This window comes from Bos indicus, chromosome 3, assembly GCF_029378745.1.
Source record: "Bos indicus isolate NIAB-ARS_2022 breed Sahiwal x Tharparkar chromosome 3, NIAB-ARS_B.indTharparkar_mat_pri_1.0, whole genome shotgun sequence".
Lineage (NCBI taxonomy): Eukaryota > Metazoa > Chordata > Mammalia > Artiodactyla > Bovidae > Bos > Bos indicus.
Window position 1 is genome coordinate 16,968,301 of NC_091762.1, and position 68,631 is coordinate 17,036,931.

Below are 68,631 nucleotides of genomic sequence, written 5' to 3' on the forward strand. Positions count from 1 at the left end.
CAAGGAAGTCCCTGTATCACTTTTTGAGATTCCACGTATTAAGTGATATCATATGATATTTGTTTTTGTCTGACTTACTTCGCTCAGTTTAATAATCTCTGGTCCGTCTGTATTGCTGTATACTCTGCCATTTTTCATTAAGAGTGCCCCAGAGTCATGTTTAAGAATGAAGTTAGATTATGCCACTCTATTACTTAAAATCCTTCCCCGGTGTCCTATTAGAATAAAATCCGTAACTCCTTACACTGGCCTACAAGGCTCTGTATGACTTGACCCCCTTCTGACTTCTGCAGCTCTAGCTTGTGCTATTCTCTGCCTCGCCATCCATGCCCCATCCACACCAGTCTTCATGTGCTTCTTTCACACCCCAAATTCCCTCCCATCTCTGGGTCAATGCCTGGAATGCTCATCTTCCACTCCCTTTGGGAGAACTCCTCATCCCGCAGGAGGCCCTTCCTGACCACCCTGCCCAGGTGATGATTCTCCCTCATTGCACGCATTGGTTTTCATGCATGGCTCTTACTATAACTTGTAATTTACGATTACTTGCTGTCATCCTCACTTGATTACATGCCCCACCAGTGTAAGGAATGTGTCTGTTTTTTTTTTCACCAAGGTATCCCCAGGGCCTGCTGCAATGTTACTACCTAATTAACATTTGTTGAGTGTATGAATGAGGAATGAAATGGAGAGCTGTACCCTTGAGAACCACACTGAGGAGTTTATTTATTTATTAAAAAAAGTTTTTATTTTATATTGGAGTATAGCAAATTCACAATGTTTTGAGAGTTTTAGGTGCATAGCAAAGCAATTCAGCCGCACATATACTTGTATCCACTCTCCCCCAAACTCCCCTCCTATTGAGGCTGCCACATAACATTGAACAGATTTTCCTATGCTACACAGTGGGTCTTTGTTGATTATCCATTTTCAATACAGCAGTGTGTACATGTAGGTCCCAAACTCCCTAACTCTCCCTTCCCCCATCCTTCTTCCCTGTTAACCATAGGATTGTTCTCGAAGTCTGTGAATCTGCTTCTGTTTTGTAAATGAGTTCATTTATATAATTTCTTTTCAGATTCTTCATACACACTGAAGAGTTTAAATGATGTGATGGTCAGTGAAGAGATCCAGAAGTTTCTTGAGTAAGTGAGGGATAGAATGGATAGCTATGATCAGAATGAATGAAGGGAGGGGCTGCGGTCCAGGAAGAGACTCGTCAGGAGGTTGCTCTCCCAGGGCAGCTGGGGTGAGGCTGTAGCTACAGGCACAGAGAGGAAGAGGTGGCCAGGTGAGGTTCCCAGGAAAACCCAGAAACACTTGGTCTGTGCTCAGTGAGGACCTGGGTGGGCGAGGCTGCCTGGCTGGGTCTGGGGTTTCTACAGAAGAAGGCAGGGTGATGCCCATTAGATGACCAGGGGAGCAGTGAGAGCCTGAGACTCTCAGGGGAGGGTGGGGCGGCCTGAATGCAGATTCACACTCTTTCAAGTTGGTAAAGAATCTGCCTGCAATGCAGGAGAACCGGGTTTGATTCCTGGGTTGGGAAGATCCCCTGGAGTAGGAAATGGCAACCCACTCCAGTATTCTTGCCTGGAGAATCCCATTCACGGAGGAGCCTGGCGGGCTACAGTCCACGGGGGTCACAAGAGTCGGACACGACTGAGCGACTAAACCACCACCAAAGTGAAAGGATAATGATGCTGTGAGAAAGAGGGGGAGAAAGAAAGGAGATGGAGGGAAGCAAGCAAGGGAGAAAAGGGTTGAACACTAATGTCAGCCACCAGCAGAGACAGGGAGAAGAGCAACCAGGGAAGTGGCTAGAGAAGAAACTTCGGGTGAAGGAGAGGCAGGGAGTGGGGGTGATTGAGGAGTGGTGCTTGGCAGCCAGGCCAACCTGCCTTTCAGTCCTGGCTCTATGCTTAATCCCCTGAGCTTCTGTTTCCTGATCTATTAATCACAGACATTCCCCACATTACAGGGTGGTTGGGAGGATTAAATTAGATAATGTAGGTATAGTGCTTGGAACAATGTTTACACAGAGTAAACACTCAGTACCTGTGAGTTTCTCCCCTCCTGCTTGACTGCTGCCCTCTTTCTGGTTTAGAAGCAGATGTTTATCAAGCCAGAAGCTGGGCAGGTTTAAAAAGTCTTTATTACTTAACTCAAGGATGAGCTTGTTCCGAGAGACTAATTCTTGTGAATTCTTATGACTGTGTGATGAACGCAGACATTCCAGAAACCAGCTCCATTTCTTACGAGAAGGAAAATTTCTGTGAGAATCCAAATAAAGACCAGAGGTTGGCTGCTGAATAAACAGCCAGGAGAACTAGAGGTGGATGATCTTAACATCCTGAGTAACCTGGGATGATGATGTGTGTGTCTCCCCTCATGTAGGGAATCAATTTCCTTATCCATGACATGGGGTTCGGGGAGGCATTGAGCCAGATCAGCCTCGGTTGTCACCAAACTGCTAAATGTGAAACTGGTCCTAGATATTTTACCAATTATTTGGACAAAATATGTTCATTTCCAAGCTAGGAGAACAAATGAAGGAAACGAGCAGACTTTCCTCAATTTTAAGATTTTCTTTATTATTTTTATATTCAGTTCAGTTCAGTTCACTCGCTCAGTTGTATCCAACTCTTTGCAACCCCATGAATTGCAGCACGCCAGGCCTCCCTGTCTATCACCAACTCCCTGAGTTCACCCAAACTCACATCCATCGAGTCGGTGATGCCATCCAGCCATCTCATCCTGTCGTCCCCTTCTCCTCCTGCCCCCAATCCCTCCCAGCATCAGGGTCTTTTCCAATGAGTCAACTCTTCGCATGAGGTGGCCAAAGTACTGGAGTTTCAGCTTTTAGCATCAGTCCTTCCAATGAACACCCAGGACTGATCTCCTTTAGAATGGACTGATTGGATCTCCTTGCAGTCCAAGGGACTCTCAAGAGTCTTCTCCAACACCATAGTTCAAAAGCATCAATTCTTCGCCGCTCAGTTTTCTTCACAGTTCAACTCTCACATCCATACATGACCACTGGAAAAACCATAGCCTTGACTAGACAGACCTTTGTTGACAAAGTAATGTCTCTGCTTTTGAATATGCTATCTAGGTTGGTCATAACTTTCCTTCCAAGGAGTAAGTGTCTTTTAATTTCATGGCTGCAATCACCATCTGCAGTGATTCTGGAGCCCAAAAAAATCAAGTCTGACAGTTTCCACTGTTTCCCCATCTATTTCCCATGAAGTGATGGGACCAGATGCCATGATCTTAGTTTTATATTAAAAAGTGTTAATACCTGATACTGTTCGTGCATGCTCAGTCATGTCTGACTCTTCCCGCCAGGCTCCTCTGTCCATGGGGATTCTCCAGGCAAGGATACTGGAGTGGGTTGCCATTTCCTTCTGCAGGGGGTCTTTCTGACCCAGGGATCAAACCTGCATCTTCTGTGTCTCTGGCATTGACAGGCGGGTTCTTTACCATTGAGCCACCTGGGAAATCCCTGAGATTAGCAGAAGACAAGATAAGGGCTCAAAAAAAATGTATAAATGTTGACAGGGAAACGAGAAGTAGACTCTGGTCCTTGAGTTTCAGTGGATGTGTGGGGCCTGATCCTGGTTTCATGTTGCTGACGTGCCAGACAACCCCATCTGGGCAACGACATTACGTCTAACTGTATATCCTGGTTTCCGCTTTTACTGTTGTATCTAGTAACATTCACTGAGTGCTCGCTGGGACTCTACATGTGTTATCTCATTTGATCTCTCTGGTAGATGATAGTGTCCTCATGTTACAGGAGTGATAGGAACCTCCTGATTCCCAGCGGGGGTTAAGTCATGTTTGTAAGGTCACGGGTGAGTGTAGTGACTGCAGTAACTTGCTTCCTCCACTTGGAAAGAGATCCTTGATGGTAGGCTGGGAACCTTACCCACGCTGGCCGTTTATAATACCCTGCGTCCCTGGAAACAGGGATTGGTCAACAGCTGAGTACGTGAACCCGGTGGGGCCAATAAAGGCTCTTCCTGGGCTATGTGAACCCTGGGTTTACAAAGCTGGAACAGTCTGTGGCTACATTCCTTGATATATAGAGAGACCTTGTTACAGTAAGAGTGAAGCCAACGTGCAGAGAGACAGTGATGAGAGAAAAATGGACAAATAGATGGATGGTCTTAAGTTCTGGGTCCCGGGGCTGTGGTTCATTGACCTGTAAATTATCACAGTGACCTTACCAGTTATGTAACATAGTATATCCCCTTTTTTCTTCAGCGAGCTTGCCTTGAACTGCCATCTCTTATGGCTGAAAGATCTTGATCAATGAAGCTAGAATACAGTGGAGTTAAGATTCAATCTCAAACTCCAACGTCTTAACTTCTTTGCTACAACCATTTCCTAGTATTATACGTTGATCTCTTAGAACATCTCTCTTTAAACCACTTCCTCATGAGCAATATCCTATGGTTTTAAAAATCACTACTCACCTTCCTGAGTTACCTTTCTTTTTCTGAAACTGCTTTTAGCTCCTTTCTGAGATTTCAGAAGTTCCTAGATTTATCAGAACACAGCAGAATGCATCTCTCAAGCTGAGTGTTTCTGGGAAGAATGTTAATCACTCCCCTTTGTGTTGATTCCGGTTGGCACCAGTTTCACCAGTGATATTTTCCATCTGTGGCCCCATCTTCTAGCAAATGGCAGAACCCCACTTCAGACCTAGGTCTGTCTGACACCCAGGCCTGAGTGCTTGCCAGCAGGACAGCCAGAATCTAGGCCCCTGAGTCAGGCATCGGACCTTAGCAACTTACAGGCCCCTGTACTCTGACCTTGTAAGGAGCTGCGGGCCAGAGAGGCAAGTCCAGCAGTGCGGGGGAATGGCCCGGAAGGCGCCCGTGCCCCTGGGAGCCCTCTCTCATGAGGACACAGGGTGAGGGCGGCTGGAGGTGGGTGGGTGCAAAGAGTGGTTTGTTCCTGGCCAGACCCCTGAGGAATGACCCTGGTTAAAAGGTGTATATGCAGTAGAAGGGCCAAGATGGAGGAGACCTAAGTACTGGGGTTTCTGAGGGTACTAGTTGTTCACAGCCCGCTCCTTTTTGAGTTTGGAGAAAATGGACCAGAGAATATAATTTAGAACTGGAGCCCAAAGCCCTGTAAGTTCCCCCTGCTGCTTCTTGAGTTGACCTTCCCCATCTCATCACAGAGGGCAGCTGCCCTCCTGCCCCTGCCCCTGGGGGTAGTGTGGTCACCAGGGAGGTGAGGACAGGATAGGGCTGGCTGGTGGAGAAAGAGAGCAGCAGGCTAGGAGCGTGGCCTCTTCTAGCAGAGCTGGGAGGCGTGGACTGGCCCCTCCCTCTGAAGAGCCCTTCTGAGGAGTAGGCTGTTAAGTTGCCCCCTCCCCCAAACTGGCGTTGGTAAGAAGGCGGCTTCTGGTGACACTGGAGACAGCTGGATTTGTAGGATGGTAGAAAGTCAGCTTTTATTTGTTTATTTGCCTGCGCCTTGCAGCTTATAGTATCTTAGTTCCCTGACCAGGGATCAAACCCAAAGCCCCTGGCAGCAAGAGTGCTGAGTCCTAAACAGTGGACCACCAGGGAATTCCTGCAAGTCAGCTTTGAGAAGGTTCAGGGATGGGGGTAGAGGATTTAGAGTCTCGGAAATGTGGGGTCAAAGGGAGGAGAAAGGGTGGTGGCCACGAGGGACTGTGCTTGTGCCTCTTTCTGGCCATTCACGGGACACTTGCTCCGTGTCAAACACCGGGGATCCTAGGAGATGATCATACTCAGCATCCAGGTCCCAGCAGCCTGATCTAGTTGGGGAAGACACATAAATAAATGGCCACGACTACACATAAAATGTGCTGTTACAGGGCGATTGGCAAAGGGCTGCAGAAATACGTAGGAGGGACACCTAACTTAAGCCAACACCCTGCTCTGTGTGTGTGCACGTGAGCACACATGTACACTCACGTGTTCTAGTATGTGAGGGGGCTGGGGAGTAGATCCAGGGATGCTGCACAGAGGAGTTGATCTTTGAGCTAAATTTAAAGGGTGAGTAGGAAGAACTATACAAAAAAGATCTTCATGACCCAGATAACCATGATGGTGTGATCACTCACCCACAGCCAGACATCCTGGAGTGTGAAGTCAAGTGGGCCTTAGGAAGCATCACTACAAACAAAGCTAGTGGAGGTGATGGAATTCCAGTTGGGCTATTTCAAATCCTAAAAGATGATGCTGTGAAAATGCTGCACACAATATGCCAGCAAATTTGGAAAACTCAGCAGTGGCCACAGGACTGGAAAAGGTTTTCATTCCAGTCCCAAAGAAAGGCAATGCCAAAGAATGTTCAAGCTATTGCACAATTGCACTCATCTCACATGCTAGCAAATTAACGCTCAAAATTCTCCAGCCAGGGTTCAACAGTACATGAACTGTGAACTTGCAGATGTTCAAGCTGGATTTATAAAAGGCAGAGGAACCAGAGATCAAATTGCCAACATCTGTTGCGAAAGAGAGTTGCAGAAAAACACCTACTTCTGCTTTATTGACTATGCCAAAGCCTTTGACTGGCTGGATCACAACAAACTGGGAAATTGTTCAAGAAACAGGAATACCAGATCACCTTACCTGCCTCCTGAGAAATCTGTATGCAGGTCAAGAAGCAGCAGTTAGAACTGGATATGAAACAACAGACTGGTTTCAAATCTGGAAAGGAGTATGTCAAGGCTATATATTGTCACCCTGTTTATTTAATTTATATGCAGAATACATCATGCGAAATGGTGGGCTGGAAGAAGCACAAGCTGGAGTCAAGATGGCCAGGAGAAATATCAATAATCTCAGATATGCAGATGACACCACCCTTATGCAGAAAGCGAAGAAGATCTAAAGAGCCTCTTGAAAAAAGTGAAAGAGGAGAGTGAAAAAGTTGGCTTAAAACTCAACATTCATATAACTAGGATCATGACATCTGGTCCCATCACTTCATGGCAAATAGATGGTGAAACAGTGGAAACAGTGGCTGACTGTATTTTTTTGGACTCCAAAATCACTGCAGATGGTGACTGTAGCCATGAAATTAAAAGACACTTATTCCTTGGAAGGAAAGCTATGACCAACCTAGACAGCATATTAAAAAGCAGAGATATTACTTTGCCAGCATAAGTCTATCTAGTTAAAACCATGGTTTTTCCAGTGGTCATGTATGGATGTGAGAGTTGGACTATAAAGAAAGCTGAGCGCTGAAGAATTGATGCTTCTGAACTGTGGTGTTGGAGAAGACTCTTGAGAGTCCACTGGATTGCAAGGAGATCCAACCAGTCAATCCTAAAGGAGATCAGTCCTGAATATTCATTGGAAGGACTGATGCTGAAGTGAAACTCCAATACTTTGGCCACCTGATGTGAAGAACTGACTTCGAAAAGACCCTGATACTGGGTAAGATTGAAGGCAGGAGAAGGGGATGACAGAGGATGAGATGGTTGGATGGCATCACCGACTCGATGGATATGAGTTTGAGGAAGCTCTGGGAGTTGGTGATGGACAGGGAAGCCTGGTGTGCTGCAGTCCATGGGGTCGCAAAGAGTGGGACACGACTGAGCGACTGAACTGAACTGAGGAGGAAATTCCCTGGTGGTCCAGTGTTTAAGATTCTGAGCTTCCAATTCAGGGGCACTTGTTTGATCCCTGGTCAGGGAACTAAAGTTCCACATACTTAACAGTGTGGCTAAAAAAAAATAAAGGATGAGTAGGAGATTGACAACAAAGGTCCCTATAGTCAAAGCTATGGTTTTCCAGTAGTCATGTATGGATGTGAGAATCGGACCAAAAAGAAGGCTGATTGCCGAAGAATCGATGCTTTAGAGCTGTGGTCCTGGAGAAGATTCTTGAGAGTCCCTTGGCCTGCAAGGAGGTCAAACCAGTCAATCCTAAAGGAAATCAGTCCTGAATATTCATTAGAAGGACTGATGCTGAAGCTGAAGTTCCAATACTTTGGCCACCTGATGCGAAGAGCCGACTCATTGGAAAAGACCTTGATGCTGGGAAAGATTGCGGGCAAGAGGAGAAGGGGGTGACAGAGGATGAGATGGTTGGATGGCATCATTGACCCGATGGACATGAGTTTGAGCAAACTCTGGGAGACAGTGAAGGACAGGGAAGCCTGGCGTGCTGCAGTCCATGGGGTCTCAAAGAGTCTGACGTGACTGAGCGACTGAACAGCAACAACAGGAGATTGACAGGGGCACAAAGCAAGAAGAGGCTTCTTCCTGAGAGAATGAACAGCTTGGGCAAGGGCTCAGAGGCATGGAAGGGCATGGCACGTGCCTCAGCACAGCTGGGTACCTAGGAAGGTGCGCCACGCTGGGTAGCCTTCTCCTAAGGTTAAGGGAGATCCCTCAGTGTTTTTACATACGGAGTGACATGGTCAGATCTGAATTTTAGGAAGATCACCCTGGTGGCAGAACTGAGAATGGGTCAGAGTGGGGGACATGGTTCGAGGTGGGGGAAAAATCCGGATGTGCTTACAATAGCCTAGGAGCAAGGTGATACAGTGGGATCTCAGGCAGTGTAGACAAAACTGAGCAGTTATTTAGAAGGTCAGGTCGCCTGACCTGGGTAACTGGAGGGCAGTAAGGGCAGGATAGGAAGACAGCCAAGTTTTTGATTTGGGTCACTGTGTGAATAGAGGTATTATTTGTTGCAACAATAAGAGTCAAGGGAAGTTTTTTTTTTTTTAAGCTTATTTTAGATTCAAGCCAGAGTGCATTTGGAGGGAAAGGAAGAGGGGTCATTGAAGATGTCAGACCAGAGCAGGCGAAAGATGGGCTCCTGGGTACTGGGTGAGGTCCAGAAATAAGACTCAAAGGTTGGGTATAATGTGAGGGGATGGCTGGTTGGTCTGTGTAGGAATCAGAAGGTTAGGATTCTAGAGGAGTCTTTTTTTTTTTTTTTTGATGTGGACCATTTGAAAAAAAAAAAGTCTATACAGAATTTGTTACAAAAATGCTTTGGTTTCGTGTTTTGGCATTTTGGCCACAAAGCATATAGAATCTTAGCTTCCTGACCAGGGATTGAACCCACATCCCCGACATTGAAAGGTGAGGTCTTAACCAATGGACCATGAGGGAAGTCCCTAGGGGATTCTTGATGACTGGCTCTTCTAGGGAGAAGGCGATGGCACCCCACTCCAACACTCTTGCCTGGAAAATCCCATGGACGGAGGAGCCTGGTAGGCTGCAGTCCATGGGGTTGCTAAGAGTCAGACGCGACTGAGTGACTTCACTTTCACTTTTCACTTTCACGTGTTGGAGAAGGAAATGGCAACCCACTCCAGTGTTCTTGCCTGGAGAATCCCAGGGATGGGGGAGCCTAGTGGGCTGCCGTCTATGGGGTCGCACTGAGTCGGACACGACTGAAGTGACTTAGCAGCAGCAGCAGCAGGGAGGTTTACCATTGTGACCACCTGTGTTTAAGCCATGCCTCATTAATTGTGTGAACTTGGGAAAACTTCTCTGAGCCTCAATTTTCTCCTCTGCAAAGTGGTGGTAAGACTGTACCAACTTTCTGGGATTTTTGTGTAAATTAAATGGGGTGATATATGGACATCACTCAGCACACAGGAGGTGGCTCATAATGTCAGTCTGGACTCCTCCAGCAAAGGATATGACAAATCCATTACACATGGAAGATCCAGAATGACCCAAACCCAGTGTGATAATGCAGATTCTCTCATGCCGAATAGGCTATCAGGGGATGCGCTGTGCTGGGCTCAGTCTACTCAGTTGTGTCTGACTCTTTGTGACCTCATGGACTGTAGCCCGCCAGGCTCCTCTGTCCATGGGGTTTCCCAGGCAATAATACTGGAGTGGGTTGCCATTTTCTCAGGGATGGAACCCTTGTCCCCTGCGTCTCCTGCCTTGGCAGATGGATTCTTTACCACCGAGCCACCGGGGAAGACCCATCAGGCGATAGCTAGATAAATTATTTCGTGCAGTTTGTTGAGAGAAAATATCTCAAAGCAGATTTGGGGAGGGCAGAGGAATAATAAAAAGGATCCTTGTGGTGAAAAATTTTGACTTCAGAGGTTGGTGCAACTTCCTCAAGTCTCATGCTTAAGTCAGAGGAAAGCAAGGGCCCTAGGGCCCCAGCAGCGAGACCATTTCTCTTTCCCTGGAACTGCCCCAGGGATGGTGGGGAGGTTGACAGAGCTTGACAGTGTTCAGCCCCTCCTTTTTGCCACCTAGTTCCTTCCTGCCTCCTCCCCACGGCTTTTAAACTGTTTCCAGGCATCCAACTTCCATTTCAGAAGTCCACCTGGGTGTCTCAGCAGGAACTGTCCTGGAAACACTTCATACGTCATGCAGGTGTGAGAGGTGTGGGCGTGGGAAGGTTTGCTGGAGATGAATCAGCATTGTCTTCTCCTGCCTGAGTCAAGAGCCGGGCTGGGCAGGGGCTGGCCGACCCAGACAGGAGGGAGGGAAAGAATAGGGAGACCAGCCTGCAATGTCACATCTCAACCACCAGGGGGCATGAACAAGACGGGGAAAACCCAGGAGTTGCTGATGGGAAACCTTTGGCACCTGGAACCACGCCTAGCGGAAAGAGGACACCCCGCTTCCCAAGCTGGGCATGGGCACAGTCACTGCCAGGATGTGTCCACTGCCTGCCTACGTCCTGGCTTCTCTGCCTTCATGAAGAAGTGGAGAGCATAGAATGGAATTGGACTTTGAGGGGTCAGCCTATCCAACCTTCCTGTTCTGCAAGGGGGAAGGAATTACTCTAGATTACACAGCAAGTTAGTGGCAAATTACTGTGATTTTCATCAATTTCAGGAATATGGCTCCTTGATGGGCCCAGCCATGGTCTCAGTTTCGGGACAGGTGTCCAGATGCTGCCCCTAGCGTCAGAGGCGCTCTCTCTTATCGCTCTGGTCTTCCCTTTTCCCTCACACTTTCCGTGACTCTGTTTTTCTTTGACTTTTTCTCCCAGTTTCTGTCTGACTGCCTCTTCCTCTCTTCCTCTGTCTGCCTCCTGTCTCCATCCCTGCCCTCTGGGGACTTTGCTGTGCTCCTTCCCTCAATGGGTCCCCAGAGCAAGATATTTCCTGCCGTCACTCCTCAGGGACTCATAGCTCTCTGAAGCTCTGTTTTCCAAGCCAGTGTCTCAGTTCCACTCCTGGGAGCAGGCAGAGAAGTTATGATTTGGTAGCATCATCAGTGATGTGATTTCGGGAGGTGGGAAGGCCCCCTGATACTGTCCCCAGCACTCCACCACCTACGGTGCCAACCGTAAACTCGGGATGGCACCTGGTGTGGGCAAGACCCGTTGCTCATGCGGTCCCTGCCCGGTGAGCTCACCATGTGGGAGTGAGGGCGAGAGAAGACAGGCACACGAGTGATTCAATCGAGATTAGAATGCTCTGAGTACCAAAGGAGCGCTTGCCGTGGGACAGAGCAGGTGGAGATAGACCCTGGTTAGCCCTGGGGCAGCTCCGTGAGGTGGGGGCACTGAACTGGGCTTTGAAGGATATGTGGGACTTCGGGAGGCAGGGATGTGGTGAGTGGGCACATTCTGAGCAGAAGGATGGGCATAGGCAGTCCTGGCCACTCCAGGTGCTCAGGCACAGTGAGCAGGCAGTTAGGAGACGTGCAGGAGAGGTTGGATATGCAGGTAGGGGCCAGAGCCCGAGCACCTCACTTCCAGCAAGGGCCATGGGGACGCCACTGCAGTTTCTGAGCAGAAGTGCCATCTGCCGAAGTCCTCAGTTAAGATGGAAGAAGTGCTGTACAAAGCAATGCATTGCACCCCACTGATCCTTACCCTCGGGGAGAACAATTTTTATTCCAAGCTCGACCTGAAATAGGTTTTGACAGGGAAGAGCAGTAGCACAAGGGGGCCAAGTGCCTTGAGGAGGAAGGACACTGGGTGGCTTTGCAGAGGTGTAGGAGAGGGCACCGGGGCCCCTGAGGCCTGATTTCATCTATGCTGCTCAGGCCGCTCCTGAGTCCCATTGTGAGTGACCGCCGGGGAAACAGCAGCCTGGCTCAATGTCTGATCCTCTGTGGATCCTCAGTCTGAGTTCTCTGTGGTGTCATGACCCCAAACTCCCCAGAGTGGGCCTGATGAGGGGGTCTCTGTTCCAGTGCCCTGTCTGCCGGAGCTGGGTTGGGGTTTCTGCCTGCTGCCCCGTGACTCTGGCTGCCCTAGCCCTGGGGGAGGAGGGCGGTGCTGCTGAGTCACTGCCTGGGCCTCTGGGCCTGGAACCGCGGGTGAGTCACCTAGGACTAGGGGCTCCGGAGGAGGGGAAAGAAGCTGGTGGACATCTGGAGGGGGGAGGGGAGCTGGCACACAGGAAGGGCGGTGCCCGGGCTGGACTGAGGCAGTAGGCCAGGGGGGCCTGGGAAGAGGCCGCGTGAAGTCTGCTCTTCTCTGAAAGGCCCTCCCCTGGGCTGGGTCCTAACAGGCCTCAGTGTTTGCCTTTCTCTGGGCGAGTGGGTGAGAGAGGCCGAGGCTGTGACCTCATCCCCAGCCTGGCCTCCTGGCTTGGGAAGCTGTGCGGGCCTCCTCCTCACCTGCCCACCTCCCAAGCTGGAGGAGACTCGCATTTTCTCCTCCCTTCAACCCTCCTGGGCCTTCCTTACACACACAGACTGCTGCTCACCCCAGCTGACTATAGCAGAGCCATCTCCACCTCTCGCTGCCTCCCTGTCTCCTGCCAGACCCCTTCCTACCCGAAGGGGGCCTTTCCAGGTCTTTTAAAGCACACCCTCTTGCCTCAGTAAGTCACTGACAGTTATTCTGGGGCCGGCTATTAAAAGCCACTTTGTTTCCCTGCAGTCACCCCTGCCCTCTTCTTCCTGATAGCCCCCAGCTGCCTCCTGGTTCCCAGGCCCGTGAAGTCCCAGCACGCACCTGCAGCTTCAGGCACGCCAGTGAACTGTGACTCGCAGGCATTTGTCATGAGAACAAGACTGGGCCTGAATCTCCAGGCCCCCATGAACAGGGGCTGCCTCCCCTTGCCCAGGGCCCAGAATACCTTTTCCCCGTGACACCTCCTGCTCCCGCTGTGGCCAGGGCGGGGCCGGGGGAGGGGCTGCCCTTGGCTGCCCAGGAGCCGGTATTGTCGGGAAGGGAGGGACTGGGAGGGGGTGTGTGGGGGTGGCAGGAGGCCAGCCTTTGGTGGGATCAGGTTAGGGCAGGTTTGGTTTCCTTAAAATGCAAAGTTAGGGGCCAGTGGGGCTAGCATATAAATCCCAGCTCTGGGCACCTGGACCTTTGCTTTCCTTCCTGAGTCTCTCTCTGCCCTCTGGTCTGGTGAGTACCTCTGTCCTGGGCAGGGCTGGGTGGACAAGACCCCCATGGGTCTCTGCCTTTGTCCCTTTGGCTTTTTTTTTAATGGGTTTTTATTGGAGCAGAGCTGATTTACACTGTGGTGTTAGCTTCTGCCGGATGTCCCCTTATGTTGGTCTTTGTCTCCTGGTTCCCTTGGTGGAAGGCCCGGGGTCTTTGTGGGTCTCTGCATTTGGGGGGACCTCCTGTGAAGTGTCAGATAGAGGCTTTTTCCTAGTTCCTCTGTGAGGTTTAGGGGTTGCTCTTGGGGTCTGTCTTGCATCTCTCAGTCTGAGTGTTGCTGCTTCTTTGGGGTTTGGGTCCAGGCATATGAAGTGTGTGTGGTAGTGGGAGGTTTGGGGGGGTGCTTTAAGGAGAATCCTGGTTTGGTTTGTTTGTTTTTGAAAAGTCCTGGATTCCAGCAGGACTAAGAGCCAAGGATCTCAAGCGAGTGGGCCTGACCGGGCCCCTGCCCTGAGCAGCGGCACGGCTCTGCCACTTCCTGTCTTCTCCCACCTCCTGAAGGCAAGGCTGGCAGGATGGGCCCAGGGTGCTTCTTGCCCCTGGCGCCTGCTCCTCTGGCCTCACCCTGGGACCTGCCTAATCCTCCCGGGGTGGTGTGACCACTCTGAGAGGCAGGGCCTTGGAAAGAATGACCTCCAAATTCTGTCCTTGGTCTCAGATTCTGTCCTGATCCTGGGGTACTGGGCTTTTAATTTCTTGAATTCCAGTCCCAGCAGAATCCTTGCTGTTAGGGAGAGTGTTCAGTTGCCAGCACCCCTGCTCCGGTGCCTCCAGCGTGAGGGGAGACACATTCCCTACCGGGTGAGAGCCCTGGTCTGACAGAGGATACAGCTTACCCAAGGGAGCTTCCAGTTAGATGGGAGAACGACGCCCTCTGGCTGAGGGGGGAGGTCACTCCTCAGGGAACCTCGTACCCCTGGGCTGTAGCCAAGGCCGCTGCCAGAGCCCAGTGAGCCCCACTAACTAGCCCATGGAGATGCCTGTCTCCGCAGCCCTGGCACAGAGCCCACTGGCCTATGATAGAAGCTGACAGAAAGGATCCCCAGTGGGACTCCGGCCACCCTGCCTTTTTTTTTTCCCCCATAGATGCTCTGGGGGAGCATGGTGGGAGGAGACATGAGGCCCTTCCAAATACAGGGGAAGGTCTATCCCCTGCCTCACCCACCTAGTGTGAGGTGGAGGTATGGCTTCTGGCCAGGGAGCCACAGGCTGAGGCGGAGACGCAGCCCCGCCTGCCCATTCTAAGAGGGACTTGGAGAGGCAGCTTGGGGCACAAGGGCCGCAGACGATCCTGCAGGCTGGGCTGAGGCATCTCCCTCCCTTGCCACCCCTGTAGCCTCAGATCCAAGATGTCCAGTCCCCTGGAGCAGGCGCTGGCTGTGATGGTCGCCACCTTCCACAAGTACTCCGGCCAAGAGGGCGACAAGTTCAAGCTGAGTAAGGGGGAGATGAAGGAACTTCTGCACAAGGAGCTGCCCAGCTTTGTGGGGGTGAGTGGGGCTCACCGGGGATGAGAGGGTCCTGGTGTGTGGTGTGGGGGCACGGGATGAATGTCTTCTCCCTCGCTGGCTGGGGGTGGGCGGGCCTGGGGATGCAGACACCAGAGTGGGGTCAAGCCCTTTATGACCTCATCAGAGTGAGAGGGAAGCCTTTGTGTGCGCGAGTGGGTGCTCTACTGCCGGCCCCTCCCTGCAGCTTTCCGGAGAACGAATGTGCTGTCTGAGCCCAGAGAGGGGACGTGACTCGCTCAGGATCACACAGCTCTCATTTGTGATCTTCTCTCTCCCTCCCTCCATCCTCTCTCTCTTTTGGTTTTCATATTTACTTGCCAAACTAAGAAGGTGTCTAGGGAAAGAAAAGCTCAGCTAAGACACACCCTGAGATGTTTAGGAGAGAAATGCCATCAGTTCTCAATTGGCCCCTTACCCTCCCTTTAATCAGCTCCTCCCTCGTGTGTGCTCACGCACTCAGTTGGTCAGTCATTTCCAGCTCTTCGCAACCGCGTGGACTATAGTCTACCAGGCTCCTCTGCCCATGGAACTGTCCAGGCCAGGATACTGGAGTGGGTTGCCATTTCCTAATCCAGGGCATCTTCCTGACCCAGGGATCACACCTGAGTCTTTCATGTCTCCTGCACTGGCACATGGATTGTTTACCACAAGTGCCACCTGAGAAGTGCACCACTCCCCCTTCGCCCCACCAAAAAAATATTTATTTATTTGGCTGCACTGGAGTGAGGACAGAGGGAGGTATGTGGGCAGGAAGCTCCGGCTCTCCACCTCCTTCCACAGGCCAGTGGGCTCGATGCCAGGGCTGCGGAGATGACCAACTCCCGGGGCTGGTTAGTGGGGCTCACTGGGCTCTGGCAGAGGCCTTGGGTACAGTCCAGGGGTACAAGGTCCTTGAGAGTGCATGGGAGGGAGTCTTAATTGTGGCATGTGGGATCTAGTTTCCGGACCAGGGATCAAATCCAGGGCCCCTGCACTGGGAGTGTGGAGTCTTAACTATTGGACCAAATCCCAGTGGAGTCTTAGCTGCTGGAACAAATCCCAAAGTGACTTTGAACATACGAGGCATGTCCTTTTTTCTTAAAAAAATATTTTTGATCATACTTTTCTAATTTGGTTTCATTTTATCTGGGATGGGAAAGAGTCTGCCTTTGTGGAATTCATTTTTCTGGTGATGAGGCGTGGTGGTGGCTTCAGAAAGCTTGAGTTTCCTCATCAGCGGGATGTGGGTAATGCCCATCTCCCTGGGTCCTTGTGGGGAGCAGAGCTGACCCTCTGAAGGGAGGGTCTGGGATCCCCCAGCAGGGAGAGCTGGAGGCTCTGGCTCATGCACTCCCCTGTGTCCCCACTCACAGGGCACCCTAGTGCTCCCAGGACCTCCCTGCTCCCCATCACTCAAGGTGCTCCCTGCTCACCGCTTACCTGCTGCCCAGGGAGGAGGGGAAAGCTGGGTTCTGCCCCAAGAGCTGATGGCCTGACTGTCTCTTGCTTTCAGGAGAAGGTGGATGAGGAGGGCCTGAAGAAGCTGATGGGTGATCTGGATGAGAACAGTGACCAGCAGGTGGACTTCCAGGAGTACGCCGTCTTCCTGGCCCTCATCACGATCATGTGCAATGATTTCTTCCAGGGCTCCCCAGCACGGTCCTGATGCAGAGCTTGTGGCTCCCTGCTATGGGTCTCTTCGGCCCAGGAGGACTCTCTATCTTTTTTAGTTTTACTCAATAAACTTTTTTTGCTGGTTGACAGTATTTTCATTGCTCAGTGTTGCCCTGTCATCTGGCTGGCCCATTTGCTGTGCTGAAAGTGAAAGACCCAAAGCTGCTTTTTGCTGTGAGCTGTCTTTGTCCCTTTCAGTGCAAGATGATACAATTCCTTTAAAAATGTTGTGGGCTTCCTGTCTATCAACTTCCAAATTCAGTTAGACAAAAGCCACATTTATAAATCTCTTTGAGACTGGCCCTTTCCACCTTAGAGTCAAGGTGCTGGGAGAAAATGTCCTTATGATTCTTAAAGACCCTCTTGTCTGAAAGGCTCAAGAAGACACACTGTTAAAATTATTAGAAGACATAATATGTATGTGAAATCTGAGACTTGCCCTTAAATCTTTTTGAAGTCCACATGAAATTTCTCCTCTTTGACTTTATCTTACCCTGAGGCCCTTTTCCTTGGCAGGGCCAAGGATTTGATCTTGGCCCCAAGGCCATTTATTGAGAGCCATTTGTTGTCTGGGGAGACTGTCTGGGGCTCCCCTGGTGGCTCAGACAGTAAAGAATCTGCCTGTAGTGTGGGAGACCCAGGTTCAATCCCTGGGTCAGGAAGATCCCTGGAAGAAAAGAATGGACACCCACTGCAGTATTCTTGCCTGAAGAATCCTACGGACAGGGGAGCCTGGTGGGCTATATAGTCCATGCGGTCGCAAAGAGTCAGACACAACAGAGCAACTAACATGACCTTGTACTACGGCTGTCCTGGGCGCTCTATATTTTCTCTAAATTCTACTCGAATTGAAGAGCTCCTTTTTTTTGGCTGAACCATGAAGCATGCAGGATCTTAGTTCCTCCACTAGGGATCCAACCCATGCCCCCTGCAGTGGAAGCGAGGAGTGAAAAAGAGTTTTAATGAAAAGGAAAGGGGGGATGGATAATAGACAAGTAATAGACAATATTTTTGTGAATTACTTTCTTACTTTTCTCACTTCCCTGGCAAGCTTTGCTGCTTGGGAACTGCTTACAGAGTAGCTCAGACAAAAGCTCCCCCAAAATAAGGAGTGAGACACCCTGATTGTTCTTACTGTTCCGCTTTAACTGTTGCTGGGCAAGGTTGGGCAGGCTGAGCAATGAAAAGAGAGGAGCCTATTTCCTAATATAATACCCTGTAGGGAGAGGAACCAGTGAATACAGGTCAGGGATGTATGATAATGGTAATTAACATTTCCACAGCAGTTCCCAAAGCTGCTTTCAGGAACACTTTCTTCAGCCCCATGGTAACCCCCCAGAGAACTATCATTAGGCCCCTTTTACAGATAAGGAAATCAAAAGGAGGAATCGTCTGCCATTCAAGGCACTCTCATTTTGGCCAGGCTCTCTGATAGGCCTGTTCGAGCAACATCCCACTGACTCTTCACAGCAGTTGTGTGAGGGCTGTATCACTTCTAACACCGGTTGTAAAGTCAGGACAGGTTGTCTCTGGCTGCTGGCCGGGCCTCGGAGCTCAGTGTTCTCTGCGGGGACATGGAGTCGGGTGCCCACCTGCTGCTTCAGGTTCCCCCTCCCTGAGTCCACCCCCACGGTGAACAGCCTGCAGCTCTGTCCCTCCACATTTCACAGAGGAGGACATAGGGGCTGGGAGAGGTGGCCCAGTGGTACAGGATCTGCCTGCAGTTCAGGAGACATGGGTTTGATCCCTGTGTCAGGAAGATTCCCGGGAGTAGGGAATGGCTACCCACTCCAGTATTCTTGCCTGGGAAATCTCATGGACAGAGGTGCTACAGTCCTTGGGATTGCAAAAGAATCTGGCATGACTTAGTGACTGAACAGCAGCAACAGAAGTTATACAGGGAGCGGTACTGGAATTTGTCCCAAGTCTGCGAGAAAGGGGCTCCTGCTTAAGGGACATGCAGGTGACAGCCTGGGCCTTCCTCTCCTTCCCCTTGGGCTTTGTGTGAGATGAAGGGGACCTAGCTGGGCAGAGTCCAGATGCCCTTGGTTTCTTGATCCTGAAGACATGGGGAAGTGGGTCCACTTCTTGGTGATCGCATGGCCATAGTGTGACTGCTTGCAGTGGATCCTGGCTTCTGCTGGCACTCTGTCCCAGATTCTGGGGCTGTTTGGGCTGGTGGAGACTGGCCACGGTTGGCTGCTTCTGGAACTGTTCCCCGACTGGCTAGGCACCTAATGGGACAAATTTCTTTCTGTGTATTTGACAAACTAACAAACACATGAGTTTCCTAGCTGGTCTCAGTAATCTTCCCTCATCCCACCACTCCCTGCAAATCTCTGTGCCAAGGCGGAGAGCAGGAGGGTCTGGAAAACGGTGCTTGCTGCTCAGGGGCCTGCTGGCCAGATTCTCTCTCATTTTCTCCTGGAATTAGGGCAGGGAGCAGAACCTCAGGGAAATATATCTCCCCTTCCATTGTGTCCCATTGCGACTCTGCTCTTTGCTCTTCAAGGTCTGTCCTGCAAGAAAAGAGGGACAGAAGGCAAAGGTGGATTCTGAGACAGTTCAGTTCAGTTCAGTCGCTTAGTTGTGTCTGACTCTTTGCGACCCCATGGACTGCAGTGCTCCAGGCTTCCCTGTCTGTCCATCACCAGTTCCCAGAGCTTGCTCAGACTCATGTCCATCGAGTCAGTGATGCCAACCAACCATCTCATCTTCTGTTGTCCCCTTCTCCTGCCTTCAATAGGAGCGACCCAAATGAGGATCCCCATGCTCCCACCTTTAGGTCATTTGAACTCCTCACCAACTCAGGGCTCCCATCCAGGAAATGGGCAGAGTCAGGCATTGACTAGGCACTCAAAAGAGGTAGTAGGTCTAAGCTCTACAGGTTCTCTTTGATCCCAGTTCAGATTCTCTCCCCACCCCCATTCCCTAATTCTGTAGCAAAGGCCTCCCTGGCTCCAGCCTTGGTAAATCAAATACCCCTTCCCACACTCTCTCCACACTGGGCTCAGATGATGAGAGAGAGGAGATGAGTCAGTTTGAGGAGGTTCACTGACCCCCACAGGGCTATGAGAATGGGGGGTGGGGTCACCCTGTCCCTTGGGCCCAGGTCCTTGTGGCACAAGCACAGGAATGTTGGGACGCTCCAGGACATTTCATCTTATTTCTCCCTGAGATGCAGAACCGGACACGGACCTTCCAGGGGCCAGGGGGTTTCCCAGAGGCCTTTGTAAGGTGAGGGTGGTGATAGTGGGGGCCGAGGCGAGGAGGGAGGGGAGACAGAGAGGAGGGACAGTCCTGCCAGGTCAGAGAGCATCTGCTTCTCTTCCTGCTGCCCCCACTGAGTGGGGGATTTTGCGTGGGGTTGCTGTGTTAGACGCGGGGCCCTCAGCTCTCACACGCTCCACAGGACCGTCAAATGATATGAAGAACTTTCACACTGAAGTCTCAGGGCAGGAATCTTCAGATCAAAAAGAAAAAAATCAAGACCCAAACAAGGTAAAGGACCTCAAGGTGGAGAGAGGAGGGTGGCGGAGCTCAGAGTGAGGGCTCAGTGAAGAGGGCTTCTCATGACAGTCCTCCAGCCCCAAAGCACCTCCTCCCAGACCTCCCAGTCCACCCACCCTCCCTGCCGGGCTCCAGCCCCGGTGGATCCAGGGGTTTCAAAGGGGAGACGGGCTTCGGCGATCAGGAAACAACAGCTTACTTAAATGTTAATTAAAGATACAAAGAGTGGTTAAATAAGGATAGCTCAGTGAGGAAATTCAGTGGAGAAAAGAGGCTGAATAATTCAGCCAGAAGGTGAGAGAAAGAACGACAGGAGGAGACCAAGCTTCGGTGAACAAGACCCGCACTTTATTTTCCAAAGTAGTTTTTATACCTTAAGTTATGCACAGAGGATAATGGGGGAAGGGGTAGAGTCATGCAGTAAGCCAGGCTTTCTTCCTGCAAACTTATCATATGCAAAAGTTTAGGTGATTTGCATCATCTTCTGGCCCGGAGGCCTGTTAACATTTTAAGAAACTTATTTTTCTCTAAAGGTGATTATTCTAAAGTCAGGCACCACCCTCCAAAAGCATTAGATAAAGTTGCATTCCTATAGGGCAAAGGTGTGATGGGCTATAACAAGAAAAAGAATTAACTCAAGGGTCCAAGATTACAAACATTAAAGCTACTACTTACACCAATTATATTAATCAATACACTGCCAGGGACACAGCAGGTAAGGGATATGGAGACTTAGCAGCAAACATTGGCCCAACAAGTGAAAAACCCTTCACCAATACAATTTCTAATCAATCTTTTAACTACTCAAAGGAATCTGTGTTTAGACAGTTTAGAACATCTCATGCCTCTCACAGTTGGGAGGCTCTGAACAATCACATGTGGCCGGAAAAACCTATTCAGGCAGGCTAGAGGAATTCCAAAGGAGTTTGTAGGTTGAAACACTATCACACCCAGGAACTTTATTAACTGGAGCTGTAAGCTAACTCTTTTTTCAGAGAGAGGTAGTGGGGGACAGCCCCCTGTAAAGTCAGAGGTGTAGGTGAAAGCACAAAGCAGAAAGTAGGCAGACTCTGGTTTGGGGGGTAGATGCTCGAGAATTTCCAGGGGGACTCCTGAGGCTCGATCCCGCCTTTGCGTATGCCGAGCCTCCTTCCTTATGACCTTTGCCACGGGTGGAGTTCCTCACGCTGGCTCCTGGCAGTGATAGAATTCCAGTTGAGCTATTCCAGATCCTGAAAGATTATTCTGTGAAAGTGCTGCACTCAATATGCAGTATGCCGGGAGATGGCTCCCGGCACTCCCCTCAGCTGTCACCTACTAGGGTGAGCGCCTGCCTGCCTCAGTCTGGGCAAACAAAGAGGAGGAGTCCTGGGTGGTGCAGCCAGGCTGGGAAACAGGAAGGGCTGGGGGATAAGGACTCAGACGGGGAGCAGTGGCCCGGCTCTTCCTTGACCACTCACATAGAGTACCCCAGGCCCACCACTGTAGCCCTGCTTTCCTGCTCTCCCTTGCATTTATGTTACCCATCTCTCATACGTATGTTTGTTACCGTTTGTTGCCTGCGTTAGAGGGTCCTTTCCACAGAACTTGGATTTTGTCTGTTTTGTTTATGGCTGTACCTCCAATGCCTAGGAGAGGTGCTTCTAAATATTCACATGAGGACTTCTTGGTGGTGCAGTGGCTAGGAATCCATCTGCCAATGCAGGGGACACAGGTTTGATCCTTGGACTGGGAAGATTCCACATGCTATGGAGCAACCAAGCCCTCGTGTGCCTAGAGCCCGTTCTTTTTCTGCAACAAGAAAAGCCACGGCAATGAGAAGCCTTTACACTGCAGTGAAGAGCAGCCCTCGGTCCTCACAACTAGAGAAAGCCCATTGTGCAGCAACGAAGACCCAGCGCAGCCAAAAATAAGTATACTTTAAAAAAATAAAATGAATACTGACATGAGTCATGAACGGCTCTAACCCCGTCACTAATTAGCTGTGTGACTTGGGCAAGTTACCTGCCTCTCAGCTAACATTCACATGCTCACCAGGTGCCAGCGTATTTGTCTATGAGCCGTGTACATACTAACTCATTTATGCCTCACAGCAGTCCTATGAAACGGTGACCATTATTTTCCTTGGTCATCCACAGATGACAAAAATGAGGCCCAGAGAGGTGAGGTGATCTGCTTAAGGAAGGTGGCTGCTCGTGGCATTCCTGGGGTGGCACAGGTGGGAACGAGTGCTTGACCCAGAACTGAGTTAATCGCTGGTCCACACTGGGCCCCTGCTTCTGTCCCCTACTCCCCGTAATTCCTTGCCTATAAAACAGAGGTAATCATAGCCCTCCCTTCCCGGCCCTCCCACTGCTTAGTTCCCTCATTTAAAGGGGCTGAGTCTTCAGGCAGCTGATGGCTGAAGGTTGAGCTGCAGGTGCAGGGGGACTCAAGGGAGGCCAAGGTGTCATGAACTCTCTGGCTGCCCCATAAGCATTAGGGTTTCTTCCCCATTCCACACTCTTCTGGATCTTGAGTTCTCTTTCTGAGAAATGAGGAGGGGTCTCTCGGGCCCAGGGATGAGGGGCGGGAGGAGAGAAGTGATATGAAGGGATTTCCATTTCTGGTAATATGGTGATCTGTGCCTGTTCCAGCTAAAAACAACAAAAAGTTCTGGAGAGAATAAAAACAGCTTTTCAAAGCATTAAAGAGCTCACAAGGCGGTAAGGAATGAGATCAAAATCTAAGTGAAAGCAGATTCCAGGAAGAGAGCCCGGTACCAGGCCCCTCATATCCTGAGGACATCACTAAACTGAGCCAAAGTGACCTTTGGCTTTGTTTGTGGAAAGAGGAAGGGTTCATTTGAGGCGCGGAGGCAAAGGGGACACCCCACATAATGCTGGGACCCCAAAGGGCTATACCGTTAAGCCCCAAACCAGAGGAAAGCTACCCTCACCCCAAGGGAGTGCAGGGAGCTCGGCCTTGGTGCCATGTGGAGCCAGGAGGACAGGACACAAGAGCTCTAGCTCCAGGCTGCCCTGGCGAGAGTCTGTGCTTGGTGGGGTGGGGTGAGGGGGCAACCAGGAAAACACAGCCTAGCCTTCCAGAAGGGCCCCTAGGAGCAGCATGCCTTCCTCCCGGGTCTCAAGGCATTCTGCTGATGATCCCCTAGGGAAGCAAGCAGTTTTCCGCCCAATGTGTCCAAGCAAAACCCTTAGGTGCTGTTTCAGGGGCTCCAAAGAGCTCCAGTACCGTAGTTCTTTACGTCTCAGCACAGAAAAGAATTCAGGGAGAGGCGAAGTGACATAGTGAAGAAATGATTTACTGGAATAGGATGCTTGTGAGACTTAAAAGCGGGAGGACGAGAGATGCCACACTGTGAGACCTTACTGGGCTATAGTTTTATAATCAGAGGAAAAATGGGGAGGGAGAGAAGACCTTCTTTGTCTTTCTTGAGTAGACATCAATGCTTCTATCGTTAGCTCCTCCTCCAGGTTGAGCTTGTCTCTACATAGTTAAGCTAGGTTCACAAATGATTGTTTTCTTAATGTGTACAGACAGCATATCCTAGGGATCCTCAGCTGACTGAGCTCGCTGCACAGGATGTGGGTCTCATGCTGCCACTGTTTCCTTGTTTTGGGGGGTGTCTTGTGCTTCTTTTGTGTGGTTTGTTGCTAAGGAAGCCTGCTCGGTTTCGTGGTTAAGCAAACCTGCTTTCAGGCTTCCCTGGTGACTCAGTGGTAAAAAATACACCTGCCAATGATGTGGGTTTGATCTCTGGGTCAGGAAGATCTCCTGGAGAAGGAACTGGCAACCCACTCCAGTATCCTTGCCTGGGAAATCCCATGGACAGAGGAGCCTGGCAGGGTGCAGTCCACGGGGTTGCAAAGAGTCGGACACGACTGAGTGACTAAACAGCAACAGACCTGCTTTCTTGAGTAATCATTAACATTCAGGGGTCTTCCGTATTTTTCTACTTACCATCCCCTAGTGGGATTACCGATTTAATCACCTATTTTGTCCCTTTGAAAGTGAAAATGTTAGTAGCTCAGTTGTAGCTGACTCTTTGTGAGCCCATGGACTGTAGCCCCCCAGGCTCCTCTGTCTATGGAATTCTCCAGGCCAAGAACACTGCAGTGGGTAGCCATTCCCTACTCCAGGGGATCTTCCCGACCCAGGGATTGAACCCCAGTCTCCTGCATTGCAAGTAGATTCTTTACCATCTGAGCCACCAGGGCTATGCCCCCATCACAAAGACTGTCGGTCTGGGGATCTAGCCAGGAGAGTGTCTGATGGGCTCAGTGGTCTCACCATAAATGGGGGAGCTGAACCAGAGGCTCACCAAGATCCTCTCTGGCACGGGGATTCTCTTGGGGTGAGGCAAAAATGTGTCCATCCTTCTTCTGGGATGCCTCTTCAGCATGAAGAGATGGAGGGTGGCTGTGATGAATGACCTGTCTCCTCTAACCATGCAGGAGGGAGATGGACAGGAGGCCATGGCCTGTTCCCAACGCTGGGGGAGGCCAGAGGGAAAATGAAGAGGTGGTGGTGTCTTCAGCCTTTGATGTATGCATGGCTAGGTGTGTGAGTGGCGTTTGTAGTAGGAGTTGCCAGGGAGGGAGGCAGGGGAGCCCCTGGGGGGCATCCTGAGCTTGACCTACTTGGATCGCCCCATAATTACTCCCTTCCTTCATCAGGAGGCTACAAATAGGGATGTCCTGTGTCTGGGTTCCTCCACTTGAAACGCCAACATCAGTGGTGAGTGCCAGCTGCTTGGGTCCTGCCCTGGGTTGGGTGTTGGTCAGCCCGAGTTCTGTTTCCTGGCTCAGAGTCTGAGCTTGAGGGCAGAGGGATGACCACAGCAGGAATTAATGAGGTAAAGGGAGTCTGGTGATGGACTCAGGGATTCCATGGTACAGTAAGGGGATGCTGGGGAGCTTGGGTTTAGGGGGTGTGCAGAGCTGAGGTCTGGCCGAGGGATGGGGATGATGGGCTTAAGGCATTGCTGTTGCCCACAGTTAATTCCCCCCTCACCCACTCCCTTCATTCCTCCCAGGGGGGTGAGATGGGCCAGGGAGGCGGGCAAGAGAGGATTCCCTCTAGTCTCCAGGCACCGAGCTCCTGAAAAAGCCACAGTGGTGGCGCCAGGCAGGCTGGCAGGAACCCAGAAGGGCAGTTCAGCCTCTCTGCATTTTCCTATTCTCTGCCATCATGGCCCTTTCCTCTCCTGGGAACCCGGAACTCTGCTCCAATCCTGGGCTGTCACAAAGCGTTAAACCCCAGGCAGCACTTAACCCCATTGTCTCTCCCTACTCTTGACCATCCACAGCGCCCAGCAGAGGACAAATCATTAGGGAGGGAGAGAGCCTTGGCCCAGGCTGCCACATGCTGCAGGACTCCTGTCCCCTGGGGGAACCAGGAGTGAGTCACTCAGCTCACGTGGAAACAACACGTGCCTTCCTGGCTGCCTTAGGGTTTCCCCAGGCTGGAGGCATCTCCCAGGAGGGCGGTGGGAGGGGCCAATGTAATGGGGGTGGGTGGGCAATTCTGCGGAGGGCTTCTCCTCTAACAGAACGGGGTAGCTGTCTGCAGAGCCTTCTGTCTCAAGACCCTCAGGGGTCAGGGTGATGGCTATAGTTGGGGCAGATCACAGACTGGTCCCTACCGGAGCTGGTTGTCTCCAGAGACCATCTGATTCAGGTCCCCGATTAGGTCTGTGAGGTGGGATTAACCCCATTTCACAGATAAGGCACCTGAGACCTTAAATGGCTCATCCTCGCCTGCACAGCTAGTCAGAGGCATAGTGGATTTTTGCATGCAGCTTCCCTGAGTTCAGGGCAGAAGGGATGGTGAGAGGGTGGTGGTGAGACCGTAGGGGTTCCTCTGAGACCTGACTCTCTAAGGATGCTCAGCTTTGCCAAGGACCTGAGGCCGGGAGCCCAGAGCAAGGATCTGCGTGCAGGTTCCTATGGAAGGGGCTCTGGGGTCCTGAAGGGGAGGAAGATTCTAGGCTCAGGGGGCTGTGTCTCAGAGGGTGATGCAGAGCCGGACTGAGCTATGGTTGGGTGTCAGATGAGAAAAGATGGAGACAATAAGTGGGGGTTTCCCTGGTTGCTCAGATGGTAAAGAACCCCTGCAAGGCAGGAGACCCAGTGTTTGATCCCTGGATTAGGAAGATCCTCTGGAGAAGGAAGTGGCAAACTACTCCAGTAAGAACCTGGAGAATCCCCTGGACAGAGGAGCCTGGCTGGCTACGGTTCATGGGGCCACAAAAGAGTCCAACATGACTTAGTGACGGAACTACCACCGCTGTGGGGGAGTGAGGTGACGAGTGGGCCGCTCTCCCTGAGGGGTTTGCAGTGATGTTGGGCAATTAAGGCCTCTGTCCAGAAACAGAACAAGTGGTGGTGGTGGGAGACGGTGGGGGTGGTTGGAAAATAAACGAGGAGCTGGTGTAGTCAAGGAGGGCTGCTCAGAGGAGGGGGAGCTTGTGGGGTTGGAAGTGCGTAGGGGGTTAATCCAGGTCTGGGCTCAGTCCCTGGGACACTTAGAGTGCAGCGGTTAGAGAGGGGTTGACTTGGCTTCTGCCATGAGTCCCACCTTTGTTCCATGACAGGCAATATGGCCAGTCTTCTGGAGCAGGCGTTGGCTACTCTCGTGCGCACCTTTCAGGAATATTCACAGTTCTCTGGAAACCCGCTCTGCCAGGCGAAGTTCAAGGAACTCCTGGAGAAGGAGCTGCCTACCTGGGCCCCGGTGAGCACCTGGGCTTAGCCCCCAAGGGAAGCACTGCTTGAATTCTGCGAAGAGACCCTGCTCAGAGTCTGGGGCACAAGGGGGTGGAGGTTAGACTGTGGGGAGGGGTGCTGGGAGGGAAATGGGCACAACCGGAATCTCAGTTTCTTCATCTGTAAAGTGGAAGAAAATCACCTCCCAGACTTGCAGGGCAGTTGGGAAGACTGAGGGAGAGCTCTGTGAAGAACACACGTTCCGTAAATGGGCTGAGAAAGAGGGTTTGGGAGGGGAACTGACACGGTGAATCCTCAGAACAGGGAGGCTGAGGTTGACCCCGAAGGGGCGTGGGTTGCGGATGGCGGGGAGGAGGCGTGGAGGGGAGGGATGTGTGCACCAGGCTGCTCTGCCCTCCTCAGCCTGCCTCCTCATCCCTCCCCGCCCCACCCCGCACAGACGACGCTCCGGGAGTGTGACTACAAGCAGTTCATCAGCGTCCTGGACACCAACAAGGATTGCCAGGTGGATTTTGTGGAGTACATGCGCTTGCTCGCTTGCCTCTGTATCTACTGCCATGAGTACTTCAAGGACAGTCCCCTGAAGCCCTCCTGCGCCCAGTAACGGAGCCGCTCTGGCTCTGCCCCGAGGTCATCCTGGGCCCGTCAGCTCTCCCCTTCCCAGCCCCCCGGGCCCCTCCTTCTAGACTCTCCCAGGTTTGCCCCTGGTGTGTCAACCCATGAGTCCAGGAAACACGAGGGGACCATCCCCAGAACCACAGCTAGTGATCTGAAGAGCAGCCAGCCGCTGCCTCCCCCCACCAGCCACAGGGGTGGTGGCTGTCAAGGCCCAGAAGAGCATGTCTGGGAGAGAGATTGTGGCGGCAAAGGCCTCTTTTGTTCCTAATAAAGAACTGGCATCACTTGGCTTCCTTTGGTTCTTCTGAGATGACGGCACTGGGGCATCACCCCTCCCTGGACTTTTCCACGGGAGGACAGGAGGTTGAGGGCAGTTTCAGACCCTGCGGAAATGAAATGGTCCCAATGTCCAGCAGGAAGGCATGGGGGCAACTCAGGGACAATGTCCATGGGAGGATAGTTGGGGGGGGGGGGCTCTCTGTCTGTCTGTATATGGCGGGTCTCTGAAGAAGAAGCTCCCTTGGGCTGTGAAGGAGGTGAGAGGGGGGTCAAACTCAATCCCCCAGACCCGATGTTCTGGGAGGAGGGTGGGGCCGTAGGGGAGAGGGCGAGTCTGTTCCCCGCCCTGGGCTATGAGAGCCCAGAGTGCAGCACTAATGGGATTAGGGGTTGGACTAGGGTGCTGCTCCCTGATCATCTGGGGAGGGGTGCTCTGCTGTTGAAGGGGGAAGGAGAGAGACCTTCAGGCAGACCCCTCTGCTTGAAGTCACAGCCACCTGAGGGGTTTAACCCCCGACTCCTGACCCTCCCTCAACCCCTGAGCTCATACCTTATGCTGGGAGGTTCCGCTGATCCCTGCCTCCCCTCATTTTGTGCTGCATCACCTCTAACTTTCCTCCGCTCCCTGCCCTCTTCATCCCTGACACCCATCCCAAATCTAAGCCCCCTCCCAACGCCCTCTGCCAAATATAAGCCCCCTTCCAACGCCCTCTGCCACCCGACCGCTCTTGGTCTCTTCAGTCCATCCCTGAGCCCCAAGGCATGCCTCTCCTTCCCCATTCCATCACTCCTGCCACAGTGCCTTTCTCCAAGGATGTGCCTGTGGGGGTCCCCAAGCCTCCTTTGGGTGTTAGCCTGTTCCTCCTCCCAGACCCCCAGCTCCCGTCCCGGGGCTCACTCAACATAGTAGGAAGCTCTTTGGGGAGGGGCGCAGGGCAGCATGAGCCATCCCCTGCACCGAACCTGAGGGGCCCTCCCTGTGTTCTCGGGCTGCCACATCCCAGGGCAGTTTCCCACCTGCCACCTTCCACCCCTCTATGCCGGCTGCCTGGTGGGACACGTTCTCCTTGTCCCTCATGCCCCAGGCACAGCCTGTCCCTTCCCCCAGCTCCCTAAAACTCAAGCAGAGCTGTGCACACCCACCCTCCAGGCCCCTGCCTGTGCCCCTGGGGCTCTCCCATGTTCGTCTGTGCCTGCTGGGGCAGGAAGCTGGCTTTCCAGGCTGGGCGGGTGGAGAGGGGTGGAGGGGGGCCACTGTGTTCACCACATCAGCCCACGATAGGAGGGCTGGGTCCCGTTCTCCCCCATCCCCTGCCATGGGCAGGGCCTGGCCCGGGTATAAATAGGTCAGACTGCTGGGTTCTCCCCATTCTTCCTCTCTCCCCATCATCTCTCCCCAGCACTTCCTCTCTCTTGGTGAGTTGTGGTCGCCGGGCTGGCATGCAAGGGGTGTCAGGCCGAGGCTGGGGGCAGGAGGAAGGGGGGTGGGTGGGAGCCAGAGGCGCTAAACAGGTCCAGATGTGAGATTCCGATGTGGAGGCTCTGGGGTGGGTGGTGTGTGTGTGCATTCAGGAAAGAACAACATGCGTGCAGGTGGCTGGTGGGGACTGTCTGAGGGGTTCTGTGATGCCAGGGCTTGTGTGTGGCGTTGCTGCCGTATGTGACTGGTGGGTGTGCACGTTGGCTGGTGTCTGCTGGGTGGCACACTTGGGTGTGGAAAGCACAGTGAAGGCAGAAGGCGCCTGTGGGCTCTGGCTGGTTATGTCCTAGGAGCCTCGGTCCTGCACCAGCAGCCCGGCCCAAGGGAGGGTGGCCTCCCCGTCCCTCCCCTGCATCCGTGCCTCTGCCACCTCACCCTGCCCCTCCCTATGCACTGGTTTTTTCCGCTAGGCCCCTGGGCAAGCCTCCAGCAGCCTCGCCCAGCCCAGTGCTGGGAGGGGGAAAGAATGGGCTGGGGTGGGGCTGCTGTGGGCTGAGCTCAGGAGTGGGTGAAGGGACCAAGTGAGGGTGGAGGAAGTGCTGCTGGGGAGCTGGCTGCCTGGAACCCGGAGCCCTGCAGGGGTTCGCTGCCCCAAGCATACATTTCCCTCTCCCGCTAGGAGCTGAACCCCTTTCTGGATGGGAGATGTGCTCCCTGAGGGATGGGAGTGGGGGCATTTACAAATACATAGCTGGGGGTGGGGTGGGAAAATAAGGTTGTCTCTGTGACCCTGCCCCCAGCTCCTGACTGCTGCCATGGCATACCCCCTGGAGAAGGCCCTCGATGTGATGGTGTCCACCTTCCACAAGTACTCGGGCAAGGAGGGTGACAAGTTCAAGCTCAACAAGTCTGAGCTAAAGGAGCTGCTGACCCGGGAGCTGCCCAGCTTCTTGGGGGTGAGTGATACTGCCTGGGAGGCACCCGTCCTCTGTTCAGCATTACCTACAGCTGGCATCAGCTGCTGACATGGGCAATTTCCGGGCAGAGAGCTTACCCTGGGTGCCTGTGGCCAAAGCACGGTGAGCACCCACCGCTTACTTCCTAGCACCCTCAGAAAGAGGGCAGAGTGAGCAGATAGGGTACGGTGCTCTGTACAACTTCCCTGGAGGGAAACTGATGCTCAGAGAGGCTAAGTAACTTCCCAAGGAAGTCCGTGTTTAAAGCTGAGATCATGAACTGCGATGGTCGAACTCTTGCCATCACTCCAGCAATGAACCTCTTTTTTTTTTTTTTTAAGATTCTGTGAAAGTTATATGCCTTCTTATTCTTTTTTTTTTTTCTAGTTGAAATATCGTTGATTTATAGTGTGTTCATTTCAGGTGTACAGCAAAGTGATTTAGCTATATATACACATCTATTTTTTCAGATTCTTTTCCATTATAAGTTATTACACAATATTGAATACAGTTCCCTGTGTTATACAGTAAATCCTTGTTGCTGATCTCTTTTATATACAGTAGTGTATATCTGTTAATCTCATATTCCTATTTTATCACCATCCGCTCGCCCCATAAACCATTTTTGAGTTTCTATTTGGCTTGTGGACATGAAGATATAGTTCTCTGGAGACACTCACACACCTACAGAATTCTCCTGAGCAATCCCAGTTGCCATCTATATCAACCTTTACGCTTTCATGACCATTGTATAATTGGACTCTTAAAATGACCTTGGCAGAAGAGGCTGTGGTCTCCGTTACGCAGTTGTACCCAGGTCCTCAGACGTCATCTGAGGGGTAGCTTAGCCCCTAGGGCTGGAGGTCCAAAGCCAGGCCCCACAGGGGTGCCTGTGCCTTCCTGAGCTCCCATCTGGAGCTCAAGCCTCACCCAGTCCTAGCTCTGCCCTACTCCCCCACCCCGACCTCGCTTCCGGTTTCCACCCGTAGCCTCTTCCTCCTGCAGAAAAGGACGGATGAAACTGCGTTCCAGAAACTGATGAGCAACCTGGACTGCAACAAGGACAACGAGGTGGACTTCCAGGAGTACTGCGTCTTCCTGTCCTGCATCGCCATGATGTGCAATGAGTTCTTCGAAGGTTTCCCTGATAAGCAACCCCGGAAAAAGTGAAGGCTCCTCAGGTGTGGGTGGTGGGGGGCTGCCAGCTGGGGTCTTCCCTGTTGGCGGTGGGCACATCAGCTCACCCTGGCTCCTCCAGACGTGAGCACCATACTGAACAAGTTCAATAAAGATTCTTGAAAGCTATGAGGCTGATGGTCTGAGAAACTCCGGGGGCGTGGGGGTGGGGCCTGAGGGATGCGTTGCGGGGGCAGTGGGGCGGGGGTAATGGAGGATGCTGGGAGCTGAGTTGTCATCTTGTGGAGAGTGGAGAGCAGACTAGTGAAGGTGGGAGACGGATGTTGGGGACTGTGCATGTGTGTGGCGGACAGAGGCGACTCTGGATGGGGTCAAAGGCAGGGAAAGGGACCCCAGACGCTTGGAATGTCCCAGCTGTAGGATCTTAGCCAGTGTTCTCACCCATCCCACCTCCCCAGCCTTGCCTCTGGCAGGACCTCTGACTGAGGCTGGGATGGATTCGGAGGTCACATCTGCTCCTGGCTGGGGTTTGGAATGGAGTGTGGGTGCCTTGGGGTGGTGGGGAAAGGACTGAGTCATGGGGAGGAAGTAGTGAGGCCAGAGTGGAATGGGGAGGAAGGCTCAATCCTGACACTTACAGCTCGGGTCCCGCCTGCCACCTGTTCCAGTGCCCTGGCTTCAGACCCCAGGAGAGATGAATCCTTCCTGTCCAGGGTCAGATCAGGGAGGTGACATGGAGGAAGGGCAGGTTGATGGCCACAGCATGAGAATATCATCCTTCTCTAAGCCTATCTCTCTGGAGGCCCTGGGATGAGATTTGTTACCAGTTAACAGTCATGTTCCATCAGAGGAGGACAAAGGACCTTGGAACTGAAGAGTGGACAGTAACTGTGCTGGGAGGGAGGGAGATAGTGGGAGGTGACCAGAGTTTTGGAGACAAAATTCTAGGCATGAGATTTTATAAGTGAATTGAGACTCCCCTCCTCCTTGCTGCTGCTAAGTCACTTCAGTCGTGTCCGACTCTGTGTGACCCCATAGATGGCAGCCCACCAGGCTCCCCTGTCCCTGGGATTCTCCAGGCAAGAACACTGGAGTGGGTTGCCATTTCCTTCTCCAATGTATGAAAGTGAAAAGTGAAAGTGAAGTCGCTCAGTCGTGTCCGACTCTTAGCGACCCCATGGACTGCAGCCTACCAGGCTCCTCCGTCCATGGGATTTTCCAGGCAGGAGTACTGGAGTGGGGTGCCATTGCCTTCTCCGCCCCTCCTCCCCAGCCCTCCTGAAAATATCAGGCATGATAGTGCTTCTCTTTAGGTTAAAGACCAGCGGCTCCAGCCTGCAATGGGTGGGCATTAGATTTCCAGGCCTTGCTTGGGTGGTACAGGGACCTTCAATGAAGAGATGAGTAGAAGGCAGGTCCAGAGACAGAGAAGGTCTGGTGTCCGTGACCTTTCAAGCTTTCCCCTTTTCTTCTCATCGTGTTGTTTTTCTCTCAAGTTGCAGAGGAGTGGGGTAGGTGACTCAGATGTTCCTTCAGAGTGTGACTACAGAGACTCGGATAGAATTTTGATCCAGGAAAAAGTTTGCCACTTCTTCCTTCTCCCCCTCACCCCCCTCCCCGGTCTGCCCATCTTCCATTGGAGTGCCCTCCCCTGAGTCTCCCTTCTGCATCAACTCTCTACTTTGGAAACTCCTGTTGCTTAGCGACCAGTCCCTGCTGCGTCTTTACCTTTGGCAGCTGGGGGTGGGAGTGGAATTGGGGGCAGCAGGGAGCATCTAGGCAGGCTAGGGTGAGGCGGCATCAGCCACAGGCGCTAAGCCCCTAACTCTGTTCTCTTCTCATTCTTGAACTGGTTGTTGGTGGTAGAACAATGTCCGGGCTTCCCTGGTAGCTCAGCTGATTAAAAATCTGCCTGCAATGCAGGAGACCCCGACACGGTTCCTGGGTTGGGAAGATCCCCTGGAGAAGGGATAGGTGACCCACTCCAGTATTCTTGGGCTTCTCTGGTGGCTCAGATGGTAAAGATTCCGTGTGCAATGTGGGACACCTGGTTTCAATCCCTGGTTTGGGAAGATCCCCTGGAGGAGGGCATGGCAACCCACTGCAGTATTCTTGCCTGGAGAATCTCGTGGACAGAGGAGCCTGGCGGGGCTACAGTCCATGGGGTTGCAAAGAGTCAGACACGACTGAGCAACTAATCACAGAACAATGTCTGAGTCTCTCCTGGGATATAGGCAAATCTCCTTGACCCACACCCTGGTCATTATTGCACCTTGAACCTGCTCCCCAGAGTCCACAGCCTCTACCCCATCATCCAGCCCTACCCTTCCCCGATTTCTGCCTTGGTCTCCCTGATTCTCAGTTCCCCAAGAGTCTCTGACAATTCTTTCCCATGGTGACCAGAGAGGTGTTGAAGAAATCATCATTGAAAAGTCCTTTAAAATTTTAGTCTCCATACTCGCTAATGACCTTGACCATGCCCTTGGCAGGAAATATCTTCCCCTGCTGATTTTCATCTTGAGATGCATCTGTTCTGCTCTTGGGTGGGTGGGAGGGCCGCAATACAAAGAGCAGCCTAGGGTATGGGTGGATACCCTGCATACCTCCTGATTCTTCTTTCCAGGGAGCCTGGCTGTTGTCCCATCAGATTGTGAGTTCTGGGTTTTGGTTGGAAAGACAAAGCTTCTGGGATTGAAAATGTATGTACCATGGTAAACTCCGTATGCTCCCATCCCTTCTGTTTAGAAACAAGGAAGGTGAGATTCGCAAAAGGGGGTTTCTCTGCAGCCATGTCCCAGGAGGCTCTGACCTAGGCCTCTTTGTCCCTGGCCCCTTCTTATTGGCCCTTTCTTTCCCCTGGTTTCCTGGGGACTGGAACAAGGGAATATAGGCAGACCGCAGTGGCAGGCAGCCTGTGTCTGCCCCGTGAGTTCTCTGGCTCTCTCCTTCCTTGGTGAGTCCTTCCTTCTGATCTCCCTGCTCATTTATACGGTAGGGCAAGCTGGGCGATGAGGCCAGAAGCTGACAAGCTCTGGTGACCTCCCCCAAGAAAGGCTGGGTCTGATGAGTGGGCATGTGCTCAGGGAGGAGAGGGCCAGGTATTTGGCATCATGGCTATGAGAATTTCCCGAGAAAGTGGCTCTGGAGGTGGAGGTGGGGATCAGAACCAGCCAGGAGGCTGCTGCAACTGCCGAGACCCCCGCCTTCCACTGTGGTCCTGGCTGAGTCTCCCGGTGGTGGGGAGTCTCCTGGTGGTGGGGAGTCTCCCGAGGGTTTGGGGAGGTAGGAGGCAGGAATAGCCAGGTGGGCTTCCAGCTAAGGGTAGGAGACAGCAGCTTCTTCCTCCTTTCCTGGCTCAGGACCCTACACAGATTTACCTGCAAACCCCAAGTTCCTTGGGTGTTGGCTCCTTCCTGCCTAAGGGGGAAGTGGTTTCCAAGTCTGAGTCACAGGAGCTCCAAGAGCCTCTTCCTTTGGAGGGGTGTGTGGCTGTGCTGGTGGACTGGAGGGCCCCATCAGACCCAGTTTCTGCATCCAGCCCTCACAATGACCCCGGAGAGGAGGCCCACTTCCTTCCCTGACTCATGACTGGTCTGTGTGTGCAGTTCTCTGGGCTGGAGCCTGGGGACCAGCTGGACAAGTTCTGTACCCCCTTCCCGGCTTCCTGTTGAGATCTTATCTTCCAGTTTCAGCCCCGGTTCCTCCAACCCCTGGACTCTCTCTTTGCCCTGTCCCCCACTTCTGTAATGGGACACTCCCTGATAGCGGGCGGTTCAGGCTCCTGGGCCAGGGAGGGTGACTAAGGTAAGGAGAATGACCTCTGGAAAGTGAGTGCCCAAGCTGGGTCAGGCCGGAAGAAAATCCTGACCCTTCACTGGCTCCACCATCTGCCACCAGTTCTTCTGGGAAGGTCAGCTTGCCCCTAGACCTTTTTCTCAACATCTTCTAAGCAGGAGAGTGTGCAGTCTCCTTCCAGGGCTGGTCAGGCTCTGGCTGTTCCAAGTTTGCCGTGGGTCTCACTACAGCCTATCCTGAGACATTGGGGTCCACGTGCCAGACTTTGGGCTCACCATGCGTTCCAGTCACTGGTCCTTGAAGGAGAAGCTTGGAGAGGGGCTAGTGATGGGGTCCGGCTTCCTGGGGCATGTGATCTTTCCCTCTCCCTTCAGCCTCTGGAACTGCACACTGTGATGGAGACCCCTCTGGAGAAGGCACTGACCACTATGGTCACCACTTTCCATAAATATTCTGGGAGAGAGGGCAGCAAACTGACTCTGAGCAGGAAGGAGCTGAAGGAACTGATCAAGAAGGAGCTGTGTCTTGGTGAGGTAGGTTCCAGTCCCTCCCCTGCACCCCAGAGTCCCAGTGCTCCCTGGGTAGGTGGGGGAGGGGAGGGAAAAGAAGGGGATGCCACTGTCAGGGGCTCCCCAGCACGAGGGGGGGAGGCCCCTCCAGAGGGGACACATGTCTGTCTGTAAGGTACACTAGTCTCAGCCAGGACAGGAGGGCCCAAAGTAGGGGCGGAGACCCAAGGAAGACAGTGAACATCCTGGGCGTGTACAACTCTAGACCTAGAGCCGAGGGATGAATCAGGTATCACTGGGAACAGAGAGAGCAGCATTTGCAGGGAGGACCTCAGCCCGGGTGAGGGATGCAGATAAGGAGATCAAGGAGACTTCCAGGTTGAGGCTGGGTTCCTGCAGCTGTGGAATCTGTGAGAGGAATGGGGTGGGTGGTGGGTGAGGAGATTCGGGGGTCCAGGTCAGCTATGCATAACTCACGGGCAGGGCTCCCACCTGGCCCTGCTCTGTGCATCCACCATTGCTGGGGCTTTCAGCCAATGCTGACATGGGACCCAAAAGGACCATTCTGTTAGTTTGTGAACACAGGTTGGAAGGAAGCAGAACTGATTCTTACCAGATGGAGATGGTGGGAGGGAGGCAACTGAAGAGGGAGAGGCCTGTGAGGTAGTCATCATATTATTGTTACAGTTAAAAAAAAAATTGAGGCTCAGATGCATTATATAATCTCCAGCTAGTGAGAGGTTGGAACTCAAGGCCAGCTCCATGTATCACTCTCCCTCTTTCCTTTAAAATCAGCCTGGGGCAGGGGGCTCTCCTGTGGCATCCTGAACCTTAGTGGACCTCCCTAGAGAAAAGTGGGAATGTGTCTCTGTGGACAGGGGACCAAGGCAGGTGTGGGTGTCACCGGGCCTCCCCTCTGGCCTTCCTGCCTACTTCTCTGCATCCTGGAGTTTAATGAGGGCAGAGGGAGGGGCCATGGGTCCGGCAGGGTTAATTACAGGGAGACGGAGGCCCTGGGGAGGGCCTGGCTATAACAGGAGCCCAGATTGGGGACAAGCATGGGGTCACAGAGAGGCTGTTTCCATCTCCGTACGTCCCGACGTCCTGTCTCCTGTGGCAAAGCTGGAGTGGAGGACAGCGGAGAGGAGCGGGCAGGATGTGCCTGTATTTTCTTCCTGTTCCCTCCAAGTGCCCTGTCTCCCTCCTCTTGTAGAGCTGGGCTGGGAGGGCAGGGGACCAGACAGAGAGCAGGCCTGGGTGCCATGCACTCGTGCCGTATAGCTATCCTGCAGGCTCTCCTAGCTAGGGAACACAGAGCTCTAACCACTGCTCTCGTGGAGGGATGTGTGATCTGCTTGCGTTCTGAACGATCCCCAACAGGGACAGAGTAAGACTTGGATCCTGCTCAGTGCCAGTATAGTCACCAAGCTGTTTCTATGAGGTGTTGTAGGAAGTCTAGCTGTTTCTTTGAACGGTAGAAATTGTTGAGAGGAAGAGGGGTGCCTGCAGTAACCCGAACTCGAGTCATTTATTCAGGGCACGGAGGCTCTGCTTGGTGTCAGATCCCATGCTGGCTGTGGCCTGGGGGGAGGCTCTGGGGGTTGAGATGCTCTGTGTTGCTGACTCAGCTGGGGATCAGCCTGAGGCCACCTTCCCAGGGGGCACGGCAGGGCTGGGAGAGGTGGCTGGCTGACCTGTCTCTCTATCTGGGCCCTTGAAGAAGATGAGGGAGAGCAGCATTGACGACCTGATGAAGAGCTTGGACAAGAACAGCGACCAGGAGATTGACTTCAAGGAGTACTCGGTGTTCCTGACCACGCTGTGCATGGCCTACAATGACTTCTTTCTGGAGGAGAACCAGTGACCGGGGCCTAGTCCCTGGCCCCTACAGCTCTGCTCACAAACCCTGCATGGCCCCTCGCCTTCCCCTCCCTCCCAGATAGACCCTGCTTCAGCCTTCCCCTCCAGCAGAGGAATAAAGGTTTTCCATTCCAGGTGTCCAGGGCTGGTTTGGTAGAATTCTTTTCCATCTTGGCTGGGGGTGGGGTGGGGCTAGGCAGAGCTTCTCCTTGAGTAAGTGGACAGCCTCTGGGAGTTAGGGTTCTGAGTCTTTCAGAGTGGATGTGACTAATCTTATCCAGGCATAGTCTTGCCCTCCAAAAAAAAAAAAAAAAAATGGGGAAGTAGGGCCAGGCTTTTGCTTGCCTCGAGGGAATGCTGCAAGTATGCAGAGAAAGTTGCTGGGGGAAAGTGGCTCAGGGAATGAGGACACTCACAATAAGGGTGAAATCCTTAGGTGCTGTTTCAGGAGCTCCAAAGAGCTCTGGTACCATAGCCCTTTAAGTCTCAGCACAGCAAAGAATTCAGCAAGAGGCTAAGTGGTAGATAAGAAGTGATTTACTGGAAGAGGATGACTGTGAGGCTTACAAGTGGGTGAGTGAGAGATGCCCGGCCCTAAGAACTTACTGGGTTACAATTTTACAATCAGAGGAAAGGTGGGGAGGGGGAGAAGACCTTTGTCTTTCTTGAGTAGACATCGTGCTTCCATCATTAGCTCCTCCTCTGGGTTGAGCAGGGGAGTTTCCATATCTCTACATGGTCAAGTTAGGTCTACAAATTACTGTTTTTTATGTGTACAGAGAGCATGACCTAGGGATCATTAACTTACTGAGCTCACTGGGCAGGATGTGGGGCTCAGGCCATCATTGTTTTGTTGTTTGGGGGTATGTCTTATGTTCTGATGCATGGTTTTGTTGCTAAGCAAGCCTGCTTGATTTTGTGGCTAAGCAAACCCACTTTCTTGAGTAATCATCAATTCATAGGGGTCTCTCAAACTTTTTCTACTTATAGTCCCCCAGTGGGATTAACTCTCCCACTACTTGGCCCCGTTGTTCTGTCCCTATCACTGGGGGCAGCTGGGATGTGGTCCCTGAGGGCAGTGGTGGGCAGGCCAGAACGACTTGTCCCTGGCTCACAGGAGGCTCTCCCTCCGCCCCCCGCCCCCACCCCCAACACACTAAGAAAACAGTCTGGCCTTGACCTCCATGCCAGCCCCCTTCTCCTCCATTTCCTCCTTTGCAATGAGCCCCACCCCCATCATCTCTGGGGGCCAGAGATTTCTGCTCTCCCCACTTCTCCATATCAAAATCCTTTCTTAGGAGAGGATCTGAAAAACTTTGCTGTGGAGGGTAAATAACTCATGACACATGGCTCCGCTCGCCCGGGTGTGCGTGCACTTTAAAGGGCAAGAGGTTCCGAGTGGAATTCCGGAGGGGGGTGGGGTGGGGGAAGGGAGGGGGTAGGGTGGGGGAAGGGAGGGGGTGGGGTGCGGGAAGGGAGGGGGTGGGGTGCGGGAAGGGAGGGGTTGGTGGTGGCAGGAATTTATTTTCCCTAGTGGGATGGCTGTTCCAGATGCCCTGTCAATTCTGTCCTTCATCGAGGGTTTTCCCTGCATCGCTACCCCCTTACTTCTACACAGACAGACAGACAGACAGACAGACACACAGACAGACACACACACACACACACACACACACACAGTCCCTGCCCGGTTCTCCGCCTCCTCCCCTTGCCCTGTCACATCACGACACGGGGGACAAACTGAGTTTTGGAAATTAGGAGGGAGTGCAGGTCTTCCTTAAGCCCCTCACACCCACCCCACGGAGCCCCGAAAAGCCCCCGGGGCAGGGGACGTGCAAAGCTCGGCCGGGGTGCTGCGTAAAGAGCCGGCAGGGTGGGGCGTGGGGCGGGACGTGCGCGGTGGGGGCGCCTTCGCTGACCGGCTTCCCGGCCGCGCCACTATAAGGCGGGCTGGCCGACCGCTCAGCCTTCCGCTCGGTCGCTCCCTTCTCCTTTCGCTGCAACCGGCGGTGAGTTCTCTCACCAGGGCGGCCCCGGTCCTTCTGGGGCGGCGCTCCCGGGTTGGTCCGCTCGCATTCAGAGTAGGCCGGTGGCGGGGAGAGGCAGGCCCTGTCAGGCTGGCCCCGGGCTAAGGCGTCCTATGGGGCAGCTCCCCACAGCGGGCCTGGGAGGCTGCAGGAGGGTGTGTCCCGGGCGTGGGGTGTGTCACTGGCACGGTATGTGGTCCTGTGAGGATGTGTGCGTGTGTGTGTGTGTGTGTGGGGGGGGTTGGGTGGGGGGCGGCTGGGTGTGCAGCCTCCATCCCACACTCCCAACATACTCCCCAACTTTCTTGGAACCCCTAGAGGAGAGTTCTCAACTGTGGTCCTGTTTATTCCTTAGGATCCTCGAACCACCTCTGCTCTGGTTCCCTTCTCTGCAGGGCACGCATCTCTTGGCCCTAGAGTCTGCCCTCCCCCTCCCCTTCCAGCCCCCGGCTTTCTCCTTTCTCCACCAAGGTTCACCTCACCCTAGTCAAAGGGAGTTGAAGGGGTTGCTTGACAGTGGTCTTGAAGCGTGTGGGTGAGTGAGAAGGCCTTGCTGCCCAGGCTGCTGACCTGTCCCGTTGCCTGCAGCTCTGAGCCCAGTCTTCAGCTATGGGGACCCCCCCTGGATCAGGCCATTAGCCTCCTGGTGGCCATCTGCCACAAGTACTCCGGCCGTGAGGGCGTCAAGAACACCCTGAGCAAGAAGGAACTGAAAGAGCTTGTCCAGAAGGAGCTCACCCTTGGGGAGATGAGTGAGCCTCCCAGGCCCCCTCTCCCCACCTCCCACTCTTTAGCAGCAGGACTGGGAGAGGGCGGGGTGCCAGGTGCATCTGACTCACCCCTGTCCACATTCCAGGGCCCTAGACCACATGCCTTACCATTGGTTCACACTCTGTGGGGCTGGGGCTACTCAGCCTGGAATTCCTTCCCTTTGAGTGAGGAACAGAGGAGGGGTAAAGCCAAGTGAACCCAAGGTGGAACTGGATCTTTGGTGACAAGTGAGAACAGAGACACTTGTATGAGAGAGGGCTGCCTGGGAGGGGGAAATGCAGAGAACTCAAGGTCTCATCACCATTGAGTCTGGCTTTCCCATTCTGACACATTAAAAGGTGCAGGATGCGGAAATCGCAGAGCTAATGGACGAACTGGACCAGAACAAGGACCAGGTGGTGAACTTCCAAGAATATGTCACCTTCCTGGGGGCCTTGGCTATGATCTACAATGAACTTCTCCAGGACTGAAAATAAATTGGGAGGTGGAGACGCCCTCTATTTGGTCTGTCTGTCTAATGGTGGTAATTGTACAATAAATTTATTATTATTTTTTGGTTAAATCTACCCCTGTGTCCTGGCTTCCCAGTGATTTCTGTCTCCTCCTCTGCTTGATGCTGCATCAACCATCAGAAGGTTTTCTCACAGTTACCTCTGGGAGTGACTCAGTGACTCACCAGGCCAGGAAAACTGGTGGGAAGGCTCACAAGATGGTGGATGTACCCTAACAGAGTGGCTGTGAGCTCACAAGTTGGCTTTTATGTGAATTAGAAAAGATGTCCACTCTGGGTGAAGCCATCTTAAGGAAAGGCTCAAGTGGTCCCCAGGCTTCCCAGGTGGTACTAGTGGTAAAGAACTGCCTGCCAATGCAGGAGACATGAGAGATGGGGGTTTGATCCCTGCGTCAGGAAGATCCTCTGGAGGAGGGCATGACAACCCACTCCAGTACTCTTGCCTGGAGACTCCCATGGACAGAGGAGCCTGGCGGGCTACAGTCCATGGAATTGCAAAGAGCTGAACACAACTGAAGTGACTTAGCATGCACACACACAAGTGGTCCCCAGTAGAGTGGGTTCTGGGGTGGGCTTGGAGGAAATGGTGCTTGAGTAAGGCTGTGTTGAGTCCAGAGTGGAGCAGAGATAGTCCTAGCAAGGTCCCTGATGATGAAGACTTAGTTTTGCTCTGGGTGTGGCCAGAGTGGAAGGGCCAGAAGCGCTGGGGGGCGGGGCTGGCCCACGTCTCACCACAGTGAAGTGGGGGCAGAGAAGGTGCCATGGACATGCCCAGCGCCTGGTCAGGGAGTGTTTGTCACTCTGTTGAGACCACCACAGACGGACAGGACACTGGATGCTTGAGTTCCGTTCTGCTGCCTATGCCCTGGGTGGTCGAAGTTGGGAAGCACGCTTTAGGAGTGTGTCCATGCATTCAGGGGGCAGGGTAATTTGTACTAGGGGTGGTGGTCTGAGAAGCTGGTAGCTGTGTGAATATGTGAATCATGGAGTGTTCGTGAAAGGGGTGGGGTGGGGGGTCCCCAGGATGGGGTGGGGATCCCAGGGCTGGGCAACCACGGCTTCAAGCTTTTCTATCAATATTGATCCAGCCAATCCCTACAGCCTTAGCAGAATGAATCACCCCAGTTATTCCGTCAGAGCCAAGCCTCATTCTCAGCCCCCATCAGGGAAGGTGAGTAACTGTCTGAATTATTGCCTGAGTTCATTGTTTGCATTAGTGTTTTCACGTGGCGGGTGAGGGTGGGGCAAGGGGGTAAATTGTGTCTCAGGGTGATGGGGCAGTTGTCATAGTCTGTCCCCTCCAGGCCTGGTGGGGCCAGGCAAGTTCCTCTGTAGGCTCTGGGGACCTCAAAGGGAGACCATATCCTCCTTTTCCTCTTACCTCCGAGCTTCCCTGGGGCCCAGGTTTGCAGCATTGTCTTCTTCCTCCTTGGGGTGGGGATGAGTGGACAGTCTCAAGAGGACTGGAAGCCTTACCTTTTGGTGTCCCTCCTTCTCTAGTGGCCTCTCCTTCCCTGCAGGGTGTAGTGACTGGCACAGCTGGGAACCAGGAAGGGACCCAGGGCCTGCGGTCCCAGGCTGCTCGGCCTTGGTTGCACCCAACACCACCTGGAAAGGTACCTTCCCAGAACCCCAGAGGCCAGCATATTGGGGCGTGGAGCCAGCGCCCTCTTGTGGGCAGAGAGCAGGACGCTGCAGACCGGCGGGGTTGGCTTTCTCCAGCCCCTGGGGAGGGGCCGATGGTCGTGGAGTCCTTCCAGGGAAGAAGGACATGCCACTTGGCGCTCAGGGAACGTCAGCCAGGTGATCTTTTGGCTCCTGGCACCTAACCTTTGGACAACAAGATCAGACAAGTCAGTCTTAAAGGAAATTCACCCTGAATGTTCACTGGAAGGACAGTTGCTGAAGATGAAGCTTCAGTACTTTGGCCACCTGACGTGAAGAGCCGACTCCTTGAAAAAGACCCTGATGCTGGGAAAGACCGAAGGCAAAAGGAGAAGGGGGCGGCAGAGGATGAGATGGTTAGATAGTGTCACCAACTCAACAGGCGAGTTTGAGCAAACTCTGGGAGACAGTGGAGGACAGAGGAGCCTGGTGTGCTGCAGTCCGTGACGTTGCAGAGTCAGGCATGGCTTAGAGGTGAACAAACACAAACCTAACTTAGCCCTCAAATAAGCAATTCAGCTTCAGCTAAGACACGCCTGCCACCAGCAAGTCAAAGAAAGGAAGGCGGTTTGCAAAGACAAATAGGATCTGAACCCTTCCCTTCCCCTCGCTCAATTCCAGGGCCAAGAAGACTTTCATACAAAGAGGGAGGAGGGGTCATTTCAGCGGGTGAAGACCCACTGCAGGGGGAGGGGCTACTCAGACAAGGCCTTCAGCCCTGCATCTTCAGGGAGCTCCGGTGGGTGGGCAGGCCGTGAGGCCGAAGGAAATCAAGAAACAGGCACGGTTCACCTGCGTTTTAACAGATGTGTCCTTTATCAGCTGTCTTTCCATAGTAGTGGCGGGGAACAGGAACATAGATTTAAAAATAAAACCGCAAACAAATAGCAAATCTTCTGTTTGCTTTGAAGTTACGGTTTTTAAGTTTTTTTTTGTGGGGGGCAGTGGGAGGTGACAGCATTTACAATGAAATTTGGCGGGTGGTCTACTCAGAGGGTGGGATTGGGTGTGGAGGGGAGGCACAGACTGGTCATGTTTTATTGCATTTGCTTCTAACTGATGTAAGGTTGGATGTGAAGCCTTTAACTCACGCTGTGGAACAGGGGTCTGGGCTTAGAGAAGAAGGAAATGTTCAGATGTGATCTGGGGGCTTCACACCTTGTCTCTTTGCTGAGGCTGATCCAGGCCTCTGGTGGAAGTGGCCGTGTGTTCCCCCATGCCCCTTGATGAGGCTCCCTTTTCCCTTGCGGTATATAAACAGGCATTAATCCTACAACCTAGTCAGCCTGACTCCCAGGAAGCTGAAACAGCAACATCACAGCCCACGTCTGTAAGCTGGGGCGGGCCCCAATCAAAGGAGTTTAGGACTGAGTCACACTCTGTAACTCTCTGTTCTCTGCCAAGCGTATCCAGTACAGTGGAGAATAAAGCCGCTGTACATTTGTATAGTGCGTTTAGTTTTACAAGGCACTTTCTTATCCATTGTCTTTTGTGGTGCTCAGAAGATTCACGGGTGGTATTAATTATTAACCTCGTTTGACAAGTGAAAAGACCAGTAAAGGAGTAAGTGCCTCCACCCTGGGCAAACTTCAGTTCAGAACTGGGGCCTCTCCAATCTCTTTGCCAGTTCATCAGTGCTTATCGCATCATGACATATTTGGGCTATTTCTTTTTCATGTTTTTCTCTTAAATGTTTTCATTACGGATTGAGAGTGTACAAAATGATTTATAGAAATAATCAGTGAGTTGCCTTGGCATGGATCTTATCCTGGGCTGGGTCCCATTCAAGACCAGACATTCAAAGACCAGTGACAAGGAAAGATGATTTTTCACGACTTGTAAGGAGGGAAAGGGAACCTTTTCTCTTCTTCTGGAATCACCTCCTTGGGAATGTCACTGGCCTGAATCCTAACACCACCCTTTGGAATGTAAATAAAATTTCTCTAGGAAGAAGATAGCTCCAGGAGTCTCCAGCTTTTAGATCCTAGAGATCTCTAAATTCCGAGTCTTCATCTCTTTTGAAGTATAAATACCTAGATAGATAGCTTTGTTTTCTTGAGCTCCTTGGAGCTTAACCTTGGGACCTACCACAGACAGTAAGCATTTGACTCGGGAGACAAGTGAAAGAAAAGTGGAAGTGTTAGTTGCTCAGTCGTGTCCGACTCTTTGTGACCCCATGGACTGTAGCCTGGCCAGGCTCCTCTGTCCATGGAATTCTCCAGGCAAGTATACTGGAATGGGTTGCTATTTCCTACTCCAGGGGATCTTCCCAGCCCAGGGATCGAACCCAGGTCTCCTGCATTGTGGGCAGATTCTTTATCATCTGGGCAACCAGGGAAGCTGTGGAGCAAAACAATTTAGTACAGAATGCCTGCAAATGTAATTCTCAAGGCATGTGAGGAGTCCCAGTGTTGGGGGAAGCACACTGACTGGAACCGCCCACCCCAGCCAGGCACCATAGGAACCATCGCATGAGTTGCTTTCCACAGTAGGTCCTGGTAAGGAACACAACACTAATAAGCCATCACCAACCAGAAGAATTCAGGAAAGGTCAGAAGGGTACACCACGTGTCCGACCACCTGCCAGAATCCTTGATGGCATTCATCTTGGCTGAACAAGGCGTGCACCACCAGCAAGGACTCTGAGTCAGAACGATTGGCTAAAGACAACCCCAAAACTAATCTCAACACTATAAAACCCGAGACTGAGAGCCACATGGCAGAGCAGTCCTTCTGAGTTCCCTGGCCCTACCGCTGTCCGCCTGGGCGCCCCTTCCCAATAAAATCTCTTGCTTTGTCAGCACATGTGTCTCCTTGGACAATTCAGTTCTGAGTGTTAGACAAGAGCCCACTTTTAGGCCCTGGAAGGGGTCCTGCTTTTTGCAACACCAGGAGGCTAGGGCTGGTGCTGGGGAACTGAGATATTCACTGAAGTTTTATTTTCTCGCACTCAAACAACTAATGCTAAAAAACTAGAATGCATTATTCCATAGCTTGTTTATGACCATATTACTATATATAGATGCAGTCCCATATATAAGAGATGTTTTGTATAATTGCATTATAAAAATAGCATCATGATCTGTATATGTTTTTCTCATTTTATTTTTCTCCATTTATCAATATATCATGAAAATCCTTTCGAGTCAACCTGTAGAGGTCTAAATCCTTCTTTTTAATGGCTGTATATTATTCCATAGTACAGAGGCACCACGTGGTGCTTGCTGCTTCCTATTTCCTATTTCCCTAGTGGTGGGCATTTCCTACCCCCAATTTTTTTCACTATAAACAATAATAATATTGATGAATAAACATCTCTGTATACACATTTTCAAGAACTGATGGTTTTATTTATTTAGTACAGAATCTCAGCAGTGAAATTGCTGGGTTAAAGGGGTGATACATATTTAATTTAAATAGCTATTACTATATTACTTTTCAAAATGACAGTAACAGTTCCCACTTCCCGCTAGTGGCAAACGATTCAGCATCCTGGGCAGCCTTAGGCAGTATCATTTTAAAAAGTTTTAGCTAGTCTGATGGGATCTAGTGGATTTTGAACTACAAGAGCTCTTGTGGGTTCTCAAAGGTGGTTTAGGGGCTGGCCCATGGTGGGGTGATTCTCATGGTGCAGCTCTGACAACTTACCATTTCAGCCAGTGCTGTGCGCTCAGTCGCTCAGTCGTGTCCGACTCTTTGCAGTCATATGGACTGTAGCCCGCCAGGCTCCTCTGTCCACGGGATTCTCCAGGCAAGAATACTGGAGTGGGTTGCCGTTTTCTTCTCTAGGGGATTTTCCCAACCCAGGGATTGAATCCACATGTCCTGTGTCTCCTGCATTGCAGGCAGATTCTTTACCCATTGAGCCACCTGGGAAGCCCTATTTTTGGTATTTTTCATAGACCAGTCTCCTCCATAATGTTTCCTTTTAAGAAAGGGTTCCAGGAATAAAGGGCTCCCCTGGTGGGCTCAGACCATAAAGAATTTGCCTGCAATACAGGAGACTAGGGTTTGATCCTTGGGTTGGGAAGATCCTCTGGAAGAGAATGGCTACCCACTCTAGTATTCTTGCTTGGAAAATCTCATGGACAGAGGGCTACGGTCCATAGGGTCACAAAGAGTCAGACATGACTGAGCCACTAACACTTTCCAGGGGTAAAGGAATGTTTGAAAGCCCTGCTTCTAAACTATGGGTATGCAATTGGTATTGAAGGTTTTGAATGAGGTGGTTATCTGATGAAAGCCTGGACTTCAAAGAGATCTGGAGCCTGTGGAAGAGGCCAGGAAGCTGGCGACCCCTGCGAGTGGGACAATGAGGATTTGACCTGGAGTGCGGCGGGGTGGCAGGAAGAGGGCAGGCAGTTACCCAAAGATGAACCTGTAGGATCTCCTGGATATGTGGTGAGGATGGAGCTGTAGACAAGCTAGGATGCCCCAGGTTGGCACCCAGTGGTTGGCTAGGAGGCCTGTGATGATGATACTCCTGGAGTGAGCACACCAGTCTTCCTGGCACTTTGGGAATTAATTTATAAACCAAGCCAAGATGGTTAGCAGGGACAGACCCGGAGGAGCCTGAAAAAGGAGCTGGGTAAGGGGTGGTGAGGGGTGTGTAGGGCTGATTGTAGCTCTTCTGGCTTCTTGTAGGAAGGGTGTGGTGGGAGAGCTGGAGGGGAGAAGGGGAGAAAGGGAAACTTTAGTCAGCCACCGGTCATTGCTCAATGGAATGTTCAAGCAGACCCTTGCCCTGCCTGTGTCCTCTCAGAGTCCAGGGGAAAGCACCCCAGGCCCCTATTCAGAGGGAGGGGGAAAGGTGGGGAAGGTCTGGAGGCACCCCCTCACATCTCTCCTTGGGAAGGGTACACTCACAGCCTCAGGAGGCTATTCTCCTGCCTCCAGGCTTCCTCGTGGCTCAGATGGTAAAGAATCCACCTGCAGTGAAGGAGACCTGAGTTCAGTCTCTGCGTTGGGAAGATCCCCTGAGAACAGAATGGCTACACACTCCAGTATTCTTGCCTGGAGAATTCCATGGACAGAGGAGCCTGGCAGGCTACAGTCCGTGGGGTTGCACAGAGTCTGACACGACTGGGCGACTAACACTTTCACTTTCCAGGTCAATGGTAGGGCTCTCAGGTGGGGAGTCCTATATGGAAGCTCCCTCCCTGGAGCTCTCCTCCTCACGCAGTTCTTTAAGCCTCCAGACCCTTCCTCAGCACACGCCTCTGCTCTCCTTATTTAAGGGTGTCCCAGTATTCAGGCCCTTGGTGCTTTGGGAGCTAACAGAGCTTTTGCCCAGGCTCTGCCCTCTCTGGAGGGTTCAGGGTTGAGGGGAGGCGGTAGAGTTCCAGACTGAGGAGTAGGGTCACCAATCCTGGTTCTTTCCCTACAGCACTTGAAGGCTGTGACCAATTTCCTCACAAATTACCTCGAAGCAGGACTGCTTTTGACTTCCATGAGCTCTAAGTACTTTTGCCTCTGTGAACTCTTTCCTCCATAGGAGCATAATAAAAATCATTTTTTACTACTGTATTGGTGTAAAGACAAATGTGAACCAAAATGGATTCATTATTATATATGCATTATTTGCATATTCAGATTTCTCATACTTTTAAAATAAATGAATTTGTTTTCAAAGCTCTCGGCACAGTGACTTCTGTATCTAATAGGTGCCCCCTATCCAGAGGCTAGCACCTCACCCAGAGACTGTTTTCATTACAAGAAAAATTAGCTGTCTCTCTTTTTTTAAACAGGTTTATTGAGGAATTGAAATTAGAATCTCTCAGAGACATCTGTGCTCCCGTGTTCTTTGCAGCATTACCCACAATAGTCAACATCTGGGAACTATCTAAGTGAATTTCAGCGGATAAAGATGTGGTGTATATATACACACAATGGAGTATTATTCTGCTACGAGAGGAAAGGAGACCCTGCCATTTGCGAACATGGATGGACCTTGAGGGCGTTAACACATACATCAATGGAACAGAATAGAGTCCAGAAATAAATTCACACTTCTGTGGTCAGTTAATCCACAACAAAGGAAGCAAGAATATACAAAAGGGAAAAGACAGCCTTTTTAATAAATGCTGCTGGGAACACTGGACTAGGTGTGTAGACAGGGAGGAACCTAACACACTCTGATAAAATTTCTCTCTGTGTCTCTTTATCTTTAAATGACCCAGCAAATATTTGTTTACCAAACATTTGCTTTTCTATCTCCATGGGAATTACCTTCTTCCCCTTTGAAGTCCGAAACCACTACCGCCAACATCTTATTTTGTCTTTCACTGAAGATGGTATTTAAGATGAGTGTTCTGGCCATTTTGGTGAGTTACTCAGTTTTTCTGGGTCTCTCCCATGTATCCATGTTATCAAACTTTTGATTTTCTCCTTTTAGTCTGTCTCAGGTCAATTTAATTCTTAGACCAGACAGAAAAATGTTAGGCAGGTAGAGGGTATGTACATTATAGATATGGTATTTTTCTATCTCAGAATCATATTGCCAAAATTAACTTGAAAAAGTACTCTATGTAATTGGTTTAAAAGTAAGTAGTCACAGGAGTTTCCCGGTGACTTAATTGTTAGGATCTTGGGCTTTCAATGCTGTGGCCCGGGTTCAATCTCTGGTCGGGCAACTGAGATCCGGCAAGCCATGTGGCACGGCCTAAATAAATAAATGCAACCAGTTACAGATTAAATATTTCCAAAGCTCAAAAGTATAATAGAAACTAACTCAAATGTTTTCAAGTTCACATGATATAGGATTAATCATTGGTAAGTAAATAAAAGCAAGTTTAAAGGTATTGGTTTAATAAAAATAAGAGCCTCTTTAGAGTTATTAGCATTAAATGTAAAATTTTATAATATATTCAGCTCAGTTCAGTCGCTCAGTCATGTCCGACTCTTTGTGACCCCATGAATCGCAGCACGCCAGGCCTCCCTGTCCATCACCAACTCCCGGAATTCACTCAAACTCATGTCCATCGAGTCGGTGATGCCATCCAGACATCTCATCCTCTGTCGTCCCCTTCTCCTCCTGTCCCCAATCCCTCCCAGCATCAGAGTCTTTTCTAATGAGTCAACTCTTCACATGAGGTGGCCAAAGTACTGGAGTTTCAGCTTTAGCATCATTCCTTCCAAAGAACACCCAGGACCGATCTCCTTTAGAATGGACTGGTTGGATCTCCTTGCAGTCCAAGGGACTCTCAAGAGTCTTCTCCAACACCACAGTTTATAAGCATCAATTCTTCTGCGCTCAGCTTCACAGTCCAACTCTCACATCCATACATGACTACTGGAAAAACCATAGCCTTGGCTAGACGGACCTTTTTTTGGCAAAGTAATGTCTCTGCTTTTCAATATGCTATCTAGGTTGGTCATAACTTTCCTTCCAAGGAGTAAGCGTCTTTTAATTTCATGACTGCAATCACCATCTGCAGTGATTTTAGAGCCTCCCAAAATAAAGTCTGACACTGTTTCCACTGTTTCCCCATCTATTTCCCATGAAGTGATGGGACCAGATGCCATGATCTTCGTTTTCTGAATGTTGAGCTTTAAGCCAACTTTTTCACTCTCCTCTTTCACCTTCATCAAGAGGCTTTTTAGTTCCTCTTCACTTTCTGCCATAAGGGTGGTGTCATCTGCATATCTGAGGTTATTGATATTTGTCCCAGCCATCTTGATTCCAGCTTGTGCTTCTTCCAGTCCAGCGTTTCTCATGATGTACTCTGCATAGAAGTTAAATAAGCAGGGTGACAATATGCAGCCTTGATGTACTCCTTTTCCTATTTGGAACCAGTCTGTTGTTCCATGTCCAGTTGTAACTGTTGCTTCCTGACCTGCATATAGGTTTCTCAAGAGGCAGGTCAGGTGATCTGGTATTCCCATCTCTTTCAGATTTTTCCACAGTTTATTGACTTAGAAAGATGTAAATCTATTTAAAGGTCTAAAGATAGTTTCCAAGATCTTTCAGGAATGTAACGCTTTAGTTTTGCTAAGTTAAATGATGGAAATTCCTTAGATGCCTAGATTATTTCCAAATAAGATAAAATGCTGAAACATTAGTTGCTAAATAAGCCTGAATTTACTTACTTTTTTCTTATTATTGAAAAACTAAAGATGTTTGGGTCTATTAGAAAAATGTTATGTACCACTGAAAAAAAGTTATGCTATGAGGAAATGTATATTTTTAGAAATTATAAAATGTATAAGTTTGCCAAAGAAAAAATACTGGTATAACAGTCTTCAATTGGTTGCTTCCTACTTTTAAATAGAAATTAAGGTTTCTAAGGGTTAATAATTCTAATTAACATATGTAATTAAAGTTACTAAAATTAAGAAGGAAAACATTCTCATATGCAAAGAAATTTTAGAAGTATAAAGTTATGGAAATGCATTTTGTTAAGGGAAAAGAAAGTAATTTTATACTAAAGAGAGGTTGAGAGAGAGAGGAGAATGGGACAAAATTCTGAATGTAAAGAATTAAATTATAGAAGATTTGTGGAAAAGGAACCTTGGAAAAAAGAGTTTTATATTTGGTCAAGGTGGCTAAGATTAAAATGAATTTAATTAAGTGAATGAGTTTTAATAAAGAAGTAAGCTGATACAGAATTAGAATCTGGCTTTCTCTCTCTAATAACAGGAGAGCATTTTCTTGGAATATTGATCTATTTTGAACTTGGGCCATGGCAGTTAAAGTGCTGAGTCCTAACCACTGGAACACCAGGGAATTCCCTATCGATTTTTTTTGGTAACAATTGTACAAATTTTTTTACCTTTTAAGTATTAATAATATGTTATAACTTCCTGTATTTGTCTTTGAAATCTTTTATTGAAACTTTGGTTAAATGGATAAGTATTGTTTCACAGTGACTTATGATCCTATTTGACCAAGTGTGTAAAAAATCTTTGATAAAATTTCCCACATCAAATGCTAAATAAAGCCCTTTTGACCGCTAGCTAACTTAGAGAATCAAAGGGCCCCTGAAACATCTCCAAAAGAGATATTAAACTAATTAGTCTCATTCATCATGTTAAATTACATGCAACACATTATCAAATAAATAATGATAAATCTACTTAGGTTATATTGTATGGATAAATGTCATTAACATAAATATGCTAGAAATTGTATAAGATTCATAAAAGTTGGATATGTCCTGTTATGTCATCAATTATATTTCTAGTTATTATGTTCAAATGTTGTATGTCACAGAAATGACCAAATATCTTTTTCAATTGCATTGTCATCAAATCTTTAATGTGGCATTTAAAGTCTTTTGGCATTTAAAGACAGTTATTATCTTACTCTGATGTTTTGGGGGAAATGCTTTAAGCTTCATAGATAGGACATTTTTTAAAAAAACAGACAAGTTTCTGATGACTTTTAGATAATACCAGTGAAACTAGGTAAGAAATTACAGAACTCTAATGAAAACGCTGATGGCTTTCTGAATATACTAAAAATACTAACAAAAGATCAAGATCAACAATAATTAATTATATGGGACTAAAACGAACTGATGAGTACAATTCTAATTTGTATAACTTTTTGTCTGGAATATTCAGTTCAGTTTCAGTTCAGTTGCTCAATCGTGTCCGACTCTTTTCGACCCCATAGACTGCAGCATGCCAGGCTTCCCTGTCCATCACCAACTCCCGAAACTTACTCCAACTCATGTCCATTGAGTCAGTGATGCCATCCAACCATCTCATCCTCTGTCATCCCCTTCTCCTTCTGCCCTCAATCTTTCTCAGCATCAGGGCCTTTCCAATGAGTCAGTTCTTTGCATTCAGTGGCCAAAGTATTGGAGTTTCAGCCTCAGCATCAGTCCTTCCAATGAACACCCAGGACTGATTTCCTTTAGAATGGACTAGTTGGATCTCCTTGCAGTCCAAGGGACTTTAAAGAGTCTTCTCCAACACCAGAGTTTAAAAGCATCAATTCTTCAGTGCTCAGCTTTCTTTATAGTCCAACTCTCACATCTGTACATGACGACTGGAAAAACCATAGCTGGGATATTACTGATTTTTTAATCTTTGTTTTCCAGTTATAAGGACACCTTTCCTTTTAAGCTAACTATGACTTAACAGCTATTTGGTAAATTATACCTTTGTAAGGACAGTTGAAACATTTATTTTTTTTCTCTCTCCCTGGTCCTTTTAGAAGTTGGCACCTCTTAGTGGGTGTTCTTATTTTCACAGTAATAAGTGTGTGAGAGATAAGTTGCCTTAGTCGTGTCCAACTCTGTGAGACCCTATGGGCTGTAGCCTGCAGACTCCTCTGTTCATGGGATTCTCTAGGCAAGAATACTGGAGTGGGTTGCCATGGCCTTCTCCAGGAGATCTTCCTGAGCCAGAGATCCGCGGACCGCGTCTCTGATGTCTCCCCTCCTCATTGGCCGGCGGGTTCTTTACCGCTAGCGCCACCTGGGAAGCCCTGGCAATATAATTATTTAATATATTTGCTAAGAATCTGTTCTCCTTCTAATAGGACACAATTGGAAACACAATTATGAAGACTTTGGCTGGAATATCATATTTGAAGGAGACATGCATAGAATCAGATGTGACAGCTTTAAGGAGCTAAGATTGATGTTATTGAGTCTTAAAGCCCCTTGGAAAAATAGTCTGGAACCTTCCTTACAGGGTTCCCAGCAGTCTTACCAGGTGAGTAAGAATGGTCACTTCCTGGCAGGCACAAGAACCTCAGGATATTTGGGGGACCTCAGACAGAGAGGAATTCACCCAAATTTGTAGGGATCACAGGCAAGTCTGATGGCAGGTTTTTGGCATGGTTTCCTGACCTCGGAGGCGTTTAAAAGTTCACTCTGGAGATTTCTTATGAAAAGTTCTCAACAAGCTGATTTAAAAGAGCCTATTGGTCAATAGCTATTCTTGCTGGATTTATGTTAAATAATCAGACCAAGTTTACTGAAACTAAATTTATTTTGCAAATATGTTAGTCTTAATTGGCTATCTGGTTTAGAAATGAGGGTGATTTTAGAAAAAAATTGTTTCAACAGAAACTATAGTAAATACTTGTAGATTTTAATTAATTAATTAATTAATTTTGGCCACACCACGAGGCTGGACTTTCCTGTGTATGTATGTTATTAAACTTCTGTTTGATGTTTTCCCGTTAATCTGCCTCATGTCAATTTAATTCTCATACCAGCCAGAAGAACCGAAAAGGGCAGGGAACATTTTCTTCCTCTCTGACCGAATAAACTGGTGATTGCCAGGGGAGGGAGATCAGGGGAGGATGAATGAAATAGTAAGGGAGATTCAGAGGCGGAAACTTCTAGTTGTGAAATAAAATGTGAAAATTATAAGTAAAATAAATGTGAATGGAATAATGTGAAAATAAATGTGAAAAGCAAATGTGACATTATATCCCCATGGGGATATATATACAGTGTAGGGGACACAGTCAATAATATTGTAATAATTCTGTATGGTGATAGATGAAAATTAGACTAATTGTGGTAATCGTTTTATAATGTAACATTGAATCACTATGTTATACACCTGAAACTAATATGATATTGTAAACCAGTTATACTTTAATTTAAAAAAGAACACAATTTAAAAAAGCAATCCTCATCAGTGGTGCTGTCCTTGAGCGGTGAATGTAACTTTGTGGACAGTTTGACAGTTACTGAAGGTGCTGTCATCTTCATCTAGACTGAGAGGGGTGAGGGGCAGCTGGTTCCATCTCCTAATGACCCCATTTCTTAAAAAAAAAATTTAATTTATTTTTTGTCTGTACTGAGTTTTCATTGCTTTGTGTGGGCTCTCTCAAGTTGCTGTGGTGGGGGAGGGCACCATTCTTTACTGCCATGCGGAGGCTACTCCTGGCCGTGGCCTCTCTCCTCGTGGAGAACAGCCTCTAGGCACGCAGGCTTCAGTAGCTGCGGCTTGGGAAGGTAGGAGGGGGATCCGGAGCTCAGTAGTTGTGGCAAACAGACTTAGTTGTCCCAAGGCATGTGGAATCTTCCCAGACCAGGGATCAAACCCGTGTCCCCTGCATTGGCAGGTAGATTCTCAACCACTGTACCACCAGGGAAATCCTCATTTCTTGCTTAATTTGAGATGCTTTTGAATTTCTTTTCGGGGCCTCCTGTCTTTGTTGTTTGTTGTAAGGTACAGTTTCTGTTTTAAAGAATATACATTCAGTTTGCTTTGCCTTCCTTGTGCTGTGCTTAGTCACTCAGTCGTGTCTGACTCTTTGCAACCCCATGGATTGTAGCCTGCCGGACTCCTCCGTCCATGGGATTCTCCAGGCAAGAATACTGGAGTGGGCTGCCATGCCCTCCTCCAGGGGATCTTCCCAACCTAGGGATTGAACCCAAGTCTCCTGCATTGCAAGCAGAGTCTTTACCATCCGAGCCACCAGGGAAGCCCTTGTCTTCCTTATTGCCTTCATATATGAATATGGATGATAATTTGGAGGAACTGGTATCAATTTTGGTACTAAAATGTCCATCATCCTTTGCTCAGGGATAAGAAGAATTATTTTTTACTATGTTGATTGCCATTTTCTGTCACCTTTTGCAGATTATGGAGGTATAGAAAAATGTTTTCTAATAGAGTTAATCTTTGAGTTGAAATTTTAATGTAACCTATAATTCTTAGGTACACTTCAATATGAAAATGGTTAGGGTTTCAGGTTTTAAAAAATATTGAATTAATGTTGCTATATTGACAAAATACTAATAGTTTGGTACCTAAGAATTACACAATGTACCAGAATACAGAAATATATAAAACAGGCATTATGATCACTTATTCTTTAAAATAAGCGAGCAAGCAATCAAATTCCCAACCAAGCAGGATACTCCTCTGCCTGCCCTCACTCTCTCCGGGAAGGAAGACTACATTTGCCTCCAGGAATGAGTAAAAACTTAAAAAAAATTCTTTTAATTTTATATTGGAGTATAGTTGATTAAGAATGCTGTGATAGTTTCGTGTGTACAGCCAAGTGATTCAGTTACTCATTTACATGCATCTATTCTTTTTCAAATTCTTTTCCCATTTAGGTTCTTACATAATTCTGAGCAGAGCTCCCCCTGTTATACAGTAGGTTCTTGTTGGTTATCCATTTTAAATACAGCGGTGTATACACGTCAGCCCCCAGTTCCCTAACTATCCCTATCCCCCTGGTAACCATAAATTCCTTCTTTAAGTCTATGAGTCTGTTTCTGTTTTGTAAATAACTTCGTTTGTATTATTTCTTTCCAGATTCTGCTCATAGGATATTTCTCTTCCTCTGTCTGACTTCACTCAACACGATAATCTCTAGAGCTATCCATATTGCTGCACATGCATTATTTCACTATTTTAAATGGCTGCTGAGTAATGTACCATTGTATATCTGTACCGTGTCTTCTTTGCCCATTCCTCTGTCACTGAATATTTAGGTTGCTTTCATGTCTTGGTAAACAGTGCTGCAATGAACACTGGGGTGCATGTATCCTTCCAGATCATGTTTTTCTCTGGATATATGCCCAGGAGTGGAATTGCAGGATCACAGGGTAGTTCTATTTTTAGTTTTATAAGGAACCTCCATACTGGTCTCCATAGTGGCTGTACCAATTTACATTTCCATAAACAGTGTAGTAGGGCTCCCTTCTCTCCATTTCCTCTCCAGCATTTATTATGTGTGAATTTTTTTTTTTGAAGATAGCCATTTGAGTCAAAACTCTTTTAGTGCCTCCCCCTTCCCCTACAAAAAGAAAAGACAAGCATTTCTACTCTCTTACCAAAATTTCCTACAAGTACATCATTTCCATTTTACTGGTGACACACAGTTCCTTCCTGTTGATGTTCCACATTTGCTAGTGTCCCTTAATTTTGGACATTTAGATGGTCCTTTCCTCCTCCCAGTTAAGATCACCTATGGTAAATATATTAATAAATATAGATTTAAATTGTGAGTTACTCTCAAGAGTGTGAATTATTACCAGATTGTAATTAGTTCTGAGGCTCACACCCAGCTCTAGCTTGTGATTTTATGTTCTGAGAAGGGTCCTTGCTCACAGCTCAGAGCATTTATTTAGGAACACACAAAAGTATGACCCAAAACTTGATCAGGAAGTTGCTGAGTTTGGTAAGTAAAAACCTTCCTAAGAAACTGGGAAGAGCCTTAAAAAAAAAAAAGTATGTGTGTATGTTTGCCCTGAATTTGGGGGGAAAAAAAAATTCCACCTCCTTCCTTTTCTGATCTCTTATTTGAGGTCAGAGTGGGGTTGGGGTGAGGGGGGCGGAGAGGCTGGCAATGATGGAAACCAAGGGATCAGGCTGTGCCAGGGTCTGGAACCTGGAAGATTTTCCTTTTCACCACGTGGTGGGAAGGCTCTGACCAGCCTTGTGACAGTCCAATTACCAGTCCTCTGGTGCCCCCTGCTGACCATTCAGTCTCCACTCAGCGTGGTCCTGTATATGGGGAAGCCTGAGAGGTCTGGGGTGGTGAGATTTTGCCAACAGATTGCCTGGAAGAACCTGATGGCCAGATGTCTTGATCAGAAGTCAGACCCTTCCTCTTTAGTGCTGAGTCACACCGCTCTGCTAATGGGAAGCCCTACAGTATAAGGAAAAATTGAGTTAGACCCGGTTTGTCTTCCACATTGCTGTCAAATTTGTCTTTCTGGCTAATAAAGCTGATTCTGCAGCTTAAAATCCTGTATTGACTTCTGCTATGGACTGAATGTTCCTTTCCCCCAAATTCATATGTTAATCCCCAACATGATGATATTTGGAGGCTGGGGCCTTTGGGAAATAATTGGGTTTGGATGAGGTCATGGGGGTGGAGCCCTCAGGATGGGATTGGTGCCCTTATAAGTGCTCTCTGCTGGTAGAAAGGAGCACTGCACACATGCTGGATACTTGCCCTGGTCCCTAGATCTTGCCGTGTCCATCCCATGATTTGTCCAGGCAATTTCTTCTGTCTCTCGGGAAACCCACTCCAGGCTCAAGTGTCACCTGCTTTGTGACATGTTAGGTCTCTGCTCTTAACTCCTATAGCACCTCTTACACCTGTCTATATTAGTCTGGCTACGACTTAGTGGAAACACCTGCCTATAAGCCTCTTCTCCTTCATTTCCCCTTCCTTCCATCCCCTCTCCTGATACTCACACTTGGAGCTACTCAGAGCGAGGGACCGTGTCATCCTTATCTTTATTTTAGCACAGAGCCCGCCACCTAATAAGTGTCCCATACATCTTTGTCGGATGGATGGACACACTTCTACACTCAGGAAGGATGTGGGATAAAGGGCTAGGAATGGGGGACTGCACAAGAATTTTTACATAGAACTCGGAGCCACACAACTTGAAGCTGGAGAACAAGGTCAGCTCTGAGGCAGGGGGATGGAGGAATTGATTAGTCAAATCAGGCTCAACACGTGGGTTCTGAGTCTGCACATACCAAGCAGAGGGTTTCCATGAGTTACCCTTTCAGAAACATGGCTGAGGGGTGGCGGGCAAACACAGCTATGGGTGGGCATAGACCTGGAATTCCACTCTCATGGAAATGCCAGAAGGACCACGAGGAACCCGGGGTGTGTTCACTGCTGTGTCCCTCATTCCCAGCGCCGTATGGGGCGCAGAGCAGGTGATTCACGAAACATAACCAGCTTATTGAATGCTCTGCACTCAGTGAAGTATAGATGAAAACGAATCTATTCTCTCCAAATGCTCTCCGTTAAACCTGATTTCTCATTCTTCTCTATCTGTGGAGGAAATCTTGCAGCTCTTAATTTTCAGGAAGTGAAAAGTTGAGTCCAGACTTCCATCTCTCATCCCAGTGAGAGCCCTTGGCCTGCCTGGTGGGGGCCGAAGAGGGGTGGGGGTGGGGGTTGTGGGGTAGGGCGGTGGCCTCTTCACTGCTCCCACCTGCCCTTTCACCCTCCTTCCCTGCTCACCATGTCACCTCTGGCACTTCTAGGGGGACAGAGACAGGAGAGACAAGGGGTCACAGAGGTCTCAGTGACCAGGGCACACATCAGCTGGCCTTGGAGTCCTCATGGGTGGGGGCTCAAATGCTGACTCTCTCAGGGCGAGGGTAACTTTTGTGGGTTTGTCAGAACCCCCCTACATTGATCCTTTACAGCATCTCACCTCTACTCTGCTCTGACATCCAGCAGAAGTCTCCATGCAGGCCCTCATTTGGGGTCCCTCCATCCTGGAGGCAGGCCCCCTTTGGTGGGGGTCTGGCCATAGGACCCCAGCAATTGCCCCACAATTGCGGGAGGGCAATCTCACCCCTTGGCAGGCATCTCTCCATACCTGCTGTTGGAGCAGCCAGCCTCTTGCCTGGAGGGTTCAGGTGTCCACAGGACACAGCCCATTCCCTGAGAGGCTCTCACTTGGCTTAAGGGGAAGGAGAAGCACCTTGCCCTCCACCTCTTTGCGGTGTCTCCACCACCCTGCCTCCCTCCTGTCTCTGACTGACCCCAGCCTTTCCTTCCCCCGAGTCGAGGGATAGGTAAAGACATTGCCTTTTTGCTTCACCTCCTTCCTAGGAAGTTCTCCATAGTTGGTCAAGAGCCTCTCTTTAGAATGTGTAGAAACTTAACCCTTTGACCTCAGCCTGTGGCCTCCGTCAAAAAGAAGACAGTTGAAAAAGTTCCATTGTTTTTTTTTAACATCCTGTTATGTCAAGGTTGTCGGACAACAATCAGCATCAAGGCCTCAAAGAACAAAGAACTTCATTTGGGCTCTTAAGACCTGCAGTCTGGAGGCACAGATTGGGGTCAACCAGAAAGAGTGTTCTGAGGAAGAGACAGTCAGGGGCTCACAAAGACAAAAGCCACAAATCTGTCCTCTGACACAAGGAAGGAAGTATTGTCTTTAAGGGATAGGCTGTCGTGAGTTATTTTAGGGTAAGTGTCCGATAAGTATCTTGGAACATCGAGCAGATGCTCTGGATGTCTTTGTGAAGACAATGAAAGGTTAAAAGGTCAGTTTCCAGATGGGCTGAGACGTGCATAGGTCTCAGTCCCTCATTGGCCTCTTGGCTCCATTTTAGGGCGTTCTCTTAGCAACACTGACTCTAGGGTTTGTGGAATGAATAAAGGGATGACCAGGAAGCTTCCTGGGTCAGCCATGAGGTGGCAGGAGGGCAGCGAGGGGGGCCCAGCTTGGATCCCCAGAGTAGACTGGGACCTGAATGCTGGCTCTGTCATTTCTTGGTTGTGTTTTGGGGACAGCTGCATATTCTCTCTACAATTGGCTCATCTCTAAATAGGGATAATTATAGAAGCCACCATACAGGGTTAGGATTAATGAGATGATGTAGACTAATGAGAACTCAAGTGGCGCAGTGGTAAAGAATCTACCTGCCAATGCAGGAGATGTGGGTTCGATCCCTGGGTCAGGAAGATCCCCTGGAGGAGGAAATGGCAACTTGCTCCAGTACTCTTGCCTGAAGAGTCCCATGGACAGAGGAGCCTGGCAGGCAACAGTCCATAGGGTTGCAAAGAGTTGGACATGACTGAGCCACTTAGCACATAGATTAATAGATGATGAAGTCTGCAGGAGAGTCTTCACTCTGGTAGTAATACATTTGTTGGGGTTATTGTTCCTCAGAGGCCAGGGGTAGCTTTGTCAGCAGGCTAAGGGTGGGGTTGGGGCTCAGGTTTGGTTGGAAGCAGCAGGAGGAGAAGAGACAGGGAGTGAGGAATTCAGTCCAGAGGGGAAGCCAGTTTCCAGCTCCTGGATTGGGTAGCTGTTGGAGGAGAAAGTCAGAGATGAATCCCCACCTTCCTAGCCACCCTCCCCCTCTCAACTCACTCAGCCTGGTTGCAGGCAATCTGCATTTCCTCACTGTGTGGGGAGGACCCACTCAGCCCTGAGCTGGGTCCCTGGAGAGTGGCCCTGGTGGGCAGGAGAGAGCGTCCTGTTCCCTCCGAGCCCCAGACCAGGTCCTCTCCTCCCCCTTCCTCTCTGCTGGGTCGGCCCCTCCTCCCTGCCCCAGGACCTGGGCCCTCATGGCTGACTCATGTGCTCTTGGGGTTCTCTGGCCAAAAAATTCCACAGCCTCCCCTCTCTGGTCTTGGAAATGGAAACTCTTCTTCATGGAGCTGGTGTAGGAAGCCAGCTGCGCAGAGCTGGCAAGTCAAACTGGACCACATGACCGGCGAGAAGGGCTCAGTAAGGTCAACTGCCCCATGAAGGCCCATGGAGGCCAGTTGGCTCTTGGTGTGCTTGCTGCTTTCATTTTCATGCACGCAGGTCTGAACACTCTCTCTTCCCCTTCTGAGGAACTTTCCTTCCCCACTCTCACTTCATTCTGGCTGTGCTCCCAGTTATACCGCTTTACTCCTACAAGCCGCAGTGGGTGCGTGAACGCAGGCTGGCTGGTCCGACAGCCTTGTCCCCTGGCGCTGTGGGCCCTGGCTGACCCGCTGTGCTCAGTCGGAGGAGACACCTGGTGGCTGAGGGTCGATGACCACGCTGACCTGGATGCAGTGTGGCTTTGCTACAGGAGTGATACAGCAAGAGGGGGCTCAGAGCCGAGAGGACATTGTGCCTGAAACTAGGGGTCAGGTCCAGGTGACGCGGTTTCCTGAAGGTCAGCTTTTGATCTTGTCACTCTGGAGTTTCAATGTGACAAAGTTGAAAACATGAGGGGGAATTGGAAAACTTCAGAGAACAGCTTCCAGCCTGAGATCCTCTGGAATGTCTTATCGGGTGGAATTTTTGGGGTCTTTTGCAATAAAAACAAACTACACAAATGAGGTGTCAAAATGCTCTTTTCTTCAAGCCTCAAATCCAGCTCTTGTGGACGATGTCAGCCTGGCCACAAGATTATTGAAGGGCAGACATGTGACCTTGTTCAGTTGCTCTGTTGTGTCCGACTCTTCTTTTTTGTTAAATTTATTATTATTATTATTATTTTGTGTCTGACTCTTTGCAACCCCGTGGACTGCAGGACACCAGGTCTCCCTGTCCCTCACTATCTCCTGGAGCTTGCTCACACGCGTGTCCACTGAGTCGGTGATGCCATCAAACGATCTCCTCTGTCACCCCTTCTCTCCTGCCTTCAATCTTTCCCTGCATCAGGGTCTTTTTTCAATGAGTTGGGGCTTCCCATCAGGTGGCCTAAGTATTGGAGCTTCAGCTTCAGCCTTAGCATTAATCCTTCCAGTGAATATTCAGGGTTGATTCCCTTTAAGATTGAATGGTTTGATCCCCTCCAACACCACAGTTCAAAAGCATCAATTTCTTGGTGCTCAGTCTTCGTGGTCAACTCTCACATCCATATGGTCAACTCTCACATCCATGCGTGACCACTGGAAAAACCATAGCTTTGACTAGATGGGCCTTTGTTGACAAAGTGATGTCTCTGCTTTTTAATACGCTGTCTAGGTTTGTTATGGCTTTTCTTCCAAGGAGCAAGTCTTTTAAGTCATGGGACCCAAACTGGGCCAATCGGGGTCCTTTCCTGGGGGAAGGATGCTAGAGGAAGAAAGCTCTCATTGCCACACATATGTGATAAAAGCCGTCTGTCTTCTCATGGAGGAAGTCCTCCTAGGCAGAGGAGAATGGGATCTTCTAAGAGAGACAGGGCATCAGTGGATCCATCACCTAGAAAACAGGTGATATCATTTGAGTCTTGGCATTTCTCTGTATCCCCTAGTGATATGAGGTTTTTTTCCCCCTGAAGCTACATTTAGTTTTGTTCTTTTCTGTCAGAAGAGTCCTCATAAGACGTACCTTCAGAACCCCTGCATTCACACTCTGTCACAGCAACTTATATCCTTGGTGGTTCTGCCCACCCCAACCCCAAACTCCTTGGGCCACTGTCTTTTGTCCACCTCCCCCCTCCCCACATACACATACAGTCGAGGATAATTAAGAGATAACTACTGTATTAATGTCTTCTCCTCCCATTTGGCTCTGCAAATGACTCTGTGAGGCAGATGGGCTGGCCAGGTCAGCTGTACTCCTACCTTACGGATGAAGAGACAGGCTGAGACAAGTGAAGTTCTGGGCCCGTGGCTCAGGGCTGGTGGTGGGGCTGAGACACATGCCCAGGTGTTCTGGTGCTGGATGGCATTGCAGAAGGGAGGGAGGTGGACTTTCAAAGGGCAGTTAACTTCTTTGAAACTTAGTTTCTTCAGCTGAAAAGTGGGGATAACATGATCCATCCCACAAAGTTGCCATGAGATTGCAAAGAGAGCTTCTGGTGAAAAGGGGTCTGGGCTGCATCCCCTGATACCATCATGTTCTTATAGAATGACTCACGACAGTTAGGCGTGTGTGCATGCTCAGTTGCTCAGCCATGTCTGACTCTTTGCAACCCCGTGGATTGTAGCCTGCCAGACTCCTCTGTCCATGGAATTTTCCTGGCAAGAACACTGGAGTGAGTTGTCATTTCTTCTTCCAGGGAATCTTCCAGACCCAGGGATTGAATCTGAGTCTCCTGCACTGGGACATGGATTCTTTACCACTATGTCACCTGGGAAACACTTCATGGAAGTAGAGAGAAAGACAAAATCTCTACGGACAACAAGTATGAAATATGAGGAAGAACGAGGGCTGAGGAAATCTGGCAGCACTCTCCTCTGTCTTCTCTCAGGAGAGTTTCTTCTGCTTGTGAAAACAAGAGAGACATTTGTTATCTGAGCCATGGGTCCCAAACTGTAGCATGCATCAGAATCGCCCGAAAGGCTTGTTAATACACAGATCGCAGAAGCATCTGAGTTTCTAATACAGTAGGTCTGGTGGGGCTGAGAATTTGCATTTATCGCACGTTCCCGAGTGCTGCTGCTTCTGCTGTTTGGTGGACTGCACTTTGAGAACCACTGTCCTCAAGGGTCTTCTCTGCAAGGGCTCAGAGCTGGAGTTGGGGGCCCTTGGTGGTCTTCCCTCTTCTGGCTCCACTGAGTGATACCCCAAGCCCTCCCACTACTTAGGCTGCTGGACCAGAGTCACTGGTGGCTTTAAGTTAGTGCAGAACCTGAAAGGACATTGGTGCCACATTTTTGGTGCTTGCATTTTAAAGACTTGGGCTAGAGATAATAAAGAAAATAAAGATTTGGATGCATATGTAATCCTTCCCTAAGACCCCTCCTCCAAACCTCAAACCCTGCATCTCCCAACCCCCAAGGAGCCAGGGCAATGACTGGGTGGGATTGGAGTGCAGGAGCAGACAGAGGTCACTGAGGTTACAGAACAAGCTCTGGTCCTGAGATGGTGCCTCTTGCAGCTGATCAGGGCCAGCATCTGCTGGTTCAGCAGGAAGGTGGCCCTGGGCCTGAAGACTTGGCTGAAACTTCCATCTCATTTTCTAACAGCCACATGGATGTGGGTGGGGGCCTGGATACCTGGAAGAATGGTAGTGTTTTTCTTGACCGCTGGCATGGAATCTTAGTTCCCCAACAAGGGTTCAAACCCGCATTCCCAGCTTTGGAAGCACAGTCTTAATCACTGGATCACCAGGAAAGTCCCAGAATGGCGGTTCTTAGAAAGGGTAGTCCCCTTCTCTCTCTCCTAATATGGGCAAGGAGGGAAGCTCTTGGCTACACAGGGTTATCATTAACTGGACAGGTCTCTTGAAAGGTTTATTTTATTTTAAGCGTCTATTCGCAATCCTGTTTTTCTCTCTATCCATCGGAGGTAGCCAGAGCCCCGAGATCTTTCCTGTTCTTCCCAATCTTTTGATATCTCATCAGTTCAGTTCAGTTCAGTCACTCAGTCGTGTTTGACTCTTTGAGAATGCAATTCCCAAAGAACCAGAGGGCAGGAAGAAGGTGTAAGAGAGCAGAAAGAGGAGCCTGGAAGTGGTCTGTGACATTATTGTAACAGTAATAGCAGCTGCTAAGTAGTCTAATAGGATTGTGAGGTATCACTCATGGAAGGCCTGGCCATTAACATGGGTGAGGTAGGTATAGGGGGACAGAACAAACAACAAGTCAACAACAACAAATCCCAAACTTACTCTAGAGCTGTAGCGTCTAGTACATGGATTAGCTTTTTATATTATTAAACATAATTCACATTAGGAGTTTCCATAATGTGGTCCAGTGGCTAAGACTCAGAGCTCCCAGTGTAGGGGGCCCAAGTTTGATCCCTGGTCAGGGAACTAGATCCCACATGCCGCAACTAAGACCTGGCACAGACAAATAAATAAATAAACAAATATTAAAAAGAATACTTGTTTAAAAATTCATACTAATGCCTGAATATCTTCATTGCACACAGATAAATTAGAAATTATTCACATTATAAAAAAATTATTTGGGTTATATAAAAGGCTTACAACATCTTAACACTCTTAACAGAGGGAAAAATTAAAAACACAATTATTCCAGGCACTGTGGATTAAGTATCAAGTGCAAAATTAAGATGAAGCAAACGTGAGGTTATAATCATAAAAAGTGTTTTCCTTGTTCTTCCTTTCTTTCTACTTGAGTTTGAACAAGAAGACAAAACCCCGGTTACCTTGCAACCTGATACTTCTCAGGTCATTATGCTAATCCATTTATAAGCATCATATTTAATCCTTGCCAAGTGTTGTCACCGTGTTTTCACACATGAAGAAACAGCTTTAGGAAGATTAGTAAACATGCCCAAGATCACAGAGCTTGTGTGAGTCCAGGTGGGCCTGATTCCACACCTGGATATTTAATCTCAGCACCAGCCCGTGTGGTGACGATTGTTCCTGAGCAAGAGGGCAGAATAAAGAGAGCTGAAGTAATTATGTACAACACAAAGAAAGAAAATCTCCTTGGGATAAAAAGATAAAAGAATGTGTAGGAGGAGGACTTACTGCAACCCATGCAAAATTTATAAAGGCAGAAATGCCTAGACACGCTCTGGAAAAAGTTATTGGATTATAAGAGGGAAAATGTTATCTAGAAAGAAATGATTCAAGTGACTCGTACTTCTTAGAATCTGCTCATAAGGGTCACAAGTGAGCAAAATCTTCAGTTTTGTGGGGAAAAAGTTTTTGACTCAGAATTTTATAACTAAGTTATTGGCCATCTGTGAAGGCATCAGAAAAATATTCTCAGACCTGCCAAGGTCAAAGTGATCTAATTATATTCTCTTCTGGAAGTAAATATACTGATTATATTCTCTTCTTGCAATAAGTTACTGGAAGTATAACCCCAACCAAAAGATGAATCCAAATGAAGAACTTGAGGCATAGTGGCTTAGAATTCTTAATAATAAACCAATAAAGACACTTAACTTATAGTTAGGTCCACTAACAAAATATATTATTAATTTACTGTTCCACTAAACTTTAAAAGTAAGCTTAAAAATAATTATTTCAAGAAAAAATACAATGTAAACACAATAATTTATTGGCAACAATTGCAGTTTAAATTGTAAACTATATTAACATTAAACAGGAAGTGGGTTTGGAAAAAGCAAAAGTGTATACATTTCTTTATATTATATGAGGAAAATGAAAGGATACAATTTTATTCTTGACTTTCAAGATTAGAATAATATTTGTAGAAAGTTAAAAACAATTTTTTAAAAGTATCCACAGGAAAAATGGAGAGTGAAATACATGTTTTCCAAGTAACTGGAGAAACTATGATGAAATAAAGCTTGACCCCTGTAACAAAAGTAGTAATCAAAGGAAGAGCAAGAAAGTATAAAAAAGGAGAGCATTAAGAAAGCAGAAACAAGGGAAGTATATTAACCATGCCCTGTTAACGTATATATTGTTATATAATATTGCACATTAAATAATACAAAATTATGTGTACAGTATGTTTCCAATTTTGATATTACTCTAAGTATACGTAAGAGGTAACATATACTCTTAAGTATATGTAAGATGTAACAGCATCTCCCATATTGCTTTCTGTAGAGCATTACTTTCTGTGAGATGTTAATAATTGTTCTAGAAAAGGAGATGTGGTACTGCAAGGTGGGGAGAGCCTAAGTGAAACCTTATCAGACAGGATTTATTTTTTGCGAGTCTTCTCAGAGCCTTGTTGAATATGGGAAGTGGGTAATTTTTCATTTTGGCCGCCCAGCTCCTGGATTTCCATTTCATGTGTGGGGAAGATCTCGTCTGATGAAGTGGAATCCATCTGCCATTGTAGAAGCTCAAAATTCCAGTTATATACTTAATTTCTCTCTTCCTTGACAACTGCACCAAACAGAGATGCACCTGCCTGGAAGCTTGGAGGTGGGCCGGGCACCCCAAGAATCGGGGGTTCTGGAGACTCCTTGCTGGCCTTGGCAGTAGCTGTGCCAGTGCCATGATGGCTGTGCAGCCCAGGGCCCGTGTGACCATGCAGGTCCCTGCCAGCCTGCTACAGTGGCACAATTACGTCTATGCTTCTGTTTGCGTGACTTTTGTTTATTCTTGCCCATTTTCGCTAGCCCGTAAGCTCTCATTCCCTAGTCTTCTCGGTGAACCTGTCAAATGTCTAACGTCATTTGACTAAAATCTTTTCCTGTTCAAATCAGTTTGAGGCAGTTCCCATTGCTTGCAATTCTGAACACTGACATTATGTTAATGTGTAACTATAAATTTCTAAAAGGGAATTTTTTCCCAAAGTGATCTGCCTACATTTTTTTCTTTTCTTTGCAGGAAACTTAATCTCCTGTGAAATTAATATGCTGTGGAACATGAACTGGAAACTTATGGTTAGAAAAAAATCTGGAAGAGAACATAGTAAATGAATCATAATGGATATTTGGCTCCAAATAATGGGTTGAGGATTTGTGTTTGTGTCTCTCTTCAGAGATTCCATTGGAAAGGGGTGGAAGCTCATAGCAGGAAAGGTGATGTGAGATGCATCAGACAGTGAGTCAGAGACTCAAAGATTTACAACAGATGGAAAATTGAAGGAGGTATGTTGGTTGAGTGAAGGAAGCCTCAGACAGAATATGATGCCAGGAAGGGAATGGAGTGAAACTGGAAACTCATATGCATTTTGGAGTACCAGGGAGACTTCAGGATGAGTTGGCCATGGAGGATGGGAATGAGTAGGGGGCTGGCATTGCTAGAGTTGGCTGAAAGTCTGTGGGCATCCAGAGCAGCCACATACCTCTCCTCTCTTCCTTTACCTGCTTGCAGAGCAGTAGCTGTCTGGACCCAGCATTTCCCTAAAGAAAATGAACAAGCTCCCTGGAACTTCTTTTTAAAAAAATCATATCTGTTTCTTTCTGGCTGTGCTGGATCTTCACTGCTACATGGGCTTCCTCTCATTGCAGAGAGTGGGGACAACTCCTTGTTGTGGCGTGCAGGCTTCTCATTGCTGTGGCTTCCCGTGTTGCACAGCACCGTCTCTAGGCACGTGGGCTTCAGCAGTAGTTGTGCACTGACTTCGTTGCCCTGTGGCATGTGGTATCTTCCCAGACCAGGGATCGAACCCAAGTCCCCTGCATTGGCAGGTGGATTCTCAAGCACTTCTGCTGCTGCTGCTAAGTCGCTTCAGTCGTGTCCGACTCTGTGTGACCCCAGAGACGGCAGCCCACCAGGATCCCCGGTCCCTGGGATTCTCCAGGCAAGAACACTGGAGTGGGTTGCCATTTCCTTCTCCAATGCATGAGAGTGAAAAGTGAAAGTGAAGTCGCTCAGTCGTGTCCAACTCTTCGCGATCCCATGGACTGCAGCCTACCAGGCTCCTCCGTCCATGGGATTTTCCAAGCAAGAGTACTGGAGTGGGGCGCCACTGCCTTCTCCAAGCACTGGACGACTACAAATTCAGCTGGTAAAGAACCAGCCTGCAATGAAGGAGACCCCAGTTCGATCCCTGGGTCGGGAAGATCCCCTGGAGAGGGCAGTGGCTACTCACTCCAGTATTCTGGCCTGGAGAATTCCATGGGCAGGGGAACCTGGCAGGCTTCAGTCCACGGGGTCACAGAGTCGGACACAACAGGACAGAGCGACTTTCACTTCACTCCGATACCCCGGAAGTCCCATAGTTGCCTTTTCTTAACCAGAGGAAAACAACAACAACAACAAAAAATCCAAAGCAACGAGTGACTTGAGATAAAATAGAAAATGATAAGAAAGTCATGGTCCAGAAAGAAAGCAACCTAGAATGTGGCATGCTTTTGAGCAACGGACAGGATGAAAGCAAAGAAGGCTTTATTCAACTTTGATGCTAGGTCTGTCCTGTAAGAAACCAGGAGAGTGACCCTGGGCCACTAGATAAAACAGAGTCATCTTAGCAGCTTCTGGCTGTGGAGTAAACAATAATTATGTTGCCATAGCAATGTAAGCCCTGTGTTTTGGTTTCAATTATTTATACTAAACCTATAAACAGAGCCTGAAGGTTTAATTACGGTCCCAGAGCAGAACATAAATCTTTTGCACAACAGTTTATAAGACAGAAGGTGGGAGGAGAAGGAAGGGG

At 49.5% G+C, this 68,631-nt stretch overlaps 5 protein-coding genes across 6 annotated transcripts; all 5 read left to right on the forward strand.

Annotated features, from left to right (window-relative positions):
• Window positions 1-13,145: 13,145 nt before the first annotated feature.
• On the forward strand, window positions 13,146-16,599 carry S100A2 (S100 calcium binding protein A2). The gene is made up of 3 exons (XM_019955318.2): window positions 13,146-13,304; window positions 14,680-14,833; window positions 16,347-16,599. The coding sequence occupies exons 2-3, from the start codon at window positions 14,693-14,695 to the stop codon at window positions 16,497-16,499; spliced, it is 294 nt and encodes a 97-aa protein (XP_019810877.1). The 5' UTR covers window positions 13,146-13,304; window positions 14,680-14,692; the 3' UTR covers window positions 16,500-16,599.
• Window positions 16,600-24,675: 8,076 nt separating this feature from the next.
• Window positions 24,676-27,656, forward strand: S100A3 (S100 calcium binding protein A3). Its single transcript, XM_019958347.2, has 3 exons — window positions 24,676-24,757; window positions 26,616-26,755; window positions 27,188-27,656. Exons 2-3 carry the CDS (start codon window positions 26,621-26,623, stop codon window positions 27,350-27,352), a joined length of 300 nt encoding a protein of 99 aa, XP_019813906.1. The 5' UTR covers window positions 24,676-24,757; window positions 26,616-26,620; the 3' UTR covers window positions 27,353-27,656.
• A 1,252-nt stretch (window positions 27,657-28,908) lies between these two features.
• Window positions 28,909-31,326, forward strand: S100A4 (S100 calcium binding protein A4). The gene is made up of 3 exons (XM_019955331.2): window positions 28,909-29,061; window positions 29,866-30,021; window positions 31,027-31,326. The coding sequence occupies exons 2-3, from the start codon at window positions 29,881-29,883 to the stop codon at window positions 31,189-31,191; spliced, it is 306 nt and encodes a 101-aa protein (XP_019810890.1). The 5' UTR covers window positions 28,909-29,061; window positions 29,866-29,880; the 3' UTR covers window positions 31,192-31,326.
• A 3,321-nt stretch (window positions 31,327-34,647) lies between these two features.
• Window positions 34,648-37,460, forward strand: S100A5 (S100 calcium binding protein A5). 2 transcript variants are annotated; one of them, XM_070780652.1, is made up of 3 exons: window positions 34,648-34,962; window positions 35,328-35,486; window positions 37,183-37,460. In XM_070780652.1, the coding sequence occupies exons 2-3, from the start codon at window positions 35,349-35,351 to the stop codon at window positions 37,324-37,326; spliced, it is 282 nt and encodes a 93-aa protein (XP_070636753.1). In that variant the 5' UTR covers window positions 34,648-34,962; window positions 35,328-35,348; the 3' UTR covers window positions 37,327-37,460. The 2 variants fall into 2 exon arrangements, with proteins under 2 accessions (XP_070636753.1, XP_019813907.1); XM_019958348.2 differs by having other exon boundaries at window positions 34,648-35,486.
• A 1,208-nt stretch (window positions 37,461-38,668) lies between these two features.
• On the forward strand, window positions 38,669-40,686 carry LOC109556731 (protein S100-A6-like). Its single transcript, XM_070779433.1, has 4 exons — window positions 38,669-38,738; window positions 39,268-39,331; window positions 39,878-40,095; window positions 40,454-40,686. The coding sequence occupies exons 1-4, from the start codon at window positions 38,669-38,671 to the stop codon at window positions 40,588-40,590; spliced, it is 489 nt and encodes a 162-aa protein (XP_070635534.1). The 3' UTR covers window positions 40,591-40,686.
• The last annotated feature ends 27,945 nt before the right edge of the window (window positions 40,687-68,631 follow it).

Bases quoted from the DNA above. Each gene is read 5' to 3' on its own strand.
- S100A2 (XM_019955318.2), top strand. From the start codon at position 14,693: ATGTCCAGTCCCCTGGAGCAGGCGCTGGCTGTGATGGTCGCCACCTTC. The intron at 14,834-16,346 runs GTGAGTGGGGCT...TCTTGCTTTCAG, and splicing joins AGCTGCCCAGCTTTGTGGGG to GAGAAGGTGGATGAGGAGGG.
- S100A3 (XM_019958347.2), top strand. From the start codon at position 26,621: ATGGCCAGTCTTCTGGAGCAGGCGTTGGCTACTCTCGTGCGCACCTTT. The intron at 26,756-27,187 runs GTGAGCACCTGG...CACCCCGCACAG, and splicing joins AGCTGCCTACCTGGGCCCCG to ACGACGCTCCGGGAGTGTGA.
- S100A5 (XM_019958348.2), top strand. From the start codon at position 35,349: ATGGAGACCCCTCTGGAGAAGGCACTGACCACTATGGTCACCACTTTC. The intron at 35,487-37,182 runs GTAGGTTCCAGT...GGGCCCTTGAAG, and splicing joins AGGAGCTGTGTCTTGGTGAG to AAGATGAGGGAGAGCAGCAT.
- LOC109556731 (XM_070779433.1), top strand. From the start codon at position 38,669: ATGGCTCCGCTCGCCCGGGTGTGCGTGCACTTTAAAGGGCAAGAGGTT. The intron at 38,739-39,267 runs GTGGGGTGGGGG...CGCCACTATAAG, and splicing joins GAGTGGAATTCCGGAGGGGG to GCGGGCTGGCCGACCGCTCA. The intron at 40,096-40,453 runs AGATGAGTGAGC...TTCTGACACATT, and splicing joins GAAGGAGCTCACCCTTGGGG to AAAAGGTGCAGGATGCGGAA.
- S100A4 (XM_019955331.2), top strand. From the start codon at position 29,881: ATGGCATACCCCCTGGAGAAGGCCCTCGATGTGATGGTGTCCACCTTC. The intron at 30,022-31,026 runs GTGAGTGATACT...TTCCTCCTGCAG, and splicing joins AGCTGCCCAGCTTCTTGGGG to AAAAGGACGGATGAAACTGC.